The sequence below is a fragment of the Eptatretus burgeri genome, chromosome 14 (genome assembly GCF_056783735.1).
Source record: "Eptatretus burgeri isolate ZD-2024b chromosome 14, Ebu_testis_v1, whole genome shotgun sequence".
Lineage (NCBI taxonomy): Eukaryota > Metazoa > Chordata > Myxini > Myxiniformes > Myxinidae > Eptatretus > Eptatretus burgeri.
The window spans coordinates 50,852,204-50,924,292 of NC_140974.1; the positions used below are offsets into that span (position 1 = coordinate 50,852,204).

The window sequence follows — 72,089 nt, forward strand, 5'->3', positions numbered from 1 at the left end:
AAGATCGTGTTTTTTTGGTGTGGAGGCTGTTGCGCGGGAAGCGTACTTGTTGTTGTGCTGATTCGATCGTGTTCTTCATCGTGTCTTGGAGCCTTACTGAGCCTCGTGCCTCACCTTGGTTGGCTCTGGGGTTCTGCTGACTCTGAGTACGGGGTCGAACGGCGGGCGGACCTGCCTCCCTCTCCTGCTCGCGATTTGGCGCCAGAACTGGTTCCCTGGCGGCTGTGAGCGGACTTGGGCCAGGACCAGGAGGTCGACAGCACCACGGTTTCTCCTGCCCCCCTGACGAGAGCAAGGCCAGCTCGTCCGACGCTGATCCAGGGACAGTTGCGTCCACACCACGGTCCAGCCTGACCACCAGAAGTAGCTACGTTTTGGGTGTGTGTGTGTGTGTGTGTGTGTGTGTGTGTGTGTGTGTGTGTGTGTGTGTGTGTGTGTGTGTGTGTGTGTGTGTGTGTGTGTGTGTGTGTGTGTGTGTGTGTGTGTGTGTGTGTGTGTGTGTGTGTGTGTGTGTGTGTGTGTGTGTGTGTGTGTGTACTTGGCGCCTTAGAGGGTTTGAGAATTGTATATTCATTGGAATTGTCTGTGCTTTTCCCCACGCCCGATCCCACACCATCCCGTCGAATCGCCCCCGATCCCTCTTCTTGCCGAGTCTTGTTATTTCTGGTTCATAATAAAAACAAATAAACATCATCAACTCAGTGAAAAGTGACTCGTGCCACCTTCCTCGTCCCGTTTGCGGTAGAGCGATTAGAACCGCCATGTTTGGGTTATAAATAAATAAACCGCCTCTATCGTTTCGGCTCATTCTACGTTGGCGGGACTGTTCAAGTCCCGTGGACGTCACATTGGTGTCAGGGTGTTGGATGTTCGAACCCCTCTAAATTATATTTGCTATCGGGAGAATATACCAGTACTGAAATCCCGCCACGAATTGGAATATAAAATTACTACAGAAAAGCGCGGGAAAATTTTGGCGGGATTTTTCAAATTAAATTTTATTGGCGGCAAACGGGACTTCTGCACCATGGCGGATGTGCAGATGTTTGAGGAGGAAGGCCACGTGTCTGGCAGCGAGTCGGGGGAAGAAGGGAGAGACGGGGTAGGATTGGAACCTCCCCCATTCCGAGCGTGGACCGTGCTTCATCGCCCGTAACGGAGCCGGCAGCGCCGGAAACCGGCACGATGACGATCTGGACAATGTTGGAACGTTTAATGAGTGCAATTACAGCACAGGGGGCAAAAATGACGGCACAGGGGGCACAAATGGCAGAAATGACGGCACAAATGGAAAATCAATTGGTGACACAGAGGGCAGACATGACGGCACAGGGGGGCACAAATGGCCGAAATGACGGCACTAATGGAAAATCAATTCGTGACACAGAGGGCAGACATGACGGCACAGAGGGCAGAAATGACGGCACAGGGGGCAGAAATGACAGATCAATTAGGGGTAATGGGGCAACAGTTGGGTGCACGGATCGATTTAATGAGGGATGAATTGGGGGAAAAGTTGGAGAAAATGAAAACTGAGATGCAGGAGTGTGTGGATGTTAAATTGGGAGAAATACAAAGCAAATTCGAGGATAGATTCGAGGAAACAAAGGTAGAAATTACATTGGAGGGGTAAAATATACGAAAAAAATTGGTAGATAAAATTGATGCAACGAACATTCGGGTTGATAAAGTGGATGAAAGCCTGGAACGTCATCGTGCCTGTGTGGATGCTCGTATGCAGCTGCAAATAGAAGAGTGGGGAGAGCTGAGGAAGCAAGGGATGAATTTGGCGGAGGAGGTAAAAGGATTGGAGGCTCGTTTGGACGAACAAGATAAAATTATGAGCCAAGATGAAGTCTTGGATAAGGGCCTGGTAGAGCCGTCTTTTGTCAGTCGAGTGTCCGGGTTGGTTGAGGAGCAGCTACAAACTCGCGACGGAACCTTGGAGGAGGTTGTGCGGGCCCAGAAGATCCTGCGGGAAGAGGTGAATCGGTCCATTCAACGTTTGGAACAGGAGGCAAAATTGACCCATGAGACCCTCACCACAAAATATTTTTGGCCACAATGGGCTCCGAAATTGGATACGCAGCCACAAGGGTGTTTGATCCCTGGGCTGGATTCGGACAAGGGAGAAACTGAGAAGCGGGCCACCGTAAAAGTGATCCCCTGGTAAATTTTTACGGGTCAGGGAGCCTTGAAGCTTTTCTGACGCAATTTGAGTGTATTTCCCGACTAAACGGGTGGAATGAGCGGGAACGTACAGGGAATTTGGTGGCAACGTTGCGGGGACCAGCCGCAGATGTGTTAAACGTGATCGCGGAGGGATGTTGACCAGCTCCCACATTTGCGAGGCGTTGAGCCGTCGGTTTGGGTTCGCGGCAAACTGTGATCTGGTGCGGGCCCAGCTCCAGCACCGCAGATTAAAGCCGGGTGAGACAGTGCAGGAGCTGGCACAGGACATTTACCAATCAGTCAGGATCGCGTATCGGGACCTTACAGTGGAGGCATGGGACAGACTGGCACTAGAGAATTTTTTAGCTGCTCTTCCTGACCCTGAGGTCCGAGCGCTAGTGGAGTTACAGGATCCACCCACCGTTCACCGAGCGGTCGAGTGCGCGGCCAGACTGGCCTCGTGGAGTCGGCCGGGTCGGGTTCCAGAGAGGCCATCGGTGACGATCCGACAGGCGGAGATCCAGGATCAGGGAGGGGGGCTGGGAGAAATTGGCATTACCCAAATGTTTCAGGAAATTTGCCAGAAACTGTCAAGTTTGATAAAGGGTAATCCGGTAGTTAGTGCGCCAAAGCGACGGGGTCCAGCCCAGCCAATAGAGCAATTAGATTATGGCCGAGGGGGTCCGGAACCGGAAGAGACATTTCACCGATACTCACAGGGGTCTTTTATGGGGAGTTGTTTCCGGTGCGGGCGAAGAGGACACATGCAACGATATTGCCGGTACCCGGCGATGGAGGGACCCTCCAATAGACTTTTAGACTCGGAGAGGGTGAATCCTCCTGCTGAACCGCCAGGTCTATCCGAGATGCCCTTTCATAGGTCGGGTCCGGAGATCACTGTCGGGGGTCGGGGAGACTAGATTGGGCTGAGCATATACGGCCATGCTCGGCTGCTGAGATTGTGGCGAAGTGCCCTCCTTTGGTGGAAAAAAATGAATTGTGGAAAAATTGGCATGGGTTTGTAAGTTCTGCTGGGTTTTAGAGTGACAATCGGGACAGTGGGTAATTGGTAACAAAGCGGGCACAAGTGGCTGTCCAATGGCTGGTGCGTGGATCGGGTGAGAAGTGCTGTGTGAGTTGTTTTAAGTTAAGAAGTGAAATGTATGGTGCACACATTGATTTTTTATTGGACATGGTGTGGTAACAGGGAAGGTCATGGTCGGTGAAGTGTTAGAAATGCAGGTGTCACATGTAAGGCCGATGGGGTGGGGGAGTCATGTGGGTTTTGTGGGTGGGGATGATGTGCTTGTCCACAGGGATTGCTGAAGCTCACGGTGAGCGTGAATTGTGACCCCCTTCAAGGAGATTCACCCCTGGTGACTAATGCTGACAGTGTCTGAAGGCAACTGGGAGAGGGTCTGGTTGGGCGACCAAGGCGGGTAGGACCTTGGCGACCCAGGAAGGCCAGAGGAGCCAGTGAGACCCCTTCCAGAGTGTTGTACGGGATTAGAGCTGATGGCTACCAGGGGGGAGGGAATCAAAGGGAGCGGGGCGGAGAAACGTCCGGGTTGGACTAAAGCTTACCTGTGGGCATGGTTGCACCTGAGATGCCCCCATCATTTTGTGGTAACCCACCCCACGGCCATGACGGGATTCAGCCTGCATGATTAAAATGAGGACCATGACCTAGAAATGTGATGATGACCATGGTGTGAGTGTTGTGAAGATGTATGAGTCCCACTCGATCCTGCACAACTTGACATGTGCAGCAAGGGCATAATGTCCACATAATTTTGGGGCAAGCAAATTTGAAAATTGGCTCCCCAGGTAACGCTGGGTCTATTAGCATCCACTGGGGGAGGCGGTCAAGTGTAAATATCCTGTGAATAGTGTCGTTAAGGCTTAGTGTAGGAATGTAAAGTATAAGTGTTGTGTTTTTGTGGAACCTTTGTTTCCCCTCCCCAGATCACTGGAAGAGTGTTGGGCAAGAGCGATGATCCAGAAGATGGAGTGCAACTTCGCTCAGTGCTCTCATGTGATAAAATAAAAATAAAAAAAAATGAAAATAAATGATTGTTTAGGCGAGGATAAGGCCATAAGGGGGTAATACGTTCAGCAGGATAGGTAAGTTAGCTGCGGCTCGCTGCCCATTGCCCCTCCTACTTTATTTCGTTAGGTTAATTAGGTGTGAGTCAGTAAGTGTTAAGGCTGGTACGGTAGCGCCTGTGATATACCTTGCAGGAGCTGCGGTACCAGAGGAGGGGGCAGTGTTACGTTTAAGGGGGGGGTATGCATTCAAAGGGTAATTAGGATGTTTAATTAGGTATGCCATGCTGTTCGAGTTTACCAGGATCTCGATGTAATAAGTAGCAATTCAGTGGTGATAAGTTGTCTAGTAAATGTTCATTTCTTCAAGGGGGAAATGATAATTGTCACGTAATTAGATAGGGACACGGGATAGGGTAAGTGTGTCTGCGTAAACCCCTTTTCGTAGTCCCTGGAGGCTGGCCGTGACGTCACAGGACAGTGCTGCGGATGGCTCCGCCCCGTGCTCACAATTGGCGGAAGGCGACGGCGGTGGGCCAATAAACAGCTCGATTGGAAGTGACGAGGATGGGAGGATAAAAAAGTTCTGTTCGGGGTCGAAAAGGAAGAGGAAGAAGATCGGGACAAAAAGATCGTGTTTTTTTGGTGTGGAGGCTGTTGCGCGGGAAGCGTACTTGTTGTTGTGCTGATTCGATCGTGTTCTTCATCGTGTCTTGGAGCCTTACTGAGCCTCGTTCCTCACCTTGGTTGGCTCTGGGGTTCTGCTGACTCGGAGTACGGGGTCGAACGGCGGGCGGACCTGCCTCCCTCTCCTGCTCGCAACTTGGCGCCAGGGAACCAGAACTGGTTCCCTGGCGGCTGTGAGCGGACTTGGGCGAGGACCAGGAGGTCGACAGCACCACGGTTTCTCCTGCCCCCCTGACGAGAGCAAGGCCAGCTCGTCCGACGCTGATCCAGGGACAGTTGCGTCCACACCATGGTCCAGCCTGACCACCAGAAGTAGCTACTGTGTGTGTGTGTGTGTGTGTGTGTGTGTGTGTGTGTGTGTGTGTGTGTGTGTGTGTGTGTGTACTTGGCGCCTTAGAGGGTTTGAGAATTGTATATTCATTGTAATTGTCTGTGTTTTTCCCCACGCATCCCGTCGAATCGCCCCGGATCCCTCTTCTTGCCGAGTCTTGTTATTTCTGGTTAATAATAAAAACAAATAAACATCATCAACTCAGTGAAAAGTGACTCGTGCCACTTTCCTCGTCCTGTTTGCGGTAGAGCGATTAGAACCGCCATGTTTGGGTTATAAATAAATAAACCGTCTCCATGGTTTCGGCTCATTCTACGTTGGCGGGACTGTTCAAGTCCCGTTGGCGGGACTGTTCAAGTCCCGTGGACGTCACAATATATACATGTCAACAAAATCCGTGCAACCATTGTAAATGCTTTTTCAACACTGGTTAAGGGAGAGATCTCCACAAGGCATTTCCATGGACCACCTTAAATGGCCAATGGGTACATGGATTATCGCAGGTTCACATTAATGCCAGTCCTGGATAGTGGTGTCTTTGCCTTAATGATTCCAAAGCAGGACAAAATGGTCAACATGAAACTTGTTGCTGAATAAAACAACCCATTGTCCTCAACTGTTATGATTCGTCATCCAGAGAGAGCACAATAGAAGAAAATTAAAATTTATTCCAGGATTTTAAGGTTGTTATAATTAATTACATGTTGACAATCGACTTGGAAGAAACCACGACTTTCTAAAGGTTTAGACAGTATAGTGATATATGAGTATTTAATACGTTATCATTCTCAAAATAAAACTTTATTACTTACAATCAGAATAGACTTGAGATTGACTTTCGGAAGTCACAGATACTTTAATGGTAAGAGCTTGTCCGTGAAGTTTTCGATATGGATTAAAACCATAATTCGAATAATGTTGATCATATTTCCTTGATTGATTGTAACAATCCACTCATGAACTTCTGATGTCAACACCAAAGCCTTCAAACTCGAAAGACTCTGCAGAGTGAAGTTCACCCTCGTAAATGTGCAAATCAAACTCACAAACGTGAACCCGTCCTGATCGGAATAACATCCCGGTATAAAATCCAACATCTGATTCATTGAGTGAATTCAGGAGCATTGATCCATCTCCATTTGAAAGGTCTCCCACACAAGTTGCACGCTGATCGCCACTGTCATTATGAGCGGTTGGGCAGGTACGAACCTGAAGAAGAGAAGGGCAAGGCTTGGATGAGTTTAGAGCAAAGGTCCATTCCTGTGAGCTGGCACAACATACATGTGGAGAAATTACATACACATACAATACAAATACACACTATGTCCACGTACACATTATACACAAACAATACACAATATATCATCACAAGAAATGTGCAGAGCTTCACAGAGCATTATTGGTGCTGCCGAAGCAGCGTCTTTGTAAGGGTTATGCTGGGTGGTTTGCCATTGCTTTCGCAGTATTCACTCAGGGCAAGAATTTTGAATTTGTCTTGGGAGGCGGCGATAGCTCACTTACTCTGTGTGACATACACCATTAGATCATGTTCACCAACAAGCAGAGCTGGAAGACTCGTCCTTCAGCTTAACGTCCTTACAATGGACAGTCCACACATTGATGTCTTGCCTTGCACATGAATCACCAGGGTGACAGTTTATAGCTGGGCCGAGATTCAAACCCAAGCGAGACAGCTCAGTGGCGAGTGTGCAAACCTCTAGGCTGTCCCGCCATCCCATATATTATGTACATTATATACAATGTATATATACACGTTATATTCGCCACAAAATACATACAGTAATGAGTATACATACACAAATTATATCAACATATTACATATGACACATACTCGAGGCTTTCAAGCATTTCTCAGAATGCGATACTCACCATAGTCCAAGACATGGAAATACATTCTTTCTTTTTCTGCAATCATGATATACTGTTTCACGATATATAAAGGAAGATTTTTTTTCAATAAATTGTAGAAACTTGTATGTTGAACTATGACGAGTTTCCTTCACTAACTATTGCAAGTATCCAGTTATGGGATCATTTTGAATTGTATGTGTGTGTGTGTGTGTGTGTGTGTGTGTGTGTGTGTGTGTGTGTGTGTGTGTGTGTGTGTGTGTGTGTGTGTGTGCGCGCGTCAGTCATTGGTTGTTATCTCCATATGCTGGTTTCAGATAGTGAAACTGAGCTCTCGCAGGTCTCAAAATTTCTACCCCTGTGTGTGCATGTATGTATATATATATACACATTACTACTGGGCTATGCTTACACATTGTAAGCAGTGATGAACCGTGCTTCCCCATTTTCTTTGGTTGCTCACCTGCTGTACATTTGATTTTTCATTTATTTATTTTTGCATTGATTTATATTTTCATTTGCGGATGCTTTCCGACGGTTCTGTGATTTTTCCTGGTGTATTGGCTTCGATGTCCATCGGCATGCAAAATTAACATGCTGCCCCATTGTCTCAGGTCGCTTACCTGCATTTTTTCATTTACATATTTTCATTTACAGTATTTATAATTTCATTTACGGATGCTTTCTGACAGTTCTGTGATTTTTACCCGTGTATCAGCTTTGATGTCCATCGTTACACAAAATCTGAACACAAGCAGCCGCACTTGGTAACTAACGGAGAGAGGAGGAAGAGGTGGGGTGGGAGGAGGAAGGGGAATGGGTGGGGTGGGAGTCCAGAGGGACTGGGTGGGAGGAGGCAGGGGAATGGGTGGGGTGGGAGTCCAGAGGGACTGGGTGGGAGGAGGCAAGGGAAGGAGTGGGGTGGGAGGAGGAAGGGGTGGGGTGGGAGGAGGCAGGGGAAGGGGTGGGGTGGGAGGAGGCAGGGGAAGGGGTGGGGTGGGAGGAGGCAGGGGAAGGGGTGGGGTGGGAGGTACCGATGGGGTGGGAGGTAAAAATCACCTGGAAGGTACTGATCTTTAAAATCAGTCAGTCAGTAAATCGGTGGTTTGAATGAGCTTTATATATTTGACTCGCAGGGGTACCCAGCGTTACTGAGCAACACCGGTTCCTTCCTCCCAACCCACCCCTTTCCCTTCCTTCTGCCAACCTCGTCCGTCCGGCCTCCCACCCCACCCCTTTCCATGCCTCTTCTCACCCCACCCCTTTCCATGCCTCTTCCCACCCCACCTCTTCCTCCTCCCACCCCACCTCTTCCCCTGCCTCCTCCAACCCCACCCCTTTCCATGCCTCCTCCCACCCCACCTCTTCCCCTGCCTCCTCCCACCCCACCTCTTCCCCTGCCTCCTCCAGCCCCACCCTTTCCTCCTCCCACCTCAGCTCTTCCTCCTCCCACTTGAGCTCTTCCCCTGCCTCCTCCCACCCCAGTCCCTCTGGACTCCCACCCCACCCCTTCCCCTGCTTCCTCCCACCCACCCCACCCCTTCCCCTGCCTCCTCCCACCCCACTCCTTCCCCTGCCTCCTCCCACCCAGTCCCTCTGGACTCCCACCCCACCCATTCCCCTGCTTCCTCCCACCCCACACCTTCCCCTGCTTCCTCTGGGTCTGAAACTAGATCTGAGAATTTTAAAATTTTCCAAGTGATTCTTCACCATTGAGAAATGGAGCCAAAAACGATACAGTATATACCATGATATCTCAAAATTTTGTTTGATGGATTATGACAAAACTTGGTAGATGAGTTGGTTAGATGACAAGAACAAGCCAATGAAATTTTGATTCAGCTCAGCAGATCCGTCCTATCAGTGGGATACAAAATGTAAACTGTTCTGCCTGGCATAGGTATACACTCTACTGAGTGCTGCACGAGTTACCCTCGCCGAAGGAGAGGGTATTTTCCAAGGATTACAAGGAATTTATACACAGGAGGAGGCCATTCGGCCCATCATGCCTGCACCACACCAATACCAGATTTAATAAATCCATCAATACCCCTTCCCTTCGAGTGCAGCCTTTTGGCTGCTCCACTGGTAATCAGTTCACTGACCTCAGAAGGATGACGGGCTGAGGAAACCCCCTGGTGTTTATTCAGCTGACAACAGGGCTTGAACTCAGGACCCAAGGATCCAAAGCCACCACCCCAACTGCGAAGCCAACACCAGGTTTGCATTTGGGTTCGTTTGTTTGTTTGTTTGTTTGTTTGTTTGTCTGTTCGTTTGTTTGTGAGCACAGAACTTTCGTGTTTTTTGACGCAACCTCTTGTCGGATTGAGATGAAATTTTCACCATTGGTGGGACGACTCATGTAGAATGTTGTAGTGATAAATATTACGTCATAGGTCACGTGGTGTGGCAACCATCTTGGAAAATGGAAAACTTTGGATCTCTGTATCTCTGAAACCGCACCAAGGAAAAAAATTGAAACTTGGCATGCAGCAAGTATTCTTCATGAGAAACGAGTGTGATTTTTTAATGATGTCATCGGTACCTTCATTATGACATCATAATTGCATGTGTGGAACGCTGCATGCGATCAGTATGAAAATTTTTGAGGTTCATCTAGGGATAAAATGGTCCACAAAATTTTTAATGACATCATCGGTCACGTGAATCAACAGCCATATTGATTTTTTTTTTTAAACCTTCAAAAATCTTCTTTTCTGAAATGGCTGAAGCAGTCATCACTGCCAGCATTTATATCGTGGCAGTTCTAATTATGTCTCTTATTAATTACATAAAACGCCCGTACACAAACACCACACAAAATACACCACACAGAACTACACAAACACCACACAAAATACACCACACAAAATAAGTCCGAGTGAGGATCTGCAATCTCTGATTGCTCTTTTCCTTTTTTAAAAATGAAACTGCATCACATCAAATTGGATTTCGACACTCAGAATGATGTCACAGGAATGTGTATGAGATGCTTACAATGCTGGGATGAGATATTATTAGATGCTTACAATTCGCTCAGTTTCAATGGACTGGAACTTCCACTGGACTGACGTTATTGGTTCTGATCCATTTGGCCATTTACATTCAAAGTAGGGAGAATCTCCTTTCTTCATGGAGAATGAGTCCTTCCTCTCCTTCGTTCCTGCACTCAGCACAAGCACGATGTGGAAAATAATCACACAGAATCAAGCACGAGTAGATATACCACATCACATCGTGTACTCTAAGAGCATGTGAAATACCATAATATGCAAAAAGGTCAATAATGAGATCTGCATTTTTGACCTCAAACAAATCGTTATGGTTGAGAATTTTTTCTTTTAATTGCTGATCATTGTCTGTCCCTGTTGGTGATGGAACCTCAGCTGACACTCCCAGGTTCAGCGCTCATTTTTTTGAATATTCTTTGTTCAACTTTGTCGTTCCATTTGCATTTTCAGCAAAGTGTAATTCTGGCTGGATTAGTGAAAAATCCAGGACATAGGTGTGCCAGCATTGAACCACTATCAATATAACTTATTTGGTTTGCAAACTTTCATCAGAAGTTTTTGAAACAAAGAGTGTTTTGATGCGAGTGAAGCAAAATGATTGTGTCGGTGGTTCAACTTTGGCCTGGACTTCTGTTTACAATCACAATTGATTTGTAATGAATGATAGATACAGCACTTCCATCAGTAATGTTAACTTCTGAAACGGTGTGACAAAAATATACACCTCGACCAATAAAAATCAGGTCCTAAACTCACGAGAAGTTTGTTATTGATTGAGGTAGTTGGTCTTGCACTGATGTGTGGTTCATTCTGTGCACTTTTAAGTCCATATTGAAATTACTTGCACTGCTCAAATACAGATGTCAATGATTGGCAATGATCACCAGAATGTGAAACCAATCAGCGAACTTTCACCAGTTTCTTTGAGCAGAAATTTCATAATTTGCTGTTCTACCCTCTGTTATTTCATTTTCCACCTTCTTGAATTCCTCAATAATTGTGTACACTTATTAGTCTTTCTTTTAGAATGAAATAGTACAGGTCAAGTTTGAATACTCTCAAAAATCACACCATTTCTCCAGTCGACTACACTTACCAATATACAGGTTAATCTTGCAGGTACAATTTTCTTTGGAAGTGACAAGCTTCCCAGTATACTGCCCCACGTCCGATTGCTGCACTCTCGTCAATAACATTGAACCATCGCCATATTTAAAGTTTCCCTCAAAGTGATATTTATGGTGTCGCACAGAGTGCTTGTGGTGGTGATGAAGATCACGACATTTTGGTTTTGCGTCTTTGTAGAGCACCTGGAAGGGTTTCAGAACAACAGATTCAAGAATGTAAGAACAACATCACAAAGCTATTTTATCATGAAATATATGTATATATATATATATATATATATATATATATATATATATATATATATATATATATATATATATATATATTGTTGCGGATTCGCGCCCGCCGGCGTGCAGACGGCCACGTAACTCGAATCGCGGCACGTCGCCCACCGGACGGACAATCCAGTCATGACCCTCTCGGACTAACGCCGGGAACTAGTCACGGGTGGACCTTTCGGTCTCACCGCGATCGAGCCAATCGGCCCCCGCGTGGGATAGGGTTGCTCGCCAAATTCGACCTACCTAAGTACCCACACGGAGGGTAGACCGGGCGATCGCACCTCGCCACAGGTCGACTTCGGACACGGACCACTTTAAGCGACCCGCTCCGTACTATCGGATAACCGAGCGGTGTTATTCGTCGGCCTCGACGGTTCGATTAATTACACTGAACAACAAAAATTTTTTTTTACTGGAGATGTGTAAAGTGATTTAGACTAATTTGGGTACGCTGATTTCAAAAATCATAACCGTTTTGCTGTATCACGTCAGGATTTTCAGTAACAGAAATATTCCCATTGCCTAGAAGTCAGGATTTCAATGAAATTTACAAAAATTCATTTATTCATTTATTTCATCATGAATGCTTCAAAATTATAGAAATTACAGAAAAACTCCACTAGAATGTAATTAAAAATGCTTTAGGCATTTGGCTTTGCGTTTGTGCTGCTCTGTGTCAGTTTCACGATGCAGGAACCAGCAGAAATCGCCCATCATGTTCGGGTTGTGCCGCCCTTGGTAACGCGTCTCCATGAGTGAAATCTCTTGGTGGAATCGCTCGCCGTGCTCGTCCGAGACTGCTCCCAAGTTGTCAGGGAAGAAGTTCAGGTGCTGGTGTAGGAAATGGATTTTCAGGGACATCCTGGAGCCAAGTTTCCTGAAGGACTCCAGCAGCTGCTGCACTATTTCTTCATAGTTGTCCGCGCGCTCGTTCCCCAAGAAGTTGTCCGTCGCAGCTTTGAAGCTCCTCCACGCTGCCAGCTCTTTGGGGTTTAGAGTTGTCGGAAAAGTTTCGTCCTTCATAATCTGTCGGATTTGCGGTCCAACAAAGACACCAGCCTTGATCTTGGCCTCCGACAAGGTGTTGCCAAACTTTTCCTTGAGGTATTTTCCACAAAAACCCACGCCCATTCAGATCCATTGCCCGTACAAAACTTTTCATCAAGCCGAGCTTTATGTGGAGTGGTGGAAGGAAAACCTTGGCTGGGTCGACAAGGGCGACATGCTTCACGTTGTGTCGACCAGGTACATGCTCTTTTCGCTCTTCCCAATCTTTCTTCGTCCAGTGATTCTTGTCGTCTCTGCTATCCCAGAGACAAAGGAAGCACATGTATTTCGTGTAGCCTGACTGCAGCCCTAACAACAGAGCCACCACTTTCAAGTCTCCGCAGATGTGCCAGTTGAAGTCATTGTACTTGATGGAATCAAGCAGCTGCCGCATAGTCTCATAGGTCTCTGTCATGCCGAACGCGTGAGCCAGTGGGACTGATGGTTTCTCGTTGCCATTGTGGAGCAAAACAGCCTTCAAGCTGTTCTTCCCCGAGTCGATGAAGAGGCGCCAGTCTGCAGGATCGTGATCACACCCAAGTTCTTTCAACAGACCGTTGATGTCACTGCAGAATGTCATCGTGTCTTCCATCTCAAAGAACTCAGCCATGTCTCTGTGACGTGCTCTGAACAAGGATATCTTGGTGTTAGGTTCAAGTAGATTCCACTGCTGCAGCCTTGATCCAAGCAGCTCTGCCTTCGCCTTTGACAGCGAGAGATCTCTTACAAGATCATTTAAGTCTCCCTGGTTCAGAAGGTGTGATTCTTGAGTGTCGGGTTCAAAAGGTTCATCATCACCATCCTCTTCACCACTGCTTACAGCTATGTTCTGATCAGCTGGAGGTGTTGGAACGGGGTTCTCGTCATCATGAGGCACAGGTTTACGAGCAGAGACGCAGTCAGCATACTTGATGTGACCTTTATTCTTCTTGTTGAAGCCGGCGATTCTTGTGCAGCAGAAATAACAATGTAAAAGCACATGTAAAAGGAAAAGAAACACAATGCAATTTTACACAAAAAGCAAATGTAAAAGCGAAGACACAATGCAGAGCTATCCGACTACCGAGCACACGGCAACACTTATACAATTCTACTTCACAGACGGCGCCGACAACACACACACTCAAAGCAAAAGAAAAAGAACACCCTCAAGGATGAGGCGGGCCTGGGGCCGAGACCGGGTCGGGCCTACCCGTCTGATGATGAGACGCGAAGTGGCGATGGTGCCTTAACTCCGCGGGCCTCGCGGACAGTGTCTGGTAGGGGGTGGGAAAAGGGGCCCCCTTTGTCGCACTATCTCAGCGCGGGGGGAAACAGGAGGGGGTTGCTGATGCTCGGGGGAAGGAGGATAGATCTCTGTCTCGGGTCCCGCGACGAGCGTCTCCACCTCAACCTGGTCGCGCCGTCGGCCCCCCGCCTTCAGCTCCCGGCACCGACGCGAGCACCCCCTCGTCCGTCTTCGCCGCCGCCACCTCTCCACAGCTCCGCCGACAACTCGTTCCAACGCACAGCTCGTTCCAACGCGCAACTTCCTTCCAGCTCCACCGACGACTCTCTTGAACTCCGAACTCTTCGTTCCAACGCACCACTACTCCTTTTCTGACGAACGCAGCCGCTTTTATAAGCCCCGTCGCTTTGCCTTTTACCCCCTGCCTTCGACCTTTCACCTCTCTAACTGGCTCCTCATTGGACCGAGGAAAAGTGGGCGTGAATGCTTTTTGATCCATGAATTTGCATATAGCATCCTCACTCCAACGCCCTGGAGGCGGGGCCAAATCGCCCACGCTCTCCGATAGGACGGAACAAAAGTGGGCGTGAGTCGTTTTTGATCCGTTTTCTGCGGGAAGTCTGTGATGTTTTTGTACACGCTGTTCGGTGCGCGCCCTGCACGAGTCCAGTACCGGTACCCACCAGCGGCGCAAGAACGGTGGCGATGCGACGGTTGCGAGGTGTGACGGTAAAGGTCGTGGCTGTTGTGGTGAAGCGGCGTTGTGGTTGGTGGTTGATGTTGTGAAGCGGCGTTGTGGTTGGTGGTTGTTGTGTGATGACTGTTGAGACGTGGTTGGTGGTGGTAGAAATGGTGGCTGGTCCAAAATAAATATAGTAAAAGAAAAATGGCTATCCTGAAGAGTCGCAGCCCGAGTGAATGACATGTATTCCCACTAGACAACGGGTTTGGGCCTAACTACACATATACTTACGGAGATATCTCACCTAAGGGACCTGAATGGTGGTGTGCGAATTCCGTCAACCACAACAATATATATATATATATATATATATATATATATATATATATATATATATGTATATATATATTTTTAAATCTTGTTGGAGGACAAGTATTTCCTGACATAAACTTTCAATTACTAAGCGCATGCAACAGACAATGATTTGAAGGAAAACATTAACATTTGGACTAATAACATCAAGAGATGGAGTGATATCAACAGATATTGATAGAACAAGCTATTCATTGGATAAACATCATTGCCTCGATGTACAATATTTGACTTTGAGTTGTGCTGTCTGATTTTGATTCCTGATCTGACTGTAAACTGTCGTCCTGGTGAAACACAGGTGGGGCGATGCATCGTAACATAAATCTGTCCTTTTTAGGGGATGTTAACATGGTTGTCCTGTCTGTTTGCATTTGCTGATGGATCTTAGAAATGCATTGGTCCATTTCGAAAAGATATTCAAGTTCCTGCCATAATCTAACTTGGTACTACATAAGCAGTACCTCAAGAATAAAGCAACCAACCGAATGATATTCCTAATTGAATCCTGATCAGTATTCATTCATCATAATACAGCAATGCCAACCCTCCCGATTTCATCGGGAGGCTTCCGAAAATTCACCCAAACTCCCGCCCTTACGATCACTATCCTTATCCTCCCCAAATTTTGATATTTTTGCACTGTTCACTAATCAGAATGTACTGGTATGAGAATTGAATGAAAAGCATCGTCTGCTACGTATAGCATGTGGTAACTCCATAACGTTCGCTGCTACCAAATTGTACGTAAAAAATTGCAAATTCAAATGAGGAGCAGCGAAACATTGGGTCTGGATCTCGCTTATGCGATCATGCACTGAGATTTAGTGCATGCGGTATGTGTGCACAGTGTATATGCATGCGATACGCTCACTGCATGCAGCTGGGCCCCGTACCAGCCCGGCGGTCGCGACCACCGTGCGGTGTTTAATTTAACAGCCGCTACAGTTCTACGAGTTGCGCTGCAGCTGTGGAACATCGACTTCGAAGTTACCGATGCTTCAAGCCCTCGATGTTGATTACGAAATGGCAGAAAAGAAGCTTACGAAGACCAAGAAATGGTCTCAGAAGTACAAGACCGAATACAGTCTCCAATACCCGTGTATTCGAAAGTCTGAAAGAGGAATTCATCATGCGTATTGTACAGTATGCAGCGTTGATATTTCAGTTGAGCACGGAGGTCGCGATGATATTCGGAAGCACGTTGGAAGCAAACGGCACACAGACATTGCAAAGGAGAGATCTTCGAGCACGAGTACCGGTACACTTCTGAATTATTTCACCAAACAAGGGACAAGCGAGGAAGAGGATGTTACCCGAGCGGAACTTCTCTTTAGTGGATTTATTGTGGAACATAACTTGCCCATATCAGTCTCAGATCATGCTGGACCTCAATTTCAAAAGATGTTTCCAGATTCAAAAGTTGCTTCAAAGTATGGATGTGCAAGAACAAAAACTTGCAAGATGTGCAAGATGTGCAAGAACAAAAAAAAAAATAAAATAAAATAAAATAAAAAAAAAACAAGAACAAAAAGCAAGAAAAAAAAAAAAAAAAGAAAAAAAAAAAAAAGAACAAGAACAAAGAAGAAAAAAGAACACTGGTCAACAATTTTTTACTTTCTGAATGTTGTCTAGATTTCTACAAGTGAATTAGGGTATTCTGGCACTGCTGAATCAGGAAATGGCATCCGTTTCTCTCCATCAGGTCAGGTTTTTGTGCTAAGTTGATTTGAAAAAATCAGATCTTGTGACAAAATCAATTACATTTTTGTGGCATTATCAGCTGATTTTTGTCAACACATATCATCCTAAACATGTTTTTAAGAAAAAAATGTTTTGCCAACAACATTTATTGATTACATGATAGAAACATCGATTACTGTCATCTGAATGGTGGGCATTGATAAAGGTAAGTACAAGTAAATTGCATGTTGCGTCACCACTGTTCAAACTTCAGGGCTTGAACTTCCGTTTCTTCGAACTCCTGGAATGTTCAGCGGCAGGGAGGTCTCTCTTCAGATTCCAACAGTAGTCAGCCATCATGACTGCGTCCCAGCGACCCTGATACCTGGTCTCCATCTCCTTCATGTCCTGATGGAATCTCTCCCCCTGCTCGTCACTCATTGAACCCAGGTTCTCAGGAAACCGGTTCATATGTGAAAATAGGTAGTGCATCTTGATGCTCATGTTGCAGCCCAGGTTTCTGAAAGCAGTCAGCATGTTGTTGACAAGTTCTGCGTAGTTTCTGGCCTTATTGTTGCCAAGAAAGTTCTTCACTACCAAAACAAATGTCTTCCACGCTTCCAGTTCCACTTCATTCATTGAGTTTTTGAACTCTGGATCTCTGATGAGCTGACGGATCTGAGAACCATCAAAGATGCCAACTTTCAACTTCTCCATGGTCAATCCTGGAAAAGCCTGGCACAAGTAAGTGAAGCAGTCACCATCTTTGTCCAGAGCCTTGGTGAACTGCTTGATTAAGCCGAGCTTGATGTGCAGCGGTGGGAAGAGTATTCTGTCTCTGTCCACCAGAGGGTCGTTGATGACGTTCCTTTCTTTGCATGGCACCAATTCCTCCCGCACAGGCCAGTCCTTCTTCGTGTAATGCTGAGCACGGTCCCTACTATCCCACATGCACAGAAAACATGGGTACTTGGTGAAGCCAGACTGTTGTCCCAACAAAAAGTTCACCATCTTCAGGTCAACACAAATAAACCACTTATGCTGATCATAACCAATTTTCTCCAGCACGTACTTCACCGCTTCATACTTCTCCTTCAGTGTAGTCGAGTGAGCGATGGGTACAGAGGCAAACTGGTTGCCGTTGTGTAGCAGAACACATTTCAGTGATCGCTTGCTGCTGTCAATGAACAGTCTCCAATCTTTGGGTTCGTACTGTGGCACTCCAAGCTTGAGCAGAAGCGCATGTCATAAATTGGCGCATGTAGGTATTGTACATTCTTCAGAGTTCGTTATTTCAAGAAATACAACTTTTTTGTATCACATTATTACAAAATCTGCCCCATTAACTTTAGTTTTGATCCACAAACTTTATGCTTTGCCTCACCAATTTTTGGAAGATTTTGAGGTTTTATGACTTCAAACTGATCCCTTTTCGACATAATCACCCAGAACTATCGTACCTGAATACTTCTTGTCATTAAAATAATTATTTCCAATTAAAACAATTATTTGACATGACATTTTACACCCACCAACTTCTTCTAAAATGCTCCACACATGCGTACATGTGAACAAAAATGTAAAAAACGACATGTGGCCATATCTCAAAAACTTGACCTGATTGAACAAAACTAATGTGAGTTTTGGATTCAGCGCATCAGATTCGTCCTAAATCAGCTTAAAAAATGCAGACAACAAATTTGTTGTTGACCAGTGTAATTGGTGAGTTGTCAAATGTTACTGCTTCATCTATTGCCGATATTGCTAGACTAGCTCCATTTAGCCTAGCTACAGACGGTAGCAATGACAGTGGTGAGGCCCAGCTATATCCTGTCCTGATTTCGTACTATGACAACAGTGCTGGGATTGTGAAGCAAGGTTTGCTAAGTTTGCCTGCGTGCAAACAAGATTCCACTGGAGAAAACATTTTCAAACTGCTTGATCATGAGTTCAGTGACAGGAAAATTCCGTGGGGAAAATGTGTTTCCTTTTGTGCTGATAATGCCTCTGTCATGGTGGGCAAGCACAAAGGAGTCGCTGCTTATATCCACAAACAAAATCCAGAGTGCTACATCATGGGATGCCCTTGCCATATGATGCACAATACGGCCAAGAAGGCGGCTCAGGCCTTACCCATTGAATTAGATGACTTTCTCATCGATATTTACTACTACTTGGACAAAAGTAGTAAACGCGTCAAAGGAGTGAAAGCACTGCAAGAACTCTGTGATGCCCCGACACAAGATTCTGAAGCATGTCGCAACAAGGTGGCTGTCCCTTGGTCAGTGCCTAGACAGGCTGATTGAACAGTGGGAGCCACTTCGCCTCTTCTTCAAAGAAGAAGTACGAAGAAAAATGCAACCAACTGTAGCCAAGACTCTAACAACGAGCAAGAAGAACGGCACTGTATCTACTGCCAGTACTGGCACTGCAGGATCAAGCACTCGTGGAGCAGCATTCACCACTACCACTGCAGTATCTGCTGCGAAGAAGACAGCAGGGACAGCACCAAAACCAATGCTGAGAGCAGGTAGCATCACCGGCCCTTCATCACGTTCATCTACAAAGCAGATTCCTTCAGAGTCGAGAAAGACTGTGATAGTCCCATCTGCAGGCAAAGAAGGACCCAAGTTAAGTTCTGCTTTTGCCAAATCACTTGATAGAAGCTCAGCAAAACCTTCGAATCAGAGGTCTTCTTCCTTGGCTGCACCTACCTCAAGCTCTCTCCTCAAACGTAAAATTGGATCTGGTACTACGAGTCTGACCTCTTCTGCTGGCAGTAAACGCAAGTGTGATCGCCCTGCGGCTAAGTGTACTACGAGTTCTACAACTAAAAGCGCATCTTCCTCAAACACTGTGCAGGAATCTAGAGAAAAACGTGTCAACAGGATGTTCTTGTCTCCACAAACAAAACTCTATTGTTTCTTCCTTCGATATGCTAACAAGCTTTTTGAGAAGGGGAATCTTCTGCTCCAAAGAGACGAACCCTGTATTCATCTCCTGCACGGAGAATTGAATGGTCTTCTGAAAGATATCTTCGTATGGTTTTTGAAACCATCGGTGTCATCGGTTGCTCTGGTAAATGTACCCTTCTCTGACAGAAATCATCAGAAGAATGATGAGGACCTCATGATTGGGAACAATGCCAAACTGTATATAAGGGAACAAAGGAGTCTCAAGAAATCCACCTTCACTCTGAGTGAGTCAGACATCCAAGGTTTCTTCAGTGCAGTTCGCTCATATTATGTGAAAGCCTGCAATTACATCTTCAAAACCTGGCCGCTAGATGATGAATTAGCCAAGCATGCTCAGGTGCTGGATGTTAAGCTACACCAAGAAGTGGGGTTTGACTGTGTGGAGTTTTTCATCAAGAAATTCCCTGTCTGTTCAGTGGCGGTGATAGTGACATAGACAGTCTTGAGAGTGAATTCGCTCATTACCAGGCAGACGCCTCCATAGCTACAATTGCTACTGAGACAGTGAGAGTGGATGAGCAGTGGCATCGGATTTCACAGCTCACAGATCCCTGCACTGGTGCCAAGAAGTATCCTAATTTGAGCAAAGTGATGAAGGGAATCTTGGTCATTCCTCATTCGAACGCATCATGTGAGCGGGCACTCAGTCTTGTACGGAAGAATCATACTGAATTTCGTCCCAATTTGAGTGTCAAAACCCTGGAAGCTCTCTTAATTGAAAAACTAGCTCATAACACCCCTTGCTACCAGAGAGAATACAGCAAAGACATAATCAGAAGGGCTAAAAGAGCCACACAGCTGTCACTCAGCAAAGCTGCCATGGAAAAAGCAAGCAGCAGTCGTACCAGCCAGTAAGGGAAGAAAAATATTGCTTCTTTTGTGCTTTTTGTTAATCTTTGATTGTCCCCTAACTTACCAATATTAACATACATGTAACATTAAAAAGTGCACAATTTTCCCCTTTTTTTGTTCAAAAAGTGGGAATTCTTAACATGTTAAATGCTCCAAAATAGGGCTCAGAGGGCACTAGAGAGCATCTAGAACCCCAGAGCTTCCAGGGCCCTAAGGCGGGCCCTGGACCCCGCCGCAAGGGTCGAGCGCGGAGCGCTCGAGATGTGCGCTTCGCGCACATTATTTGGTGTCGGTTGAAAATCCTCCCTAATTCTGATTTCCAAAAGTTGGCATCTCTGATAATAGGATAGCAGTTTCAGCAGATATCTATGGTAAATAATTGCATGAAGAGGCATCTTACAGTGCTGTCACGTCCATTCGACTTGAATGTCCATTCAATATTTTGCACATTTCCGTTCTTTCCAGGCGATTTGCAATTTAGAACAACATCTTCGGATTCATCCACGACCATTATTTTTGGCTCTTTGCTTGACGTCATTGTGATGTCGATGGAGACTGAAAGCACAATCACACAATACAGGGGTACAAAACCATAAGTATTTCAACAAAAGAATGGTGTGTATGCAAAAGTCATCAAACTTGCACTTGAGTTTAAGCAACATCAAACTTAATTTTTCAACAAATGCTTTTTCAGATCATTGGTCAAGTTGTTCGTATGGAATTAATTAAAGTCAAATTATTTTGATTGCTTTTGATAGATTTGGATTCATCCACGACCATTTTTTAGCTCTTATGCGAGCCGAGTCATTGTGTATTTATAAAAGAAACATAATTGAAAGATGTGCTTTACCTCGTGCTGCTTGTTTTAAATAAAACCACAAATTTCGGTTTAGATTTTTAATTTTTTAACTTTTTGTATACGTTGTCGAGGCTCGTATGAGAGCTAACACACAACGCACAGCAAGGGGGGGCATGAGACAAGAGGGGTGGGAGTGGGAAGGACAAAACAATGGGGAACAGAGACATTAGGAGATCTGTGGAAGGGAGAGGGATGGGGTGGGGAACACGGGGTATACAAGATGGACACCACAGGGGCTTTCAGGAAGGAAAGCAGGGAATTTGAAGGAGGTGGGTTTGGGGTGGATTAACGGGGGTAGAAAAAAATCGAGGATTTGGATGGGGGTGATTTGGATGATAAGGCGTGATGGTGAACAGTTGTTTTAAAGGCCTGGAGGGAAGAATGGGATTGAGTAGAGTGAGGGAGTTTATTCCAAAGGCGGGGAAAAAGAGGAATGAAAGAGTGAAGGTGAGCAGTGATTCGTGATTTTGGTAGTTTTACCAGAAGGGGATTGTTGGCGGACCTTGAGCGCCATACGGAAATGTGGTGGGGACAAATCGCAGAGAGAGAGCGAGGGGGGTGGGTGGGGGGGAGGAGACTGGAGAGGAGACAGTAGAAGACAGAAAGACCACCGACCTGCCTGCGGTGGGAGAGTGAGAGGCCCAAAGACTCAGCCTCATCCCCTTCCTTAACTCTGGTTCTGGGTTTTAGGATTTTTAACGGCTTCAATTATTCCAACCATCTTGTGGGGTCTGCCAGGAAATGTTTTTCACCCAAGACTTTCACAAAATGGCTGGCTATGCCTGAGGCTTGACCGATCAATTTTGGCAGCGATTTGTAAATTCTTTACGGTGCCAGAAAAAACTTGCCTAATCTTCACGAAAGATACTGTGGGATATTTAATGTCCAATGATAAGTGCAGGTACATGGGTCCTCCGGCTAAACATCCTCCTGATAGATGACGCACACATTGGTGAATCGCCCTGCTGTCGAAACGCCAAGATGAGAGTTTATAGCTTGGTGAAGATTCACATGCAGGTGAGACAGCTCAGAGGTGAGTCACGTACCTCTCAGCTAATCTTGTCTATCAGCTTTCAATTCATCACAATTATGGTATGTCCGTAATAGTTATATCAATCTTCACTCAAAATTATTGTATACAGTATTATTATTTATATATATATATATATATATATATATATATATATATATATATATATATATATATATATATATATATATACACACGAAAAAAAGGCTGTGTGTGTGTGTGTGAGTGTGTGTGCATACGCGCGTCAGTGTGTCTCCTCCATAAGTCCAAAACCATAAAACCTCGCAGCCTGAAACTTTCGAGACACACGAAGAAAGCTCCATGGAAGAGCAAAAGTGAAAACTGGATGTTTGGGTTAATTAAAACCCCCTTTTGAGTAAATTAACGGAATTATTTAATTATATCCTTCATCAAGCAATCCTCGGCTACCTCACGGTCTGGGGTATTCAGGCGTTTCCTGGGTGACCTCACTGGGGTCTGAAGCCGCCATGTTTTTTGGCCTGCTCAACCAGACTTTGACTCGGAACAGGCCGCAACGATTTCTTAACAATGTACTTTTTTTTTCACTTTCGTCACTCATATTATCGATTGCCTGTTCATCATAGCTACGAATCACAGGGTATATTGCAGTGTTTATAAACGCCTCGAGACGCCAGTGTTTGTGACTTTATTTAATTTGTGTATATGAATAACTGAGAGAATCTCTAAAACTAAGCATTATTACAAAATGTAAGCTCCAGATTTGAAAGTACTGTATCAGCAGTTCCGACTCCAAAAAAGTGTTGATTTGTCCAATTCGGACATTGCACGGGTGTTTACGGGTGCATAGTTGTATCATGGCAATTGGTAATTGCTTGCCAAGCCAGGCATTCCGTTAAAGTGCTTGCTTGAGTGCTTAAGCCACTTACTAAGCTGTGCAGTACAGTTCGTGTCCCGATCAGGATGTCCAGTTGACAGTTAATGCAAGGTAGAGGTATGTGAAAGAACATCACACTCCACATACAACACACACGGACGTGGTACATATGGGAAGATTTTGATCTGTACGGACTCTCCGCGTCTGTGTGGGCATTTCATGCCTGTTGCAGGTGCCATGGTGGCAAAGTTTCATCCCGTATCTTACAGAGGTTCTATCAGGTTTTCCTTTGTCCTCACGCCTATTTCTAAAGCATTTGATTATCGGATTTGCTTTACAAAGGTTAAATGTTTCTCTTTGTGAGTTTAACACAAAATATCTTTGATAACACCCGATTTCTGAGCTGTTTTCCATATTAACATGATTTCTAAATTACCAAGCCAATTATTTTTACACCCTTTACACGCAGCTGTTTATAAAGATTAATGTTTGCAAACATCTCCCTGAAACGTATATAAATGCAATGTTGTTTTTTTGGTGAAAGGTACTCAAGGTTTCTGGGTACAGTACATATTGTCGTCAGTAATCACACTGACTCCAACCTGCTGATTCCTGAAAAATTGCTGATGTGTGTGTGTGTGTGTGTGTGTGTGTGTGTGTGTGTGTGTGTGTGTGTGTGTTGTTCACAAAGCATAACATATTCTCTCGTATTACTCCCCTACCCCCGACCTCTCTCTCTCTCTCTCTCTCTCTCTCTCTCTCTCTCTCTCTCTCTCTCTCTCTCTCTCTCTCTCTCTCTCTCTCTCTCTCTCTCTCTCTCTCTCTCTCTCTCTCTCTCTCTCTCTCTCTCTCTCTCTCTCTCTCTCTCTCTCTCTCTCTCTCTCTCTCTCTCTCTCTCTCTCTCTCTCTCTCTCTCTCTCTCTCTCTCTCTCTCTCTCTCTCTCTCTCTCTCTCTCTCTCTCTCTCTCTCTCTCTCTCTCTCTCTCTCTCTCTCTCTCTCTCTCTCTCTCTCTCTCTCTGTCTGTCTGTCTGTCTGTCTGTCTGTCTGTCTGTCTGTCTGTCTGTCTGTCTGTCTGTCTGTCTGTCTCTTGATGTATCTGGACGGTCGATATGTCTGGACAGTGGTTATGTCCGGATGGTGTTTATCTCCAGACGTGTCAGGGCGGTGTTTCTTTCTTGGCAGTGTTTTTCTCTGAACGTATCCAGGCGGTGTTTATGGCTGGGTGGAGTTTGTCTCCAGATGTGTCCAGACAGGAGTTTGTCTCGAGATGTGTCCGGTTGGGAGTTTTCGCTGGACATGTCCGGATGGGAGTTTGTCTCTGGATGTGTGCTGATGGGAGTTTGTCTCCAGATGTGTGCAGATAGGAGTTTGTCTCTGGACGTGTCCGGAAGGGAGTTTGTCTCCGGACAACTTCGTGCTGGACACGTCCGGGCGGTGTTTGTCTCTGGTCTGTGTTTTATCTACGGACATGTCTGGGCGGTATTTTAGTCTGGCCAGTGGAAAGTGGATTTCAGACATTATTTTGTTTCCATCTTCACTGTTGTTATATGCAGAATCATTTTGATGAGACGGTATGAATCGTAATTGATGCTCCACCACATGTCTGCCTTCCCTTCCTCTCACCTCTCACTGCCTTCCCTCCTCACTCACCCTCCCTCCTTGCTCCCCCCTCCCTCCTCTCTCTTTCTCCCTTCCTCCTCTCTCTTTCCGCCTCCCTCCTCTCTCTTTCCCCCTCCCTCCTCTCTCTTTCCCCCCCCCTCCCCTTTCCTTCCCCCTCCCTCCTCTCTCTTCCCCCTCCCTCCTCTCTCTTTCCCCCTCCCTCCTCTCTCTTTCCCCCTTCCTCCTCTCTTTTCCTCTTCTTCCTCCTCTCTTTTCCTCTTCCTCCTCTCTCTTTTCCTCCCTCCTCTCCCTTTTCCTCCCTCCTCTAAAGAGGATGAGGAGTTGATGGGTAGGTACAGTCTCAACAAGAAAAATGTGGAAGGACAAATGGTGGTAGAGTTTGCAAAAAGAATGGAAATGGCAGTGGTAAATACGTATTTCAAGAAGAAGGAGGAACACAGGGTGACATACAAGAGTGGAGGAAAGTGCACACAAGTGGATTACATCTGAAGCAGGAGATGCAACCTGAAAGAGATTAGTGACTGTAAGGTGGTGGCAGGGGAGAGTGAAGCTCGACAGCATCGATTGGTGGTCTGTAGGATGACTTTAGAGGTGAGGTTGTGGAAGAGAGTGAGGGCTGAACCAAGGACCAGATGGTGGAAGCTGAAGGAGGAAGACTGTTGCGTGAAATTTAGGGAGGAGGTGAGACAGGCGTTGGATGTTGGTAAAGATGGGTGGGATGATTGGGCAACGACAGCAGAAGTTGTGAGGGAGATAGCTAGGAAGGTACTTGGTGTGACATCTGGACAGAGCAAGGAAGATAAGGAGACTTGGTGGTGGAACAAGGAAGTACAGGAAAGTATAAGGAAGAAGGGGTTGGCGAAAACGAAGTGGGATAGTCAGAGAGATGAAGAAAGTAGGGAGGAGTACAAGGAGTGGCGGCGAAAGGCAAAAAGAGAGGTGGCAAAGGCCAAGGAAAAGGCATATGACGAGCTGTATGAGAAGTTGGATACAAAAGAAGGGGAAAAGGATTTATACCGATTGGCAAGACAGAGGGACCGAGCTGGGAAGGATGTGCTGCAGGTGAGGGTGATAAAGGACGCAAATGGGAATGTGCTGACGAGCAAGGAGAGTGTGTTGAGAAGGTGGATGGAGTAATAGGATAAATGACGAGGACGTGATTTGAGGCCAAATTGATTTGATTTTGAAGATCCGAATCCCGGAACCCGATATGAGAATATTTTAAAGTGATTCTTCACCTTGAAAGATGGAGCCAAAAACGATATATCACATGGTTTCAAAAATTTATGGGGTCCATTATGTTATATGGGATCAGGCGGAGGTATGCGCTTGACTGAGTGCCCTTCTAGTTTAAGTATTATAGCTTCTGAAAATTGCTGCGTCAGTCTTTTACTTTGCCACAATTTCTTATCATATTCCTTGCACTCACCACTGCCTTCTGACTCTACCACCAACCGCACCACAGCCAACCTCTTTCCTTTCTATTTCCTTGTAGTGGTCAACAATTTGCAAATGTCATTACTATGATTTAGAATCAGAGATATTCTATTTTCCCAATAAAAAGAATCATTAACTCAGCTCTCAATAAGAGTGAGGGTGACACACACAGACACACACAGACACACACAGACACACACAGACACACACACAGACAGACAGACAGACAGACAGACACACACACAGACACACAGACACACACAGACAGACACACAGACACACAGACAGACAGACACACAGACAGACAGACAGACACACAGACAGACAGACACAGATAGACAGACAGACACACACACACACAGACACACACACTGACAGACAGACACACTGACAGACAGACATACACACACAGACACACACATACAAAGACACACACACTGACAGACAGACACACACAGAGAGACAGACACACACACAGACAGACACACACAGACAGACAGACACACACACAGACAGACACATACAGACAGACACACACACACAGACACACACACAGACACACACACAGACACACAGACACAGACACACACAGACAGACACACACAGACAGACAGACACACAGACAGACAGACAGACACACAGACAGACACACACACCTGAACCACCTGGTGAGAGTTGATTGATTAGGGGAGAGCTAATTGGTTATTCCCTCTAATTATGGGTGAGAGACATGATTGGATCTTGTTATTAATGTTAACTGCAATTGAAATTGCACATGATGCATGCTTGGGAGCCTCCGTGGTGCGTGTTTCTCTCAATGCTGTCACCAATGACTGACCAACAAGTGAGGAAACCGGTTTGGTGGCTGAAGGGGTATGTGGCATTGCGATTCGCATGTATGTACCACTTATGAATGTCTGCAGCTGTAGAGGAACCCAGGTCGGATTTGAAACAGCAAAGGGCTTACTTACATTGTGTAGCTTCTCTTTGTTACTTTATGCAGCTTTCTTTGGCTGGAAGAGCATCAGGGTTAATGTATAAAATTCCGAGTCACCTGGGGTAATTGATTATTCCCTTCAATTATGGGTGAGAGACGTGATTGGGTCTGACTACATTGTGACGGTTGTGCGTCCCCTGGGGAGGACAAAGCAAATTTACATAGATTAAAGCTTGTTATGCCTGAGTTTTCTATTTAGCGATTAAGATACATCAAATTCATGTGGATAGCAATATGCTTGGTTTGGCTTAATGGTTGGGGTGGTGGGCTTAGCTTCATAGGGTCTTAAGTTCAAATCCCACTTGGCTGTTGAATTAATACCAGGTGGGGTTGATTCTGCCTGTCATCCTTCTGAGGTTGGCAATATGAATACCAGGTTGCTCGTATCCTGTGTTGGAGTGGTGACTCGTCCACGATTGTACCCAATAGCCCAGGAGACTGCTGAGGCAGCACCAATGGTCTACACAGAGTATGGTCCCAATGGATGGATGGATGGATATATATGTATTGCAAATGTGAGTTTGCTGAAGTGCATTTTATTTGCCTTTCCTATATTTCCTGTGTCGACTGGTGTAAAAAAAGTAAATGCAAACTGTAAAAAGTGAATTGTTTTGTGTCATATTCATCCCCACACATACTCCCCCCCCACACACATACTCCCCCCCCCGCCACACCCACCAACCTCACCTTTCAAACACAAAGTCACAATCATTCCTGGTCCCTCAGGTCAGGTCAGATATGGGAGCATGTGCCAGAACAGTGCGTCGCTGCGTCCACTTTCCGCCGGTACTCCAGGGACCTCCGTCTGGCCATCCCCCAGGCAGATGCCAGGCCCATCCCCATCTCCTTGAGATGATGGTCAACCTGTTGCAGCCATGAGGCACGTGGTCGGCCCACTGGCCTCCTCCACTCATGAGACTCCCTTGCTGAGAGAATCTGGTGAGCAGGATCAGCGTCAGGAAAACGAGCCACATGTCCATACAGCCGCAACTGATGCTCACGGACTATACAGCAAACAAATCTCATCCGAGTCTCTCTCAGCAACCGCTCGTTGGACACAAAATCTGACCAGCGATAGCCAAGGATTCTCCGAAGAGACCTGGTACCAAAGGAATTAAGTCTCCATCTCAGATCCTTGGTCAGAGTCCAAGTCTCGCACCCATAGAGCAAGACTGGAAGTACCAGTGCCACACCCCATCATCCAGTGAATCCATGACTCCCCATGCCCGACCCAGACGTCTATTGACCTCTGACTCGCAGCCAGCAGAGACATGAATATCACTGCCAAGGTAAGTGAATCTCTCCACGACCTCAACATCCTCACCACAAACAGACACAGACAGGACAGCAGCATCCAAGATGTCACCGAAAGCCTGGATCTTAGTTTTGACCCAAGACACCTGTAATCCCAACGGCTCCGACTCCTCATTCAGCACCTTGAGGGCCCCCAAGAGATGTCTAAAGTCTCCGCAAAGATGACTGCATCATCTGCAAAATCAAGGTCCGAGATCTTGACATTCCCAAACGATGCACCGCAACTTGATCTCTCCGACATCCTCCCGAGAATCCAGTCCATACAAGTGCTGAAAAGTGTGGGGGCAAGTACACATCCCTGACGAACTCCAGTAACAACTGGAAATAAGTCAGAGATGGTTCCACCACACTTCACAGAACTCTCAGTACCAGAGTAGAGTTCAGACATCAGATCGATCAGTTTTGGTGGCACCCCACGAAGACCAAGAATCCTCCAGAGGACATCCCGATTCACTGAATCGAACGCTTTACAGAGATCAACATAAGCTGCAAGCAGCCCCTGCCGAAACTCTCGTCTGCATTCGTTGAGGACAAGAAGTGCAAGGATACGGTCAATCATTGACCTCTTTGGTGTAAAGCCTGACTGCTCTGGACGCTGGTGCTCAAGCAGATGGTGGCGAACCCTTTCAAGAATTATCCGAGCAAAGACCTTACCCGGCACTGAGAGCAGCGTCACCCCTCGGTAGTTGTTGCAGTCTTGGCGATCACCCTTCCCTTTCCAGAGAGGGACAACAAGGCCCCTCTTCCAGTCAGTTGGGATGATGCCTGTGTTCCAGGCAGAGCACAAAACTGCATGCAACGACACGAGTGCAGCATTTCCACCAGCCTTGAGAAGTTCGGCATGGATGCCACAGATCCCTGGAGCTTTGCCCCGTTTCAACTGGTTCACCGCAGCCCGTGTTTCCACAAGCGAAGGTGGACCACAGTTGATTCGAGGGTCAGCAACACAGATTGTAACACCCTTGACGCCCAACTCGACAGCTGGGGGATCAGCCTGGTACAACCGCTCAAAGTAAACGGCCCAGCGGGCCTTCACTTCAGACTCCTCTGTCAAGAGCCTACCACTCTCTGCTCGAACTGCAGTGCTCCGAGGGATGGGCTTGGATGAACGTAATGTGCAAATTCCCCTGTAAGCGGGGCGAGAATCACCTGTGCACAGGTGATGCTCTACCCCCTCACAGATTCCTCGCACATAGGCCTCCTTGTCCACCCTCAATGCACGTACAGTTTTACGCCTCAGCTCCCTGAACAGCTCAGCTCTGCCATTCAGCCTGGCCCTGCGACTCTGGTCAATGGTATCCAGTCCCTTGAGAGACAATATTCTTCTTTGCCCTGCGGTGAGCTCCAAGGCATCCACCGGCAACATCAAGGACGGTGGTCTTGAAGGCGCTCCACAACTCTTCAGGACCCCCCAAAGCACCCAGACCCCCCAAGTGTCCACTCAGCCTGTTCGCAAACTCCTCAGCTACTCTCTCATCCCTGAGCTTGGCAACATCCAGCCCAGGCTGGGATGGTACCATTCTCCAGGATTTAAGGTGCAGCTTTAGAGTTGCTACAACAAGCCTGTGGTCAGTATTGAGGAACTGAGCACTCCGGTAGACCCTGCAGTTCTGGATCATCCTCCAACGACCGTCAATGAGGACATGGTCAATCTCCTTTGCCGCACCGCCAGCGTTGGAATACCAAGTCCAGCGATGAGCTTGTGGGCGCTGAAACCATGAACCGGCCACCCTAAGTCCATGACTTCTTGCAACGTCAAGGAACTTAGTGCTATTCTGGTTCATAGTTCCTGACCCATGGGGACCAACACACACCTCATAACCATCCCTATCAGTTCCAGTCGATGCATTGAAATCCCCCAAGACTAGAAGTGTATCTCGTCTGGGGCACTGATCAACCACAGACTCGAGCGTGGCGTAGAATGCATCCTTCACGGTGAGATCACTCGCCTCAGTCGGAGCATAAACAGAGACCTGGGAAATGACACCTAAGGAGTGACGAATCCTTAATCTCATAATACGCTCGTTGCCCGGTGTTACCTCAATTATCATTGGGGTCAGCTTATTGGACACAGCTACAGCAACTCCTTGGGTATGGTAACCATCAGAGCGACCAGACCAATAGTAGGTGTAACCACCCACCATTATCTCGCCGCAATCCGGTCTCCGAACCTCAGAGAGAGCTGCAATCCCGATGTCCAAACGCTTGAGCTCAGATGATAACAGAGACAGGTGATCATCCTCTCTTAGGGATAGGACATTCCAGGCACCCACCCGAAGGGACCGCCTCAGGTTAACCCAAGGAGACCGCCGTCTGGTGGACGACACCTCAGCACCACTCCGAAACACTCTCCTGCAATCTGACCCAGGGATGTTACCCCGTGGTTTCCCTCCTATCAAAGATTGGGGGTCCCGAAGGCTTTGCCCCAATCCCGTCATCCGGTGAGCTGCCCTGCGAAGGGAAGCTGCCCAGGAGGTACTCCCACGGAGTGGGTTTTCAGATTTTTTTTGCGTTTTTGCGTTTTGCGGAATGAAGGGTTTTATGGTGGCCGGAGTGCAAATCCTGCCACCAACCTCCTAATAAGAAGTGACCCAACTGCAGGAGGACATCCGCAGATACAGTTGGGCACTAGATATGGATGGCCGTTGGCTCACAAGGAGCTCCTCCGCCCTTTGACAGGTTTTATTTTTAATCCTGCTGGGTGTCCATATCCAAACACCCCCCTCACCACAAAACCTGATGGGGGAGACGGTTTCGTCGCCGACAACCCGACCATGGAACAGGTTAGTACAGGTTTACATGGTACCTGTAGCAGGTCACAGATCGAACCTGACCTGACTGGAACATATTGCTTGAGCCCAATTGATTGATATTACAGCCATCACGTTGAAGCAAGTGTTATATTCATGTTTGTTTTAGGTTACATCGATTCAGTTCGATGGTTATGTGGTTCGTTTGATTTATTGTTGGTTTAATTTGACGTACCAATGTTGGGTTCGATTTGGTTTGACTGTTTGATTTGATTTATGGTTTGGTTGATTTAACATACTAAAAATAAATTTGAAGGTTATGCATCTAGTTCGAAAACGGTGTTGATTGGTGGGTCTGGCTATGCCCAACCCCCTTTCTGCATTGTTTGGGGGATTTGGAGTTTTTATTTACTTTTGAGAAAGGACAGTGGATGCACGGTTGCTCCGTATTGCTGATCGAAATGTCAAGTGATTGTTTGATCAATTAAAGGTTTGGAGAACTCAAAATGAATTCATGTGATATTATTCCCAACCGCAAGTCTTTATATATATATATATATATATATATATATATATATATATATATATATATATATATATATATATATATATATATATATATATATATATATATATATATAGACATATCTATCTCTCTCTGTCTCTGTCTCTCTCTCTCTCTCTCTCTCTCTCTCTCTCTCTCTCTCTCTCTCTCTCTCTCTCTCTCTCTCTCTCTCTCTGTCTCTGTCTCTGTCTCTGTCTCTGTCTCTGTCTCTGTCTCTGTCTCTGTCTCTCTCTCTCTTTACAATGTAATGTCCTAAATGTTGATTGGTTGAGAGAAAGAAAGGATGGGATTACCTGGTTTAATGAAACCATCATGAATAATGATTAGGTGGAGATGAATCACCAAAGTACAGGCAGAAACATAATGCAAATTAGCTGAGGACTAGTTGGGTGGGTTGGGGGGGGGGGGTTGTTTTCATGATGACTCAACTGACTGGGAGCATTGTCACACAGTCAAGCCATCATATTCAAAATAGATAGAAGGTTCAGACAAATTCTTTCTGTCCACAAACAATGGGATTGGATGACCTGACGAATGTCGCCTTCATTGCACAAAGGTGAGCTAAAATGCATCCAGGCAGTTTAGCCGGGCGCAGTTTAGCTCACCTGTCTACGCTATCGCTGATGATTCGCCAATGTGATGAAACCGGTCTGGTAGCTGAGGAGGTGTGTTGCATTGGGATTCTCATGTGTGTACTATGTGTGAACATCTTTATAGCTGTGGAGGAACTCTGGGAAGGGTCTGAAAGAGCATAGCACTTACCTTGTGGAGGTCTTCTTGGGGTGCTTAAGGTAGCTTCTTCGGCTCGAGCAGTGTGGGAGGTGTCAATTATTGATATAATCCTAGCCACCTGGGTTTAGTTCATTGGGTGAGAGCTGATGGGCTATTCCCCCCATTCACAGGTGAGAGGTGTGGGTGGTTCTTTATTTATATATTGACTGCTTTGATATCTTCATGTGGTACATGTTTGGGAGCCTTGTTGGTATGCATTCCTGTCTACACTATCGCTGATGATTCGCCAATAAATGATGAAACCGGTCCAGTCGCTGAGGGGGTGTGTAGCATTGAGATTCTCACGTGTATACTTTGTGTGAACGTCTTTATAGTTGTTGAGGAACTCTGGGAAGGGATTGAAACAATGTAGCACTTCCCTTGTGTAGGTCTTCTTGGGTTGCTTTAGGCAGCTTCTTAGGGTTGCTTTAGGCCAGAGAAGTGTGGGAGGGGTCAAATATATATATATATATATATATATATATATATATATATATATATATATATATATATATATATATATATATATATATATATACATATATATCTTCTTCTTCTTTCGGCTGCTCCCTTTAGGGGTCGCCACAGCGGATCATCCGTATGATCCGCATAGTGATTTCGCACATGTTTTATGCCGGATGCCCTTCCTGACGCAACCCTGGTCACCTCTTACGACACAGGGATATGGTACACCTATTTTAACCAGGGTATACACCAGCCCAGTACACTGGTACTCATTTCGCCGACCTCAGAAGGATGACAGGCTGAGTCAACCCCCTGGTGTATTAATTCAGTGGCCCAACGGGTCTTGAACTCAGGACCTTTTGGATCCCAAGCCGCTGCCCTAACCACTGTGCCAACACCAGGCTCATATATATATATATATATATATATATATATATATATATATATATATATATATATATATATATATATATATATACATACTAGTAATGAATTGGCTGGTTGCTCACTTGTCGTTGACAGGTTAGACCAAGTTCGAAACTCAACACTGCTATAAACTGTCACCTTGGTGCTGGGCGATTGTATCTATGTGTGCGCCATCGATCGGATGTTGAGAACATGTCTGCCAGCACTCTTTGTTCGTGGATGTTAACATCCACGGTATATTTTCATGAATAGTGGGAAAGTTTTCGCCACCCTGGTCAACTTACAAATTCCTGCCGTTATCAGTCGAACTTCAGATCAGGCCAGTCAGTGCATGAAAGACTTCCAAGGCCAAAAATGTTCCCCTGGCCAATTCCATAAGAAGTTAGGAATAATTATGGTCGTTAAAGTAGAAGATGTAATTTGAATCCCAGCATAAGAAATTCATGATTGAATCCCATCAAATATATGCATTTGCTCGATACTATAAATACTAAATGGTGTATTCCTGTTTTTGTCGGCTCTTGTACTAACTTTATGTCAACAATAAGACTTGATATATAACATCTATTCGTATCTCAACTAATATTGATACCCAAGAGTATCTCAACCGAGTCCTGGCAAGAACGAGTTCAAATCGGTTTTCCTGTCTTCAGGAGCACTTACCAATCTGCAGCGTTACTTCACAGATGTGAATATGTGTTTTATTGTAAAGCTTCCCGATGTAACGTCTTGCATCTGATGGTTTCACCTCATGTAACGCCACAGAACAATCTCCTCTGTTGAAGTCTCCAATATAATCCCCAAATCTCTCAGATACATTGTCATCCTCCTGTGATGGAATTTTCATATTGTTCAGAAGATGCAAAAGCAAAGGAGAATCAAGGAAAAGTAAAACGAGACATCAAGAGTAATGACGTGTTGAGCATCCAAAGCAGTATTCAGGTATTAGAGTACTGGGTTCTTTACTGTAATTGAAGTTTGATTAGAGTACACTCACAGTTGTATTGTCTTCAATCGATTTGATTGTCCACTCTGCTTTGGTCAATTCCTGGGGTTTACCAGGCCATTTGCATGGCAAAATAACACTTTTTCCTTCATCCACTGGAATTATTTCCTGTAGCTGGGGCAACTTTGTATCTGCCAACATCATCACACAGAAATGTTCACACATTGCCATCATGTGATAATTCAAATATGTCAATAATACAAACACCATGGTGTTCATCCTCAAGGTAAACTTTGGTTGGCACGTTTGGTCTTCCCATCTGAACACTTAGCTTATGATGCTGATAGACCAGGTAATACAGATCGTCTCTTAAAAGGTTTTTAAACACAGCACATGTGCTAGTAAAGCTCAATTGTGGGGGTTTTTTGAAGAGGAAGGAGACAAAATGGAGACTATTACTATATTCATTATAGTAATTGCTGAGGCTGTTGTTGGCTTAACAGTTTAGGTGGCTGGCTTAAGATCTTACGGTCTTGAGTTTGAGCCGCTGTCATGCTGATAAATGACACCAGGTGGGTTAACTCAGCCTGTCATCCTTTTGAGATCAGAAAAAACGAGTACCAGCTTACTGGAAACAGGGGCACCACAGCAGCAACACAGCTGTGCTTCCACTAATGATGCAACCATCAGCAACAGGCTGCATACAAAGTAATGATAATAATAATAATAATAATAACAGTACATGATATCTCGTGACTGATGTCATCATATAATACATAGATGAAGCAGAAACCACAAAAAAGGGGGAATTCTTGGAAGGTGTTCACTATATTCCCTCTTGTTTAAACTTATTTTTACCCCACAACAATTAACAATCAACTTCTTAAAGGTATGACTTGTGTCTTTAATTTTAAAAAGATTATAAAAAAATCTGCATCGATGATTAAAAAAAAACCAAATTGTTCTTCTTTTAAATTCTACTCCAACAAGTTCCTCAATCCAACCCATTACCATTTTGTACTTTGCTCCTCGTAATCAACCATAATCCTGCAACCCTTTCGGAATGTGAGATCCAAGTAACTCTGAAAATTCATATTCTGTCTTGTATATTCCTTGCCAATTACATTGGCATTATATTTTACAATAATTACCATCACATTTTACCCTTCCCTTCCACAGACAAATTAGAGATGTCAGAGAACACCTTTTATCCCTGCAGTCATGTGATAAAAAGGACTTGGGAAAGGTATTTTCAAACCATGCTTTGTGTTTCCGAGAGCGATATATATATATATATATATATATATATATATATATATATATATATATATATATATATATATATATATATATATTTCCTACGAACTGCCATTTTGTCTGAATCTAGATATTCCCCAATGCTGAGAGCGCGAGCGGCAAATTTGATTGGTCAACATGATGTAAAATGGCATATTTTATCTTAAGTCCTGCTAAACTGGAGGTTTTTGGAAGTGCCAACCAGGCTATTTGTGTTCTACAGTGTTGAAGTATATAATTCAATTGAAATAAAATAAAAGTTTTAAAGGCTGTGGGTGGGAAAAAAAACTTTTCTGGAAGTTTACCGCCATTGATGCACCATCTTTTACACCACCCTATTTAACATACTAAATGAATTATTCGTGCCTGTTGTTTGTGTCATTTATGACGTCCTTAAAAACGGTAACATTCCTGTTTGGAATGATTTTCATTTTTGCTGGATTGTCAGACAGGCAGAGTAAAACAATTATATTACTCCTAAAGCAATGACCTTGAATTGGAACACGAACCTGCAGTTTAGCAGTACCTTGGCTATGAGTTTGGCAAATTGTACAGAGTCTCATCTCATGTGCACAAATTACTGTTAAACCGCAAGTTTGTGTTCCGATTATTGTTCCAATTCGTGTTCTAAAATGTTCAAAACATGAAATTCAATTGAAATTAAGTAGTTCCTCAATCATTAACTGATATCTGCAGACAGATATATAGACAGACAGAGTGAACCAATTTCTTAACCCCGCTTTGCACTTAGCGTGCGAAGTAATGAGACTTTAGTATGTTATACATGCAGTCAGACTTCGTACTTCATTTACTTTATCAATCATGCAAGCTAAGTCAGGTGACAATTAGTTAAATTAAAGTCTAAACAGTTTTTGTGTGCACTTACAAAAGTTCAGGTTCACTTCACAAAAGTAATTTTGTCTTTTACTGAGGATCCGTCCGACATAGCGCCCAATGTCGGTTTGTTGTACTGCGGACAGCAACATGGCACCGTCTCCAAGGTTGAGATTTCCATGAAAGATACCCCGTTGTTTATAAACATTCCTTCGTTTTGTATGGTAGAGAACCTGAAAGGATGAAGAACAAACGATGTTGATGCAAAACAGAACAGCGAAAACATTTTAATTCCACACTTTCTGAGCCCAAGGGTATCTCAACCGAATCCTGGCAAGAACGAGGGTTTATTTATTGTGCACTTTAAATACAGGTATCAAGGTTCTGGAAGGGTGGAAGACCACAACCAGCACTACCACGACTACGTCAACAACTTCAATTATTCCTACCTTATTGTGTGACCAGGGATGTCCCCCCACCAAAAAAAAAAAAATTCATGAACCAGCTCGCCAAGCCTGCCATTCAACTGAAGGTCGCAGGACTTTACAATTCATGCCTGGTGCCGGCGATAATTCCGATAGTCTCCGTGAAAGACAATGAGGGGTAGCTTCAATATTCACCAACTCATGCTAGCACACTAAAAATGGGTTGGGGTGAGGGTTGGGACTGGGTGAGGGATAGACCATGGAGAGGACAGAGGGTGCAACACAAGGAAGTAGATGGTAGAAGGCAGAGGTTATCAACCTGTCTGCCATGCAGAGAAGGGCCAAGAAATTCAGTTTCGTTATGGTAGATTCCAACAACTCAGAGGGCCTTGGACTCTTTGGCATCAAAATGTGAAATATGTGAGGTAGAAGTGCCAGGTCATGGAAGAGCAGAGAATCCACCATCACACTGTGAATGAAGCCCTTGAATGTTGATAGAAGTTCAGATTTGCCAAGGAAAGACTTTTATTTGTACAATGGAGGATGCGCAGTCAGCGGCTGGTTTTGGAAGGCAACTCTGATATGTGGTTTCCCCGAGAGAGATCATGGCTAATGGTGAAGCCCAAATGTTTGGGAGATTGAACTTTTCTCGGAGAAGCTGTTCAAGGAAGTAGATGAGAGAGTTCACCTGATGGTCCTATTAGACAGACAGAATGAGAGTATTAGATTTGTCAGAGTTGAAATACATATTCCAAATGTTTGACTACCTCCTTATTCTTTCAGGATGACACCTGCCCATCTGAAGAAAGAGGGATGCCATTGCAGTGAGTAGAATTGTCAGTGAAAACATAAGGAAGGTTTTCAAGATGATCAGAAAGGTCGTTGGTGAAGGTAAGAAACAGGACTTTGCCCAAAGCACTACCTTGGGACACTCCAGCCTTGACAATGAAAAGAGATGAAAGGATCTCATTAAAGAGAAATGTGCTGACTATGAGAATAGAGGAAGTCACCAAGCCATGAGAGGATGTGGCCGTGGATTCCGGAGAATGATAACTTGGAAACCAAGATGGGACGACAGCTTAATGGAAGACTCCATGTTCCCACGCAATAGCGTTGGCTTTTCAGTCGGAAAAGAAAAGTACATTGTGGCAATTAATCTTCACCACATGAATCACTGTACTGGGGGAGGGATGTTGTGTAGGATATGCCAATACGTCTGTGGGCTTCAACCCACCATCAAAAAAACGTTTTCTTTATCTGTTTGAAATTGCATACTCATTGATTACTCCTTGTAAACATTCTTGTCTTCACACCATTCAATTGTATTAACATATTCCACACATACATCTATGTTTTGCCATGCAGCAGATACTTATCTTGATGCTGATGGTGTGAACAATGAGAACTATGTGAAAACTTCATACTAATTATGGAAGAAATATCATGATTTTAAAGCTGACCCACAACTTACGATTCTCTATCGCACTGTACAAATGGGAAGGTGATGAACGCAGTTTTATTTCTTCACGTTGGAGGATATTTTGCTCGGCATCAAATTCTGGAATTTTTATTGGTGCATTAAAACCAGGCTTAGCTCGTCTTTGTCACACAAGAGGAAGAGAAGTTCGGCAAATCCATTTGACATTGCAAAATGCTTCATTGGTGAATTTGGAATTCCGTTGATTGAGGTTGATTCTGACATGGTATAAACCTTGTTATATATATATATATATATATATATATATATATTTATACATATATACACCGACTATCAAAGCAAAAGGTTGTGGTTGCAGGTCATGTGGTATGCCTTGGTGGGTAAAAATGCCAGGTTTCTTAAGGCCCTGTCACACCTTGACGATATAGCCAGCTTATGCCGACGTATGAAAAATTTGTCTAAAAACGCTGGCACACGTCGAATACGTTATGGGTAAGTTTTGTATACGTTAAGAGCATGCTGGCATACGTCGTAGTACGCTGGCATACGTCGTAGTACACCGAGCTCGTCGACAAATTTTAACATGCTTGAAATTTTTCGAAGAATGCCAGCGTATGACTCACACGTTCCGCATACGCTGGCCATAAGCTGTAGGCACGTTACGCGATCGTTGACACACGTCGACACACGTTACTTGGAAGTTACTCAGAAGTCGAAAAACGTCGAGGTAATGTTTAGCGTCAGTGTTCCAGACTCCCTGGTTTTTTTTTTTTCCTTCGGCATGACGGTGATGTTGACACTTCGATTTCTAGTGTGGTTATAATATAATATAATTAGTAGGCTGCCGCTCAACGATTTAAATCATAACCGCACTAGAAATCGAAGTGTCAACATCACCGTCATGCCGAAGAAAAAAAATAATAATAATAAAAAACAATGGAGTCTGGAACACTGACGGGTTCCTCCTGTGTGAACCCCATTTCTATACAACAATTCCCCTAAACGCTGCCAATACGCCATTATACGGTAGCTGTAAGTTAGTAACACGTTCAGTAAGTTCTGTGGTCGTCCGGAAGATGTCAAATACATCTACATACGTCAATATGCGTTGGAGATACGTTACACATAGGTTCAAAGCACTTTACTCATAGGTTAGAAATAAGTTTCGGGTACGCTAAACATTACCTCGACGTGTTTCGACTTATTAGTAACTTACAAGTAATGTGTGTCGACGTGTGTCAACGATCACGTAACGTGCCTTCAACTTATGGCCAGCGTATGCGGAACGTGTGCGTCATACGCTGGCATTCGTCGAAAAATTTTCAACATGCTGAAAATTTGTCGACGTACTACTACGTATGCCAGCGTACTTCCGCGTGCTCTCAACGTATACAAAACTTACCCATAACGAATTCGACGTGTGCCAGCGTATTTGGCAAATTTTTCATACGTCGGCATACGCTGGCTAAAACGTCAAGGTGTGACAGCGGCTTGATACTTCGATGTCGAGCTGCAGCCGATTAATAGGCTACGCCACGTGATCGTCGGCAATACGCTGCCGTGCTATGCATAAGTTAGACTATCGTTGGGCATCGGTTGTGAACGCCGACAACACGCTCAGCATTCGTTGATATAAGTTATGTATATGTTATCGAAACGTTCTGTGTACATTACTAATACGTTATGCAAACGTCAAACTCGTTATGAATACGTCCAAAACTGGAAAAAAAACATCAATAGTTCAGGGTACGCCAGCGTTTTACATACATTTTGATAACTTGCCATACGCTGGCTAAAACGTCAAGGTGTGACAGGGCCTTTAGCAATCATTTCCTTTGGACAATCATGAGGGAGGAAACAGAGTGCAAAGAAAATCATATAAGGAGTAAAAAATTAAATCGGCAGAAAGCTTGTCAGGGCGAAGTGACCATCTATTTATTTCATACACAAACATGGTGGAAGTTAATTTTTTCCTCCAACATTCCCATTCGTGAAATGCAACATGAAAGCACAATTTCAAATATAATCAAAGCCCTCCACCTCCAAACCACCTGCAGCTATAATAATAAATGTGTGCGTGTGTCCGTAACTCCAAAACCATGAAATCCAGCGGCCCAAAACTTTGCATGCATACTTAGGGAACTCCATGGGAATGCATGAATGAAAACTGGGTATTTGGTTTAATATAAACACCCTTTTTGAAGATACCGTAATTAATGGGGTACTCATCATGAAAAATGCCTGGTGTTTGCTTCATGTTTATGGTGGCTGGCTTGGGATCCCAAGGTCCTGAGTTTAAATCCTGCTTGGCTGTTGAATTATACCAGGTTGACTCAGCCTGTCATCCTTCTGAGGTCAGCAAAATGAGTACTAGCTTTCTGGGATGATCGAGCCATTTGAGTATCCTGCGTCGAGAGTGGCGACCCATCCAGGATTGTGTCCAACAGCCAAGAAGACTGCTTCGGCAGCACCGTTATGTACTGTACAGAATATGGTCCCAATGGCTGGATGGATCATGAAAAACCAAATCAAATAGAAGATCAAATACTGCATTGGGGTCATCAGAAGGAACCTGAATAAGTCAAGAGCAAAGATGGAGTCATCAGGAGGAACATGGATAGGATTTGGGTTTCAGCCGCTACTCCACTACCCTCAAATCAATCCAGGCGTAGCCAAGTGAGTCTTTCAGAAAAAATTCTGCAAGATTTCATTTCTCCATCGACAGACAGACAAAGCAAGATGAATAAAGAGTAAAAGAGATAAAGGAACAGAAAAACCTCTTCCCACTTCGCAGGGGTCTTAAACTGCCATTTTTTTGGCTTGCTCAAAAATGCCATGCCTTGGAACCACGATGTACTCTCACAGACTAATTTAAGTATATAATTGAAATCTATCTTCGGATTTCAAGGTCAGAGCATGTGGACAAATTAAATGTCAAAATCTGGAGTGAAATCTGAAAATTTTGGAAAATTAAAGATTCTTATAACAAAGTGAATTTACGTAGTTTTTTTTTTTTTGCAAGCAGGGCAGTGATCCCTCCTTCACCATATTTACACAAGAAAATGTGAAATTGCCAAAGCAGTGAACTTAACTTTTTCGACTGTGAGGATAATTGTATTGAGTGAAGAAAAGGTTAAGGAATGGATGTAGATTTCTTGCTCTCCCCCCCCCCCCCTTCCTCAACCCCCCTCTCTTCCTAGCACCCTCCTTCCTCACCCCTCTTCCTCTCTCTTGATCCCCATATATATATATATATATCTCTCTCTCTCTCTCTCTGTCTCTCTCTCTCTCTCTCTCTCTCTCTCTCTCTCTCTCTCTCTCTCTCTCTCTCTCTCTCTCTCTCTCTCTCTCTCTCTCTCTCTCTCTCTCTCTCTCTCTCTCTCTCTCTCTCTCTCTCTCGCTCTCTCTCTCTCTCTCTCTCTCTCTCTCCCCAACCTTCTTTCTCTCCCACCCTTTTCTCTCTTCATATTCCCTTCAGTAAAGCAACAGGTGGTATTTGCTCTTAATGTACTGTACATAATAAAGTGATCACTCCAAATCCCAAGGCAGTAAGTTAGGGATTGAGTGAAGTTAACATTCTCATTCTGATGTACCATACTCTATTACAAAGTGTCGGTGCTGCCAAAGCAGTTTCTTTGCAAGGGTTATACTGGGTGGTTTCCTCTTTCCTCCCCAGCAGTTGATACGTCAGGAATTTGTAATTTGTTTTAGAGTGTCGACGATAGCTCACCTTCTCTTCACAAAGGATACCACGGGATCTTTATCGTTCATCGAAGAATACTGGAAGACGGTACACCCGATTTAGCGTCCATCTGAGGTATGGCACACACACTGATGAACCAACCTTCCTGTGAAACACCTGGATGACAATTTATAGCAGGGTTGGGATTCAGACCGAAGCGAGACAGCTGAGAGGCGAGTGTGCACACCACTTGGTCTAGGCCATCCTGCCAGCCCTAAGTTAACATCGAGAAGTAAATACAGTTAAAGTACAATATTACTTTAAATAATGTTCATGTGTCCCAATGTTGAAGAGCTCGTCAACAGATGAATTAATGGTAGTTAAATGAGATAACTACTCAGGTTGTGTTAATGAGTGTGGGGGATCTCACAAAGAGATGCAAAGTGATGTTTTCATACAAAAACTAACATTTGTTAATTTTAAGGAAATCCATATTTGTGTTTCAATCGGTGCTTACAATGGTCGCAGTTTTATTTTTGTAAAACTTCCACTTGACCTCTTTCAATGATCGGGCTCCAGGAAACGTGCAGTTCAGCACAACATCATCTCCTTCTTCGATATACACGGCAAGTTGTGTGTTCGAGCCTGCACCCGACACGTCACAAAGCAAGTCACACACTGACAATTTGTTGTGTCTTTTATCTAACAACAATCTGTACACTGACAGTCATTGTTGATAACCATACTGTTTTATTACCTTCGCCACCGAAGGTGAAGGAGGTCATGTTTTCACCCCTGTCTGTTTGTTTGTTACTTGTAAAAAATTGAAGATTTTTCAAGTATTTTGGTCAGTCGATTTTGTTATCCTGTCTGTCTGTTTGCTTGTCTGTCGATCGGCTACAGGTCACAATTCCAAACCAATAGTCATGAAATTCTACCAAGATGTAGAGGTAGTCTCAACTGAGAAGTCTATTGGTTTTGAGGTCAAAGGTCAAGGGTCATCTTGCGGTCAAATTTCTAAAATCGTCATTTTTCATCCGATTGACTTGAAAGTTGAACAGGATTTTCATATCAGCTTACTGAATACAACCACCAATTATATTTGAGGTCAACAGAGACCAAAAGGTAAACATAGCCAAAGGTCAACAACTTCAGTGAGATTTCTAAAATCCTCAATTTTCACCCCATTGACTTGAAATTTGAAGAGGATTTGCATTTCAGGTTACTGAATTCAACCAATTACTTTTGAGGTCAACACAGGCCAAATTTCTAAAATTGTCAATTTTCATCCAATTGACTTGATTTGAGGAGTTGCATATTTGGTCATTGAATTCAACCACCCATTATTTTTGAGGTTAAATTTGTCTGATGGATTTTGCAAGTATCGTGCTCTGCATGACGTCTTTGTTGTCTGTTTGTTTGTGTGCAGGATATCTCAAAAAGTTGTGGACAGATTCGGATGAAATTTGGTGGGCAGTTTGGGTGTACGACAAGGACAAACTGATTAGATTTTGGTGATAATCCGAATCCGGATATGGATTGAGAATTATTTAATTTTTAAAGTGATCCTTCACCATTGAGAGATCGGGCCAAAAACAATACATAGCATGATATTGTTACGGATTTTAGAATCCGGTCTGATGAATGAATGCATCCATACATCCAGGTCCACAGACAGTTATTTCCTTAAATGCATGTTCAGATTAGCCCCATCCCCATGTCTAATGGGATCTTAAATGTGATGCGTTGAGAAGGGTAAAGGATAGATCCCCTCTCTTATGGGAAGCTTCTTTTTCTTTATGACAGACACGTTTACACACATTTCTTTCACGAGCTCTGGAGCCTGCCCCCATTCTTCCTCAGCGGCAATCTTTCATGAGCTCCGACGCCCGCCTTTTTTGGGAGCACACGGGTCGTCATGGGAACCACGCGCCAGTGGGGCGGGGTGAGCTTGGGGCGGACGGCACCCCGCGGAGACGGCCTGAAGATATAAAAAGAAGGGAGAGGTATGGTGAGGAGAGAAAGGAGGGGAAAAAGTGTTCTGAAGATAAAAGCGTGAGGAGAGGAAAAGCGAAAGGAGAGAGGAAAAAGCAAAGGGCGAGAGAAGCGACCAAGAAGCGGGTGTCTGACCAGCGCCGACGAGACAATTTGCCCTTCCCAGTGCTTCGGCAAGCGAGCGTGTGGTGCGCGTGTGGGTGTGAGCAGCCCGCCAACAAGTGAGGCACGGGTCGATCACCAACAACAACAGGGTCTAAACCCGCAACGGACGATCTCAGTGTGCTCCAGACTTCGAGTGGCGCTCAAGGCTGCCCCGTGAGAGGGTGCACGGCAAAGCTGGGTGCTGGCGATAGACGTGACACGTACGCATTTTCAGGACGTTTTCTCTTCACGGACGACTTTCTGTTGAGCGAGACGATTCTCCCCCTCCCCTTCCCCTGAATGATCGGTTTGGTACCCTTGTCTGTGTTTAGCTGTAAGTAAGTCAACCCCCGAGAAGCATCTGCTCTTTGTCTCTCTTGGCATTTTGATTGATTTTGCTTTGAAATTCATTATTTATTTTCCTCAGCAAATAAAAAGTTCTTTTAATTTATTTATTTTATTATTAATCAATTATTTGTCGATTTCCAACCTGTTCGTGTTTGTCCTTTTCTTCCATTGGTCTAGCATTGTCCGAACCGAGATAGACTGGGAGGTAATTACCACAGATTTGACCAAAAAAATCGTGGGCACACACCAGCGGTTAAAACGCTCGGCCGCCCTCATTAAAATCTAATCAGATAACATTGGTGCTTTGCCGAGGGCGTGCTCCCCGCTCAGGTAACCACGTGACCTCTAGTTAAACGGAATAATTAGACGGCAGACACTGGAACTCATGGTTGACTGGGTGGCGTTCGTGGTTTTAAAACAACCCCCGTACCGCTACGTCAATTGTGAGCGGTGGCCCCAGGTCCGGCTCTACCGAGGACAACCGGGGATGAAATCCCCCTGAGTGACAAGCTGGTGTCTCGGTACCTGTGGCCGCAACAATATTATCAAAATGTATTGTGCCCGATATGCTCTCCTGGATCAGGCATTGTGTGGCGAAGGTATGCGCTCGACCGAGTACTCTTCCAGTTCATAGACATGTCGTCACATGGCTTCATAGATGGACTGACCATGTTTTTCGTTTTTCATTCAAAACTTCAAAACATCTATATTTATTTGTAATTGCGCAGGAAGAGAAACATGAATTAGTAACATTGCAGCAAAAGGAAATTTGGAAATTTGAATACCCTCTTCCACCACCACGAGGTGGCACTACACGGTACACATTTCCATAGAGAATTTACAACCCCCCTGCCCCCCACTCCACCCTCGTGTGAGGCTACAGCCACAGAACCTATGTTACCCCGTACACAAAGTTGTATTTGTACCCCAAGTTTGGAGTTTGTAACTTAAAAGATGTGGCCCATGCGAGAGAGAGAGAGAGAGAAAGAGATGGCGAGAGAGAGAGAGAGAGAAAGAGATGGCGAGAGAGAGAGAGAGAGAAAGAGATGGCGAGAGAGAGAGAGAGAGAAAGAGATGGCGAGAGAGAGAGAGATGGCGAGAGAGAGAGAGAGAGAGAGATGGCGAGAGAGAGAGAGAGAGAAAGAGATGGCGAGAGAGAGATGGCGAGAGAGAGAGAGAGAGAGAGAAAGAAAGAGATAGAGAGAGAGAGAGAAAGAAAGAGATGGCGAGAGAGAGAGAAAGAAAGAGATGGCGAGAGAGAGAGAAAGAAAGAGATGGCGAGAGAGAGAGAAAGAAAGAGATGGCGAGAGAGAGAGAAAGAAAGAGATGGCGAGAGAGAGAGAAAGAAAGAGATGGCGAGAGAGAGAGAGAGAAAGAGAGAAAGAGAGAGAGAAAGAAAGAGAGAAAGAAAGAGAGAAAGAAAGAGAGAGAGAGAGAAAGAAAGAAAGAAAGAAAGAAAGAGAGAAAGAGAGAAAGAGAGAAAGAGAGAAAGAGAGAAAGAGAGAAAGAGAGAAAAAGAGAAAAAGAAAAAGAAAGAAAGAGAGAAAGAGAGAAAGAGAGAAAGAGAGAAAGAGAGAAAGAGAGAAAGAGAGAAAGAGAGAAAGAGAGAAAGAGAGAAAGAGAGAAAGAGAGAAAGAGAGAAAGAGAGAAAGAGAGAAAGAGAGAAAGAGAGAAAGAGAGAAAGAGAGAAAGAGAGAAAGAGAGAAAGAGAGAAAGAGAGAAAGAGAGAAAGAGAGAAAGAGAGAAAGAGAGAAAGAGAGAAAGAGAGAAAGAGAGAAAGAGAGAGAGAGAGAGAGAGAGAGAGAGAGAGAGAGAGAGAGAGAGAGAGAGAGAGAGAGAGAGAGAGAGAGAGAGAGAGAGAGAGAGAGAGAGAGAGAGAGAGAGAGAGAGATGGCGAGAGAGACTTTTATTACAAAAAAGTATAAAAGGTAAAAATTCAATACAACAAAGCAAAGGATTATATACAAGAGTGGAAAAAAGAAGAGAAGAAACCAATTCAATTTTCAAGTAATCGATAAAGCATTGATAACAATTTATACACAAGGAACACCCCCAAAAAATACATTAGAGAGAGGAGAAGATGATAAGAAGAGAGAAAGCAACACAGGCTCCACACGTACCGCCAGAGACTGAGCAACAGCCCCTTAACGTGCCAAGCGAGAGAGAGAGAGAGAGAGAGAGAGAGAGAGAGAGAGAGAGAGAGAGAGAGAGAGAGAGAGAGAGAGAGAGAGAGAGAGAGAGAGAGAGAGAGAGAGAGAGAGAGAGAGAGAGAGAGAGAGAGAGAGAGAGAGAGAGAGAGACAGAGAGAGACACAGACACTTTTGGCCTCTTGATTGTTTGAGATCATGATGTAACAAGAGAAGTTATACCAGTACAAGCAAATGCCTGAGCATTGCCCAACAAAGAAACAAGGTAAATTAAAACTTCAATGTAAGTACACCATCAACAAGTTCACATAAGGATGTGTTCACACACCACTGTTGTGAGAACAGTGTACAATCACTGGAATGAATTTCAAGGTGCACGCGTGCTGTGACCAAGGTTTTAAAGAGATAAACAACATCGGAAACAGAATCACAAACATCTTGAAGTTTGCGTTTCCTTGACATGTATATAGCAAGCTTCGCTTCAGAGGACAAATAATTTGCTAACAGGCACTCGTATTTACGCTGGTGGAAGATGCTAAAACCGTAAACAAAACCACAACAAGTAAAAGTTAGGCCGAGTCCCCGGATAGCACGTGATAAGACTGTAAAAAGGGGTGCCAACCTTGAGCAATCAATAAAAATGTGAAAAATAGTTTCTGTGGCACCGCAGAAGGGACACAATTCTGTGTTATCGGGAGATATACGATGAGATAAAACATTGGATGGTAAAATGTAATGTGCCAGTCGCCACTGCAAATCTCCGGAGCGCTTAGCAGTGGGTGCCTTGTACATAACATGCCAGTTGATCGAAGTAGAATGAGTGGTCTGAAGCATTCTCCCCCAATGTGCTTGTGGTTCCGCAGGTCTATCGGGAACAAGAGTTTTAACACACAAAGCGTAAACAGAAGATTTTTCCATCAATTTAAAGGAGGTGAAACCTTGAAAATGAAGCAAAAGCTCTGGAAAGGGATGTTGGGATAAAGAAAGGTTAGCTTCTACCTGTGGAATCCATTTCAGATTAGTTTGCTTGAAAAAGCGCAGAATCACAGAAAAGATTCTCCCAATAATTCGAATGGACCTCACTCCAGTGGCCACAGCGACGTCAGCAGCTGGCTTCCACTTATAAGGAGAAGGAGTTCTGAGATCTTTTACCTTCGTACATCCAGCATCAATAAACTTCTGCACAAGAATATAATTGCTGCAGACCCCTTCAAAAATGGGGTTTAAAAAGATAGGCTCATTTAAAAACATTTCCAGGGAGTAGTCATTGTTATTTCGGCGAACAGTGACTGTCTGCCATGCCTTCAGCATGCTTCTATAAAACAGGGGGACTGATGCTATATCAACTTTCTTGGTGTCAATAAGGAACAGTTGCTGATCGTAGCCGAGTTTCCCCGCCTGCCGAAGCAGGCAGTGAGCCAAGGCCTTCCACGAAACGTCCGTGTACAGCAGTCTGCGAAGCGAAAGGAGGCAGAAAGCCATCACCTTGCTGGTAATAGCAATCAGCCCCTGTCCTCCTTCAGAAACAGGCAGGTTTAACACACCAGGTTGGAGCCAATGCTTTCCTCCCCAAAAGAAGTCAATAAGAATTGATTGTAATTTTTTAAGAAACAAATCTGGGGGCTGCAGTGCTATAAAAACGTGCCAAAGCATTGATGCTGCAAGGTTGTTGATAACAAGGGTTCGGCCCCGATAGGAGAGTTGACAAAGTAAGCCCTTCCACTTTCGTAAACGTCTCTCAGTTTTAATTATTAGAGATTCCCAGTTTTATAAAATGAAGTTCTCAGTTCCAAGAAAGACGCCTAGGTAAAGAATTCCATCCCTTTCCCATTTAAGTTTCTCGGGAAGAGTCGGAGGAATGGCGCCATTTTGTGGACCAAGATGGAGAGCTCTGCTTTTTCCCCAGTTCACTTTTGTGGAACTTGCCAAACCAAATTCATGAATGCAACGGACCAAGGCTGAGACGTCCTCAATCGAGCGAACGATTGCACAAAGATCATCTGCATAAGCAATCACTTTAAACGGGTTCGCCATTGGTTGAGGAAGGAAACCAAGAAGACGTGCACGCAACCGAACGAGCAAAGGCTCAATCGCAAGAGAGTACAGGAGGCCAGAAAGAGGGCACCCTTGACGAATGCCTCTATTAACCGGGAAAGGGGGACATAAAATGTTGTTAACCTTTAAGAGACTAAAAGTGTTGTTATACAGTAACTGCACATGAGAGATAAAATTTTCCCCAAAACCAAACCCCCGTAAAACAGAGAAAAGATAAAAATGATCAATGGTATCAAAGGCCTTTTCTTGATCTAAGAACACCAACCCGACATTTCTTTGCTCAAGAGAACAGATGTCAATTATATCACGCACAATGAAGATACTGTCATGAATTGTCCTCTTCGGGACACAGTAAGACTGATCTGGGTGTACGATCTCCTCGATTATGGCTTTAAGGCGGTTGGCAAGGGCCTTGGAAAATATTTTGTAGTCTGCACAGAGTAATGAGATGGGACGCCAGTTGTGTGGTTGCTGAAGGTCTCCTTTTTGGGGATAAGGGCGAGGACAGCCCCCCGGCAGCTTAATGGCAGTGAGCCTGATCGTCGACCGTCGATTATAACCTCAAGTAGTTCTGGTCCGAGGAGGTCCCAAAGGTTTTATAAAATTCCGCAGGAATTCCATCCAGGCCGGAGGCCTTACCCGAGGGTAGAGTTTGAAGAGCAGCTTGGAGTTCCTCCAAAGTTACTTCCTTGTCCATTTGTAGAACTGCAGATTTTGACAAGGTAGGTAAGGAAGAAGTCAGCACTGTTACCATTTTGTTGTCAATTTTCGGAGCATGATAAAGTTCAGTAAAGTAGTGTCTGAGTGAGGCTCTGACATCTTTTTGATTGTGTGTTATCCTTCCTTCCTTTGTCCTTACTGAAGTTATCTGCTGACTTCTCTTTGTTTGATCTTCCAGTCCAAAAAAGAACTTAGAGGAGGTGTCCAGGTAACACAAATTCTCCAGTCGGAGATGAATCAGCGCTCCTCTGGCTTGCTTTGCACAAAGTCCAGCAAGAAGAGCTTTTTTCTTCGCCAGCAAGAGGTTGGTTCTTTCATGATTTGAGGCCAAGAGGTTGGTCTGCAAATATAATATTTCTTTGGCAAGTAAGGATTGAAGGGCAGAGTCATATTTGGTGTGGTAGGCTCCATATTGTTGGCAAAAGGATCTTATTTGCACTTTGACGTTGTCCCACCATTTTCCAAGGCAGGGGAAGGAAGTTTTACGTTGGAGCAAGGCTCTCCAGAACACACCAAAGGCATCGACAAACAGTTGGTCATCCAAGAGGCTTGCGTTGAAGGTCCAGTAGGCAGCACCACGATTCCGAACTGGTTGGTGAATCCGAAGTGCGACCATGTGATGGTCTGAGAAGCCGCTCAGAATAATGTCCATATTGCTCACAACATTTAAAAAGGTACTGTTGATGTAGAAACGGTCCAATCTTGCAAGTGATACGTGGCCTTTTGAACACCGACTCCACGTGTATTGGCGGAGAGAAAGATTGCGGATTCTCCACACATCAACCAGAGAAAACTTGGACAAGGCTCTCAACAAAGGCGCTGCGCTTGCTGGGTGCGGCTCCTCTCCATTACGATCAATGGTGGGGTCCATCGTGCAGTTAAAATCTTCACCCAAGCAGACAAGTCCATCAAAATCAATGTGTACAAGAGACGTTTCTAAGTGTGTGTAAAAGGCGAGTCTCTCCGTGCTATCGCTAGGTGCGTAGACATTCAGTACGGTGTGTTTAAAGCCATTATGCGTGAAGGTGAGTGAAATCAAATACCCTTTGATAATCTCATTAAAAACAACACTGGGACTGCAAAAGGAAGGTTGTAAATAAACAGCCACCCCAGCCCTTGGGTGTTCCAGACTACTAAAAAACCATTTTCCCCTCATTGTCCTTTGCCATTCACTTGCACAAGAGGAGCTGCATCTTGTTTCTTGCAAAAGCAAAACATCAATGTGATTTGTCTCAACAAACTGTTTAACTTCTGCTTTACGGATAGAGGAGCGTCCCCCATTAATATTTAAACTCGCTATAGAGAAGGCCATAGGCTAACACAGAGTTAGGGTGTGTCAAAAACTTAGTCTCTCTGTGTCTGCAGCTCATTCTTTGCTTTGAGGATGCATTTCCGGAGTCGATACACTTGTGATTCCGTCACACCAAGCTGTCCGGCTTTGAGGAGCAAAAGCTTCGCAGAGATTATAAAGCCGGATAAGTCAGGGAAAAAGTTTTTAATTTTAACATGTTTCTTGCGAAAGGTGTCATGAAGAAACTTTATGATATCGGCAGGTGGAACACTGGTAACACTCTCCGAATCTTGGGAAACTGGATCATTCCATGCTTCAGCACTGCCACAAGAAGCAAGTGATGAGTCCCCGTCCGAATCATAATCCGAGTACTGATTGGTGTCCATTACATTATCGTTATGCTCCAAAGATGGAGCTGATGGTTTAATAAGGGAAGCCTCACATTCCGCTTCCAAAGGGAGAGAAGGAGTCGGGGAAGGAAGAGTGGAGGGAGGAGGAGTGGGGGGAGGTGGAGTAGGGGGAGGTGGAGTGGGGGGAGGTGGAATAGGGGGAGGTGGAATAGGGGAGGTGGAATAGGGGAGGTGGAGGGTGGGAAGAGGAAGAAGATTAGAAGTGGGAGGCGAGGAGGAGGAGGAGTGGGAGGGTGAAGAAAACGGGGAGGAGGAAGAATACTAATGGAAGGAACGTTATATTCCGCTTGAGATGAACCTGGTGTTTCACTAGTTGAAGCTTTACACCCTGATTCAACCAGGTTTGGAGTAATTGGTGACTTAGAAACGGTACACATTTCACTGTTGGTCTTTTCAGGGAGGGGGGTTACAGTGGATTCGGTGTTAATATCCAAGGTGCCTGTGACTATGGGAGTGGTCACGTGTGCTCCCTGCTGCACAAAACCAATCTCCTCCTCATGTTCACTAACCCCACCGACAAAAAAGTCATCATCCTCTGGAGCAATTACATCAAATCGATTTTTCGTTTTAAAAAGAGCATCTATTGTTGCTTCCAAACACGAGTCATTATTCTCGGCAGCCGGCGCCATCTTTTTTGCACAGCTCGCCGTCACATCTTGACTATTGTTATCATTTAAATGCTTCAATTTATGTTTCCTTTTTGAAGGAACAACGGTGAAGCTTTCCTCATCCGCGAGGGGGGGATTTACCTCCACTTTCGACGGCCCAGGCAGATTGTTCGAGTTTGAAGCGACGTTCCCAACTCTAGATATACCACTATTCGTCTCGATGGGTTCGACCATACTAGATATTCCACTTAATATATTCTTGGGGCAATCGCTTTTTAAATGTCCCGATTCACCACAGATAAAACAAGTTGTGGTCTCCGTCGCAATATAAATCTGGTAATTGCGGTTTTTATTTTTTAAAGTCATAACTGCATTGAGCGATTGAGCGTTGTTTTTTAGAATGATATAGCAATGACGTCGGAACGACATGATGTGGCGAACCGAAGCGTCAGAGCGGAGACGAAGTGGAATCATGGAGATTCGTGACACAACTGTGCCAAAAACGCTTAATGCAGCTACAATCTCCTCACTCGAGAAGAAGGGCGGGATGTTGGACAGTGTTAATTTTACCGCCATCGTATCGAGATAACTAACGTTAACGAAGACGTCTGGCGGTACGGATAGACCGGTTTCGACCGCCTGAGCCACGTGTCGCTCCTCCGACAAGAAAACCACGACACGTTGGCTCATTTTCGAAGCGGCGAGAACATTCTCGATTCCTACGAGCTCTCCCAGAGCCATCACCACGTTCTCAACACTAACTCCATCAGGTGGAGTAATTGTCACTCCATTTTTCCGAGTGAGTGACTCGTACACACTATTGTGCAAACGTCCGTTTGCCATAGCTTAAAGCAAAAGAAGAGAAGTTTAAGTTTAACAAAGGAAAACCGTCACAAGCAACCAGCAAGTGGGGTCAAATGAAGTATAAGGGAAAAGAAGAGTATAAGGAAGAAGCTAAACCACCGATAAACGGCAGGCCTATGAAAACAAGGCAGATGAAAAAGTAGGCCCAGAAACCCGAAGGTTTCAAGGAAAACCCACAAAGCACCGACCGTGTGCGCTCTCCCTCTCTCTCTCGTCTCAGCAGGAAGGGAAACAGGGAAAAAAACTCCACAAACACGTACGGGGACACAGAGGGAAGCGAAATAGGGACAGGAACAACACCAACACAGCACAGTACTCACAGCTGCACACACGGAGCCGCCATGATGCCACACCCATGCACGACTCACCAACGACCAGCAGGGGGCGAGAGAGAGAGAGAGAGAGAGAGAGAGAGAGAGAGAGAGAGAGAGAGAGAGAGAGAGAGAGAGAGAGAGAGAGAGAGAGAGAGAGAGAGAGAGAGAGAGAGAGAGAGAGAGAGAGAGAGAGAGAGAGAGAGAGAGATAGAGAGAGAGAGAGAGAGAGAGAGAGAGAGAGAGAGATGGCGAGGGAGGGGAGATGGCGAGGGAGATGGCGAGGGAGATGGCGAGGGAGATGGCGAGGGAGATGGCGAGGGAGAGGGCGAGGGAGAGGGCGAGAGAGAGACAGAGACAGAGACAGAGACAGAGACAGAGACAGAGACAGAGACAGAGACAGAGACAGAGACAGAGACAGAGCCATTTATATAAACGAGCAGAGTACCCCGCCCGATGGGTGATCTTGTTCCAAGCATGTAACGCGTTCTTCTGACTCATACCTTTATTCGGGTGGTGTATAGGCAACTGACAGCACTGTGTCGGCCAAAAACAAAAACAAAAAACATGAAGTTATGTGCATGAAGCAAAAACATATCTACTGCTTATAATTCAAAACACCTCACGGCAATGGAAAACGTGGGGACTGGAATACTGTACTGGACTGTAGATGGTGGAGACTTGTAATCAATCCATTGGGACCATACTCTGTGCAGAGCGTTGGTGTTTCCCAAGCAGTCTCCTTGGCTATAGACTTGTAATACCCTCCCCCATATGGAGGTGGCACTTCACGATAACATTTACATGGAGAATTTGGGTCCTCGAGGTCTTTTGGGTCCATCCATCCATTGGGACCAAACTCTGTGCAGAGCATCGGTGCTGCTGAAGCAGTCTCCTTGGCTATTGGGCACAATCCTGGACGGGTTGCCACTTCGACGCAGATTACTCGAATGGCTGCTCTGGATCTTTTGGGTGTTCGGGGTCCCTGGAGTCTTTTGGGTCCTCAGGGTCTTTTCGGTACTTGGGGTATTTTAGGTGTATTGGTTTCTCTAGGTCTTCAGGGTATTTTGAGTCCTCAGTGTCTTTTGTGTCTTGTGGATCTTCAGGGTCTTTTGGGGCTTATTTTGGATCTTTTGCTTTTCAGGGTCTTTTGTGCCTTTGGGGTGTTTGGGGTATTTTGGGTGTTTGGCGTATTTTGGGTCTTTTGTGTGTTTAGGGTTTTCAGGGTTATTTAGGTCTTCGGGGGGGGGAAGGGGGGGTTGGGTCATCTGTGCACTTTGGGTAAAGCATTTCATGTTAAAATTGTGGGTAACATCAGGTCAGCTGTCCAGCCAATGGGTGAAGAGCAGAAACACACACACACACACACACACACACACACACACACACACACACACACACACACACACACACACACACACACACACACACACACACACACACACACACACACACACACACACACACGAAGAGCCCCATTATATTGAGATAGAAGAGGTTGTGAGTTTAAACTTCCATTAACCTCCAAGCAACACAGCGATTAATGGAAAAAGCAATGCAGCTAAAGTTAAGGCAACAAATAAAGAAGGCTTATGAGATGGATATGGAGATCTTACCATGTGATGCAGAGAGCGCAAACACCACGAGGAGACCGAACAACAAGTAATGCTGGACAATCATTGCTCACCGAAGCTGCGCCAGTTTAGGTTCGAGTTCACCCCCGGAGTGTGGCGGACCGTTAAATTGAATCACGAACAAGGCGTCGATTTGTGAGAAAACTGCAGAGCTGTATTAACCGCTGAACACAACACACAACGTGGCGAGACCACAACACAACAACACCGACGGCTCGGACCTGCGCACACCACTCAGGCGTGGCCAGGCCACGTCACTCTCCCTGATGGTTCATCTGTTCATCAGGATCAGGCGAACTGGTAAAGGGTCAAATCTGGCTGATTGGTCCCACTCACGGTGGCCAAGCTTCAATGTGGCATCATTTGAAAGGTTATCTATTCAGAATTTGATTTTTTTCCCTGGGAGCACTCTGTACATCGTCGCATAGGCTCGAGAGAAGCTGTTTAAAGATGGTGATTATCTGGGGAGAAATGTTTGATAAAAGTGTTTAAAATTGGTAAAAGCACATTTTCTAGATATGTCAACACAGGCTGCATGTTTGGGGGCAGATTCACGACACGGTACATTGTTTGTTTAAAAAAGAAATAAATTGTAAGGTCAAATTATATATTTACTCCCAAAGGGACGTGGCGTTTCCAGACAACGTGGGGTCCATCCTCCCACCACTTGCCCTCCCTCATCCCACCACCACCCCTTCTCCTCTCTTCAGTCTCCACCCCACCACCTCCCCTCCTTACTCCCTCCCCTTCCCTTCCCCTCCTTACTCCCTCCCCTTCCCTTCCCCTCCTCCCTCCCCTCCCCTTCTCCTCCTCCCCTCTTCCCCTCCTCCCCCCTCAGTGCCCCATGCACCGCACAACACCGCGGGTCCCAAAGCAGGCGGGTGGTTTCTGAACTTTGTCCGTCGATCGATGTATTTTTCGAGCGACATGGAAAACAAGCTGATTGGTAATGGGACATATTGGTAAACATGCAAAATCAAAAAATGTCGCTAATTTCTCAACATCTTCAGATTTCACTCCAGATTTCAACACTTATTTAGTCTATTAGATCCGATCCTCAAAGCTAAAATAATATTTCGATGATATACTTTAATTAGTCCGTGAGAGTAGGTCGTGTAAAATCGCATCATATATGAAATGCATGAAATCGCTTCAAGCTCCAAAATTGAAAACTATAGAACTTACAAAGAGATGTACACAGTGACTCGTGGGTATGTAAATGAGGCATTCGATGATATCAGTGAGGGAAAGAAAAAAAAATGTTTGAACGCTTTATCGTTGAGAGTGCGGCCTGTTCCAAGTCAAGGAATTTTTGAGCATGCCAAACAAAATGGCGGATTTTAAGGCCCAGGTGGCCTACGAAGATGGCGTGTCGCCGTCTTGGTCAGCCTTTTGTTGTTGCGATGAATCTTGCGGATCCAGTGACGTGCTGCCATTCTGGTGGGACAGTAGTTGGTATCATCCACTCTCAGTCCACCGCACTGTTGCTTCTTTGAGCCTTTTCTACAGATATTACCACAGAATGTTCTCTGAGGTTCTCTCACCGGTTGTTCTACCTGAGCATACTTTGAGTCGCTCATCACGTTTGGCAGTTTCTTCCCATCCAGACACTGCATCTGTCCCGAGGAGTAAGACTATGAGGTATTCTCGTTTTTTTTCCCCCGCACAGCATCACTTTGGAACAGTGTACTGTTGTAGTAATCAACAATAGACCTTTTCGATCGGCTTTATTCTCACAAAACCCATACGCATATCTACAATAAAAATATACATAGGGTAAGAATAACAAAATACAATAACTAGTTTACATAATACTGAAGGCAAATACCACAAACACATCACATAATAACGAAGTTAAACTCCATACTCTAACACCAATTACATTCCTCAGAGTACATTATTCCTAATATAGTATATAACATACCATTACTGTTCCACCTTGACTTTCCACGGAGTACGTGGTGTACGTGTCAACACCAGCCATTGTCCTTCATATACAGTGATGCCACATCCGCCCAATTACCGTTGCCGCTAATTACAGTACGGCACTTCATTATCACAACATTTACCTTTTGGCTTTGTGGTGGGTGACATCTCATTCGCCCTCCCCCGCCCCCGCCCCCCCCCCCAAAAAAGAAAAAATAACCCCCCCAAAATAAACACACACGTTCTAGATATGTTTTTATCACTATAATCATCGTGATAATGTTTGGGATCTCAATGTTTTGACTTCCATACAAATATATTAAACCATTAATTTCACAAATCTGTATCGTCATCGTCATCACAGTCATCTTCATCACAGTCATCTTCATCACAGTCATCTTCATCACAGTCGTCTTCATCACAGTCGTCTTCATCACAGTCATCTTCATCACAGTCATCTTCATCACAGTCATCTTCATCACAGTCGTCTTCATCACAGTCATCACTTCATCACCACAGTCATCTTCATCACTGTCATCTTCATCACAGTCATCTTCATCACAGTCATCTTCATCACAGTCATCTTCATCACAGTCATCTTCATCACAGTCATCACTTCATCACCACAGTCATCACTTCATCACCACAGTCATCACTTCCTCACCACAGTCATCACTTCCTCACCACAGTCATCACTTCCTCACCACAGTCATCACTTCATCACCACTGTCATGTTTTTATTATCAAAAAGTCATTCAAAATCAAGCTCTTCAATTGCAGGGTCTTCCTCCATCAGTTGTGGTTCATTGTGGTCTTGTGGTTGGTTATCACAATGTTTCAGCTAACATAATTATGAACATTTCAGGTTATTGATCAAACATGTACAATGAGGAAGTTGACAATCTTGAACAGTTGCAGGCTCGGAGTTCCAGTATGGCGTCAAGTGCAGGTGCTTAATCCAACCAGTCACTTTCCAGTTCTTCTCCACCACCTTGCATTTGAATCTTCAATCCTTGGCCCTTGGATGATGGTGCAGTGTGACTAGTTTCGAGACTTCTTCTCGAAACAGCTGTTTGATCATTGACCCGAAGCACATGCTCATGAAGGGCGTCCGCACAAGGAGAGGGTTTATGTGGTTCAACACAACCCTTATTCGTGCTAAATATACTGTTGCGAATTCGCGCCCGCCGGCATGCGGACGGCCACGTAACTCGAATCTCGGCACGTCGCCCACCGGACGGACAATTCTGTCGTGACCCTCTCGGACCAACGCCGGGAGCTAGTCACGGATGAGCCTTTCGACCTCACCACAATCGTGCCAATCGGCCACCTGCGCAGGATAGGGTTGTTTGCCAAACTCGACCTACCTAAGTACCCACGCGGATGGTAAACCGGGCGATCGTACCTCGCCGCAGGTCGACTCCGGACACGAGCCGCTTGGGCGGCCCGTTCCGTACTATCGGGATAACCGAGCGGTGTTATCGTCGACCTCGACGGTTCAGATTATTTACCGGGCGTTTTGCACCGACTACGAACCCTTTACGTGAAGCAGGATGGAGAGTCAATTAAAAGGAAGGAGACGAAGCGAAGCGGGCACAGTTCAACAAGCAAGCATTTTATTTACACACACACAGACAAGCACGTATATACAGCCATACAGAATCAAAATGCACATAAAGCAAATGTAAGAGCTACAACCGACTATACATGTACACATGGCAACACTTATACAGTTTTACTTTACAGACGGCGCCAACACATTTACACAAAAGCAAAGGAAAGAAGCCACCCTCACAGACAAGGAGGCAGACAGGCCTGTAGGCCAAATGTGCGCGTGACCTGGAGGAGCGGCCAGGTCCGCGAGACCGGGGAGGTCTTACCCACGTCCTCGTGACGCGTTGGCGGGCAAGCCGCAAATGTGGCCGCGCTGCTGTGCCCCGACTCCGTTCCCCTTGGCGGGTTTCGTTGGCACGACGCTTGGGGTGGGGTGGGAACGGGGCAGCCTTTTGCACTATCCCAGTATGGGGGAAAGGGGGAATTGTTGATGCCCTGGGGGAGGGGAGTGGCTAGCTGGCTTGGGTCCCACGACGAGACGAGCGATCCCCCACACCGCAACCTCGTCGCCGACCGCCGTCCTTCCTGCCTCGGACCCGAGCTACCTTGCTTGCAGTTCCACCGCACGCAATCCACTCCACTGCACTCCGCCAACGCACGCTCCTTGTCCCCCAGGAGCAACCTCTCGACAACACTCCCCAAGCAACTCCAAAACTCAACTCGCCTCTCTAATTCGCCTTGCGCTCGCCTTTTTATAGGCGGCACGAGCACCCAATATGCAAATTTTAGGATCAGAACAAGATTGGAGGCGGCGCCATGCCGCCCCCCCCCCCGGTCAGCCATTGGTCGGGCAAAAATGGGCGTGAACCTCTCCTGATCCTAAAATTTGCATATACGGACTTCACATACACACGCTTGGAGGCGGGGCCAAGCCGCCCCGCGCTCGCCAATTGGACGGAGGAGAAGTGGGCGTGAAGCATTCCTGATCCGAATTTTCCCTCGGAAAGGCCACCATTCGCGCTCGCGGCTCGATGCGTTCGGCACCAATCGCCGAACGGGCCCGAGACAGCCCGGCGTTCAGTGTTCACATGTGGCGCGGTTGTTGGTTGTGAAGGAGAGAGGCGAAGGTGGTGGAGGGTTTTCGGTGGTGGTTTGATGGTTATAGTGTCGTTTGGGAACGACGGTGAAGCGATGTTTGCGGGATGGAGTTGTGAAGGTAAGGGTTGTGGCTGTTTGCGTTGTTGGCGGCTTAAGGGTCGAAAATAACAATAGAGAAAGAAAAAATGGCTAACTCAAAGCGTCGCAGCCCGGATGAATCACATAAATTCCCTCTCTACAACGGGTTTGGGCTAACTACACATGTACCTATGAAGATATCTCACCTGAGGGCCCTTTATGGTGTAATGCGAATTTCCACAGCTGTAACACTATTATACCGCAGTTCATTTACTTGTACTACACTGGTCATGGAAGCATACAGTTGGCAAGTAAAGGCTTGCTTCAAGTCTGTGTCTGTGTATGTGGCGTTTAGGGTTAGTTCCTTTAGTCATCGAGCTTTCTTGCATCATCGTCCCAAAAAGATGGTGACCTTGCTATATTTACTTTGTTTAAGCAGAGTTTGCTGAATTTTACTAACAGTCGACTGAGTTCGATTTCTCCACTGTGAAACAACTTGAAACGCTGCAGAATGTTTTGCTGGTGGAAAACCCGTGCCAACCAAGCCATGAAGGAGATGAGCGAGGAACAAATTCCATGCAAGCTCTCACTTTTGTTTGTCTGCACTGCCTGTTTGCCTATTTATTTATTTATTTTTGGTTTTTCAGATTAAATGTACAAGTAAATCTCCCTTTCAACAGTCTCAGATGAGTGGCACCATGTGTTTATAATGTTGCAGCTGAAACTGCCCTCAGACAAAATGTCTCGTTGGTTGAGCTTGTGTTGTATTCATTATAATCCTACAATCCTTGCTTGCTCTTTATTGAATGTAAATACCTTGAGCTCGAATGGCAATAAACAGGAAAGGCACCAGGATTATGATATATATATATATATATATATATATATATATATATATATATATATATATATATATATATATATATATATATCTTCTTCTTCTTCTTTCGGCTGCTCCCGTTAGGGGTCGCCACAGCGGATCATCCGTATGATCCGCATAGTGATTTGGCACATGTTTTATGCCGGATGCCCTTCCTGACGCAACCCTGGTCGCCTCTTACGACACAGGGATATGGTATCCTATTTTAACCGGGGTATACACCGGCCCAGTATACTGGTACTCATTTCGCCGACCTCGGAAGGATGGCAGGCTGAGTAAACCCCCTGGTGTATTAATTCAGTGGTCCAACGGGGCTTGAACTCAGGACCTTTTGGATCCCAAGCCACTGCCCTAACCACTGCGCCAACACCAGGCATATATATATATATATATATATATATATATATATATATATATATATATATATATATATATATAAATATAAATATATAAATATATATATATATATATATATAAATATAAATATATATATATATATATATATATATATATATATATATATATATATATATATATATATATATATATATATATATATACATACATACAGGAGATCATCAAAGAAGAAAGCTGACAACTGTGGAAAAGTCTACAATACTGTTGTAACTGGTGCAGAGATTCAGCTTTGTTCATGTGGATTTTAATGATTTTGAGAGCTCTTGGTCTCCACCCTGTGAAGACATGCAAGGGGCAAGGTAGGGGCACAGTCAAACGGGGAGAGAAGTACTCCATTGAGCTGTGAATGCAGGTCTTACCTCCATAAAAGTTTTGATTTTCCAAGGAAAGACTATGCACGATGGAGGATGCCTATTCGGCGGCTGGCTTCTGAGGCTAACTTAGACATGTGGTTTGCTGAAGAAAGATCATGGCTGATGGTGAGGTCCAAACATTTGAAGACTGCACTTCTTCAAGAGGTTAGGAAAGGAAGTACATTGGGGTTGATGGGAGGGTTTGCCAGATGGACCTTTCAAAGAAACAGAGTGAAAAATTGGGATTTGTCAGGATTCAAAGACATATTTCATGTGTTGGACTAGCTCCTGACTTGATCAAAATCTGCAGAGAGGGAACAGGTTAATGCCTGCCAATCTGGAACCTGAGAAATGCTGTGACAGAGGATGGCATCATCAGCCAAAAGACAATAAGCAATTTCCAGAGTAATCTGAATTTGAGGGCCTCCATCCATCGCTGAATGTTGAGAGTACAAGCAATGTGGCTATTAGAGTGACCAAGTGAGAATGCAAGTTCATGATTTGACATTTGGCTGTTTGAGAAAAGGAGAGACTTGAAGTGAACTGCATTGATGGATTCTATGACTTTGCTTGAATTTTTGTAGCATGCTAATAAGTTTGTGGTGAAGAGGATTTGTTTTTGCTTCGTTTTTTTGGTCAATGCAGTTATATGGCCTGACTTCCAAGTCGACATAAAGGTGATCTCGGGGAAAATGATAAGGTGAACATTGCAGAAAAAGGATGTACAAGGGACTCCTTGAATGAAAAGAATGGCAGGGCAGGTATATAGAACATGCCATTGGGCTCTATCCCAGGATCATAGTTATAGGGTTGTTAGAAACAGCTGCACCCCCTCAGGCCAGATGTGAGAGCAGTCAGGGTTGTTGCTGAAGGGAGTGCAGGCAGGAGTGTAGCTGGAGTGAATGCAGGCAAAGATGTAGCTGAACCTAATGCAAGCAGTGCTGAGTATAGAGTGATTGCAGGCAGGGTTGAGGTTGGAGAGAGTGCAGGTGGGGTTGAGGCTTGAGAGGGTGCAGGCAGTGGTGTGGCTAGGACTTTGTGCAGGTGTGTTCTATCCCATATTAAAGGCAGGGGAGTGACGAGAGATTAAAGGCAGGGGTGTGGCGAGAGCAATTATTGGTAAGGGTGAGGCTTGAGCAATTGCAGGCTGGCATGTGGCTGGAGTGAGTCTGGGGTGTGGTGTGTCTGGAGTGAGTCCGATCCTGGTATGACTGTAGCTAGGCCAGGCTGTGTGTGGCTGGAACAAGTCCGGGCTTGGGAGAGGCTGGAGCGAGTTCAGGCAGGGGTGTGGCTGGAGCAAGCGCAGGCAGGGGTGTGGATGGAGCAAGTGCATGCAAGGGTGTGGCTGGAGCGAGTGCAGGCTGGGTTGTGGTTAGGGCAAGTCTGGGCTGGGCTGTGGCTTGGGCGAGTTTGGGCTGGGCTGGGGTGTGGCTGGAGCAAGCGCAGGCAGGGGTGTGGTTGGAGCGAGTGCATGCAAGGGTGTGGCTGGAGCGAGTGCAGGCTGGGTTGTGGTTAGGGCAAGTCTGGGCTGGGATGTGGCTTGGGCGAGTTTGGGCTGGGCTGGGGTGTGGCTGGAGCAAGTTCGGGCTGGGATGTGGCTGGAACGAGTCTGGGCTGGGGTGTGGTTGGAGTGATTCCAGGCTTGGGGGTGAGGAGTCAGGATAGATAGAGTATGAGGCACAGCAAGAGGCAGAGCAAGAGGTCTGACATTTGTCTTGGGAGACTGTCCTGTCGTCTTATTTAAGATTGAGTGCTTTCAACCTTTGCTGAGAAATGAGCCGTAGCATTTCCAGAGTGGAGAGGGAAGGAGTGAATCCAAACTGCTGGAAAGTAGTACTTGGTTGGGTTTGGAGGTGACCAGTTAATTCTCACCTCAAAGAAGAAGCTTTTCATTATATGTATGTCGGATTGGATGCTAATGAGATTTAAGTCGCAAATAAATGAAAAGATATATTCAGGAGATTGTGGTTGCACCATTGTTGGCCACGGCGCCTCACCTTCGCCACTCGCCACATCAAACTTGTGTTCACTACTGTTGGCTGAACCGAAGTCTCTCCCAGTGCCCCTGGATACTCTTACTTGTCACACATTATCCTCAACTTCAGATGGAAATTCCATACATCGACTAAACCACCTTGAATGCTGTGCAGACCAAATGGTTATTATTTGAGAAAACTCTCATCACAATGATGCATCATTGATCGTTTTTTACAGGAAATAATCAAACAGTCTTCTCTTAAAGTTAAACGATCTCAGCCTGATAGCTATCGTTCAGTTCTATACCTTATCAAAGACCTTGCTGAAGCTGTTTTCTCTGCTTTTCTCTTACACATCACATCTGCTGGGAGGCACACCATCCTCAATTACCCTCTTATTTTTTCATGTACCCGATATAGAATGTTCATTCACATGCACTCAATTGAGCTCTCTCAAACTTGTCTCCCAAACAAACTCTCTGTAGTTCCCACAAGTCTTCATTCCTTCATATATTCAAGACTATCAGGGGTGTCGGCAATGCCGGGAAACCTGTCTCGCCCTTTCCTCTCCTTCCTCCCATCTCTTCCCCTCACTCATCCCACCGCAACCCCTGTATCCTCCCAACCCAGACTTACACCCCACCCCTTTCCCTCCCTCCTCCCACACCCTCCCTCCAGACACCTACCCCACCGCTTCCTCTTCCTCCAGATACCCACCCCCCTTCCTCTGCCTCTCTTTGTTAGTCGAGGGTAGCTTTGGGGCTTCCCACTCTCTGGGGATGTGTACAATGCAAAAAGCAAGTTATTTCTCAACAGCTGACTTGTAATACCCTCTGCCACCACCACCACCACCACCGGGTGGTGCAACACAATACACATTGACATGGATAATTTTTTCTCGACCTTCCCTCCTGAACCCCCATGGCTCCAGATTAAAACAAGCATCCCATTGTCACCAAGAGGTCGAACTTGGTCCATGTGCCAAGTTTGGTGGCAATTGGCTCAGCAGTTTTCACATAATTGGCATTACACACAGACAGACAGAAAATGATGTTTATTTATGAGATTGTAACATGTCACCACTCACCACCTCTCCAATACCAAGTCTGTCTGGGAGAAGCTCATTCACGAGTAATATACCAGTAAATTTCTGTTGTGAATTTTGGTTCATCATTGTGTTCGCTCAGTTTTTTTGTTAATCCCACTTTCTTCCCTTTTCCTTTTAATAATATCCTTGGAGCTTTACTAATCCTCACCATGATAAATAAATTTCCACAAACACAGAATCCTATCAGAGATGTTTAACTTTATCTTGACTTGTACTTATTGTCCCATAACCAACGTCCTCTCTTTTACTTTTGTTTTCCCTTTAATTAGACATTCCCTGAATTTGTTTCTGTTTGCCAACAATATTAAGCATTTTATTTCCCACACCAGTTCAGAACAGTAAAGTTTATCAACCTTTAGAAAGACTACAAGGGTAATGTCCCTGCCAGCAACCATAACCCAAACACAAATCAAAGGATACGACTCGAAGGAGAATAAAAATGTCTGATTTTCAGCAAATAATATATATACATGTCAACAAAATCCGTGCAACCATTGTAAATGCTTTTTCTACACTGGGTAAGGGAGAGATCTCCACAAGGCATTTCCATGGACCACCCTAAATGTCCAATGGTACATGGATTATCGCAGGTTCACATTAATGCCAGTCCTGGATAGTGGTGTCTTTGCCTTAATGATTCCAAAGCAGGACAAAATGGTCAACATGAAACTTGTTGCTGAATAAAACAACCCATTGTCCTCAACTGTTATGATTCGTCATCCAGACAGAGCACAATGGAAGAAAATTAAAATTTATTCCAGGATTTTAAGGTTGTTATAATTAATTACATGTTGACAATCGACTTGGAAGAAACCACGACTTTCTAAAGGTTTAGACAGTATAGTGATATATGAGTATTTAATACGTTGTCATTCTCAAAATAAAACTTTATTACTTACAATCACAATAGACTTGAGATTGACTTTCGGAAGTCACAGATACTTTAATGGTAAGAGCTTGTCCGTGAAGTTTTCGATATGGATTAAAACCATAATTAGAATAATGTTGATTATATTTCCTTGATTGTAACAATCCATTCATGAACTTCTGATGTCTACACCAAAGCCTTCAAACTCGAAAGACTCTACAGAGTGAAGTTCACCCTCGTAAATGTGCAAATCAAACTCACAAACGTGAACCCGTCCTGATCGGAATAACATCGCGGTATAAAATCCAACATCTGATTCATTGACTGGATACAGGATCATTGATCCATCTCCATTTGAAAGGTCTCCCACACAAGTTGCACGCTGATCGCCACTGTCATTATGAGCGGCTGGGCAGGTAAGAACCTGAAGAAGAGAAGGGCAAGGCTTGGATGAGTTTAGAGCAAAGGTCCATTCCTGTGAGCTGGCACAACATACATGTGGAGAAATTACATACACATACAATACAAATACACACTATGTCCACATACACATGATACATAAACAATACACAATATATCATCACAAGAAATGTGCAGAGCTTCACAGAGCATTATTGGTGCTGCCGAAGCAGTCTCTTTGTAAGGGTTATGCTGGGTAGTTTTCCATTGCTTTCCCAGTATTCACTCAGGGGAAGAATTTTGAATTTGTCTTGGGAGGCGGCGATAGCTCACTTACTCTGTGTGACATACACCATTTGATCATTCATGTTCACCAACAAGCAGAGCTGGAAGACTAGTCCTTCAGCTTAACGTCCTTACAATGGACGGTCCACACATTGATGTCTTGCCTTGCACATGAATCACCAGGGTGACAGTTTATAGCTGGGCCGAGATTCAAACCCAAGCGAGACAGCTCAGTGGCGAGTGTGCAAACCTCTAGGCTGTCCCGCCATCCCATATATTATGTACATAATATACATTGTATATATACACGTTATATTCGCCACAAAATACATACAGTAATGAATATACATACACAAATTATATCAACATATTACATATGACACATACTCGAGGCTTTCAAGCAGTTCTCAGAATGCGATACTCACCATAGTCCAAGACATGGAAATACATTCTTTCTTTTTCTGCAATCATGATATACTGTTTCACGATATATAAAGGAAGATTTTTTTTCAATGAATTGTAGAAACTTGTATGTTGAACTATGACGAGTTTCCTTCACTAACTATTGCAAGTATCCAGTTATGGGATCATTTTGAATTGTGTGTGTGTGTGTGTGTGTGTGTGTGTGTGTGTGTGTGTGTGTGTGTGTGTGTGTGTGTGTGTGTGTGTGTGTGTCATTGGTTGTTATCTCCAAATGCTGGTTTCAGATAGTGAAACTGAGCTCTCGCAGGTCTCAAAATTTCTACCCCTGTGTGTGCATGTATATATATATATATATATATATATATATATATATATATATATATATATATATATATATATATATATATATATATTACTAGTGGGGTATGCTTACACATTGTAAGCAGTGATGAACCGTGCTTCCCCATTTTCTTTGGTTGCTCACCTGCTGTACATTTGATTTTTCATTTATTTATTTTTGCATTGATTTATATTTTCATTTGCGGATGCTTTCCGACGGTTCTGAGATTTTTCCTGGTGTATTGGTTTCGATGTCCATTGGCATGCAAAATTAACATGCTGCCCCATTGTCTCGGGTCGCTTAGCTGCATTTTTTCATTTACATATTTTCATTTACAGTATTTATATTTTCATTTACGGATGGTTCTGACAGTTCTGTGATTTTTACCCGTGTATCAGCTTTGATGTCCATCGTTACACAAAATTTCAGCTTTCTACATCACCTGGAAGGTACCGATCTTTAACATCAGTCAGTCAGTAAATCAGTGGTTCGAATGAGCTTTATATATTAGACTCGCAGGGGTACCCAGCGTTACTGAGCAACACCGGTTCCTTCCTCCCAACCCACCCCTTCCCCTGCCACCTCCCACCCTCGTCCGTCCGGCCTCCCACCCCACCCCTTCCAATGCCTCTTCTCACCCCACCTCTTCCTCCTGCCACCCTACGTCTTTCCCTGCCTCCTTCAACCCCAGCCCTTTCCATCCCTCTTCCCACCCCACCTCTTCCTCCTCCCACCCTACCTCTTCCCCTGCCTCCTCCAACCCCACCCCTTTCCATGCCTCCTCCCACCCCACCTCTTCTCCTGCCTCCTCCCACCCCACCTCTTCCCCTGCCTCCTCCAACCCCACCCTTTCCTCCTCCCACCTCAGCTCTTCCTCCTCCCACTTGAGCTCTTCTCCTGCCTCCTCCCACCCCATCTCCTCCCTCTGGACTCCCACCCCACCCCTTCCCCTGCTTCCTCCCACCCCACCCCTTCCCCTGCTTCCTCCCATCCCACCCCTTCCCCTGCTTCCTCCCATCCCACCCCTTCCCCTGCCTCCTCCCACCCCACTCCTTCCCCTGCCTCCTCCCACCCAATCCCTCAGGACTCCCACCCCACCCATTCCCCTGCCTCCTCCCACCCAGTCCCTCTGGACTCCCACCCCACCCATTCCCCTGCCTCCTCCCACCCAGTCCCTCTGGACACCCACCCCACCCATTCCCCTGCCTCCTCCCACCCAGTCCCTCTGGACTCCCACCCCACCCATTCCCCTGCCTCCTCCCACCCAGTCCCTCTGGACTCCCACCCCACCCATTCCCCTTCCTCCTCCCACCCCACCTCTTCCTCCTCTCTCTGTTAGTTACCAAGTGCGGCTGCTTGTGTTCAGATTCAAGTTTCTTGTAGAGCGCTCATCGAGTGGCTTAAGCACTCAAACAAACACTCTATTCAAAACCGTTGATAAGGAACGGCTGTCTTGACAACCGCTACCGAGCTACTTGGTAACTGAACACATCCCTTGACATCTCAACAGCATACAGAACATACAAAACGCCGACAAAAGGACAGTTTTCTCGATTAAAGATTTCAAATAGTAATCATGAGTATTTTCGTTGTCATGAAAACGTACCATGTTCGGTTTTAAAATGTACATGAACTCAGAGGTGATGTTGAGTGTATGAAAGTATACATGTACATTTCATATAACTTTGAAGTGTACGTGTATATAACTTATTTAAAGTGTACATGTTCATGAAAATATCTTGGTAATTTCCCCGGCAGCCTCCTGACTACTTAATTACGAACGCAGGAGCTTCACGACCAAGCCAATTTTAATGTTTATTTATTTCACATATTACATTATGTGAATTGCATGTCCATCGGTTAGTTTATAAGCCTTGAAAAGTCAGGCAAAAACCAGAAGTTTTTTTTTTTTTAAATGAAAGACCTATTTTCTTTCCTCAACATCATGAGAACGTATCTTCATTGGTGTATATTAGCCCGCTGCCACGATCGCTGTGAACAAAACACGCATTACATCGTTGTTGTAATCAAAATGTACCTTTGTTGCCTCAAAACGGTACCTTTATTTAATGATAGAAGACGTGTTGTTCAGTCTTCAAATGTAAAAAAAAAAAAAAAAATCAAATACAGGTAAGCGACCCGAGATGTTGGGGAATCACAGTTCATATGCTTACACAATGTGTAAGCATATCCCACAAGTTTGTGTGTGTGTATTCAAGTTGCTGTTGTTGGGTGCTCTCTCCACACGTGGGTGGGTTTCAGGAGATGGAATGGAGTCCAACCCAGTCTCAAGGGATCCACCTCCATTAGCATGTGTGTCCTGTATAATATGTGTATATAACATTTAATATGGAATAGGCAAAGCCTAGAAGCGAACGTAGAATTCTTCTTACATTCGATGCTGCAATTTCCGGTTACTTCGGCCTGGATTCGGGATCAGCGATCAAATAATGTAAATCACGATGAAAAATAATTTTTTGATGATGCGGGAGATATCTTTATTAAAATCAGTGGAGGAAATATACACCATGTCTGATATTTGGGTCTTTCATGTCTCTGACGATGCCTTTATCTCCCGGCATGCATCATTCCCCATAACAAAAACCAGAAGCAAAAAAAACCTGGAAGCAAAAAAAACCCGGAAGCAAAAAAAACCCGGAAGAAAAAAAACCCGGAAGCAAAAAAAAACCGGAAGCAAAAGGGTCATAGCCGACGACACGGATTCCAAATTGCCATGGTATTGTGTTGTTGTTGTTGTTGTTTTTTTTTTTTCCTATTCTATCATGTGCACGCGTTGAGTAAAAAACCGGAAGCAAAAAAAAAACTGGAAGCAAAAAAAAACCGGAAGCAAAAGGGTCATAGCCGACGACACAGATTCCAAATTGCCAAGGTATTGTGTTGTTGTTTCCTATTCTGTCATGTGCACGCGTTGAGTATGAAGCTCACTACGTTCGCTATAATACGTTGCGTATTGTATAATGTGTGCATGATCACATGTCAATATGTGTGTATATAATATTGTCGTGTCCACGCCGATTAACACCGACGCGGGACGGATAGATAGACCAAACTGGCTATTACAGCCTTGGACACGTCTGATTAATAGCGGCTTTGCATGCTCGGGATCACAAGAAGTATACATGAACCTTAATCGAACTTAAGATGTTTTATTTCCCAACCAAAATAATTACCAGGGGATGGTGGAATCACAACGGGGGAGTACGACTGCAGGTTGTGAAGGGAGGGGGAGAAAGGGGGAACACGGAATTCACAATAGATAATTTACCATATACAGGAGAAATAAATAAGTCTGAAGGGCCCACACACCAGACTCAAGCACAGATGAGAATGGGAAACGAAAACCCGGGTGAGGCCTTAGCTGCCTTAGCCGCCACCAAAGGTCGAAGGAGGTTATGTTTTCACCCCATCTGTACGTCTGTTTGTCTGTTTGTTTGGTTGTCCGTCTGTCTGTGAACAGGATATCTCAAAAAGTGTCGGACAGATTTGGACGAAATTTGGTGGACAGGTTTGGACGAAATTTGGTGGACAGGTTGGGTGTGTGACAAGGACAAAAAGATGAGATTTTGTTGAAGATCCGGATCCAGATCCGGGTAGTAGAATATTGAAAGTGATGATTTCACCATTGAGAGACAGGGCCAAAACGATTTACAGCAAGCTATCTTTAAGAGTTGTGGACAGATTTGAACGAAACTTGGTGGCCAAGTTGGATGTATGACGAGGAAGAATTGATTTGATTTTGGTGAATATCTGGGTCTGAAACTAGATCTGAGAATTTTAAAATTTTCCAAGTGATTCTTCACCATTGAGAAATGGAGCCAAAAACGATACAGTATATACCATGATATCTCAAAATTTTGTTTGATGGATTATGACAAAACTTGGTAGATGAGTTTGTTAGATGACAAGAACAAGCCAATGAAATTTTGATTCAGCTCAGCATATCCGGCCTATCAGTGGGATACAAAATGTAAACTGTTCTGCCTGGCATAGGTATACATTATTGAGTGCTGCACGAGTTACCCTCACCGAAGGAGAGGGTATTTTCCAAGGATTACAAGGAATTTATACACAGGAGGAGGCCATTCGGCCCATCATGCCTGCACCACACCAATACCAGATTTAATAAATCCATCAATACCCCTTCCCTTCGAGTGAAGCCTTTTGGCTGCTCCACTGGTAATCAGTTCACTGACCTCAGAAGGATGACGGGCTGAGGCAACCCCCTGGCGTTTATTCAGCTGACAACAGGGCTTGAACTCAGGACCCAAGGATCCAAAGCCGCCACCCCAACTGCGAAGCCAACACCAGGTTTGCATTTGGGTTCGTTTGTTTGTTTGTTTGTTTGTCTGTTTGTTTGTTTGTTTGTTTGTTTGTTTGTTTGTTTGTTTGTTTGTTTGTTTGTTTGTTTGTTTGTTTGTTTGTCTGTTCGTTTGTTTGTGAGCACAGAACCTTCGTGTTTTTTGACGCAACCTCTTGTCGGATTGAGATGAAATTTTCACCATTGGTGGGACTACTCATGTAGAATGTTGTAGTGATAAATATTACGTCATAGGTCACGTGGTGTGGCAACCATCTTGGAAAATGGAAAACTTTGGACCTCTGTATCTCTGAAACCGCACCAAGGAAAAAATTGAAACTTGGCATGCAGCAAGTATTCTTCATGAGAAACGAGAGTGATTTTTTAATGATGTCATCGGTACCTTCATTATGACATCATAATTGCATGTGTGGAATGCTGCATGCGATCAGTATGAAAATTTTTGAGGTTCATCTAGGGATAAAATGGTCCACAAAATTTTTAATGACATCATCGGTCACGTGAATCAACAGCCATATTGATTTTTTTTTTTAAACCTTTAAAAATCTTCTTTTCTGAAATGGCTGAACCAGTCATCACTGCCAGCATTTATATCGTGGCAGTTCTAATTATGTCTCTTATTAATTACATAAAACGCCCGTACACAAACACCACACAAAATACACCACACAGAACTACACAAACACCACACAAAATACACCACACAAAATAAGTCCGAGTGAGGGTCTGCAATCTCTGATTGCTCTTTCCCTTTTTTAAAAATGAAACTGCATCACATCAAATTGGATTTCGACACTCAGAATGATGTCACAGGAACACGTTAATGTGTATGAGATGCTTACAATGCTGGGATGAGATATTATTAGATGCTTACAATTCGCTCAGTTTCAATGGACTGGAACTTCCACTGGACTGATGTTATTGGTTCTGATCCATTTGGCCATTTACATTCAAACAAGGGATTATCTCCTTCCTTTATGGAGAATGATTCCTTCCTCTCCTTCGTTCCTGCACTCAGCACAAGCACGATGTGGAAAATAATCACACAGAATCAAGCACGAGTAGATATACCACATCACATCGTGTACTCTAAGAGCATGTGAAATACCATAATATGCAAAAAGGTCAATAATGAGATCTGCATTTTTGACCTCAAACAAATCGTTATGGTTGAGAATTTTTTCTTTTAATTGCTGATCATTGTCTGTCGCTGTTGGTGATGGAACCTCAGCTGACACTCCCAGGTTCAGCGCTCATTTTTTTGAATATAAGAGTTCAACTTTGTAGTTCCATTTGCATTTACAGCAAAGTGTAATTCTGGCTGGATTAGTGAAAAATCCAGGACATAGGTGTGCCAGCATTGAACCATTATCAATATTACTTTTTTTTTTTTTTTTTGTACACCTTGGTCGAGGCTCGTATGAGAGCTAACACACAACTCACAG

General features: G+C 44.8%; 2 protein-coding genes across 8 annotated transcripts in view; both read right to left on the minus strand.

The window, feature by feature from the left end:
- Positions 1 to 5,886: 5,886 nt before the first annotated feature.
- LOC147013170 (uncharacterized) lies at positions 5,887 to 54,867 on the minus strand. 4 transcript variants are annotated; one of them, XM_085854811.1, is made up of 11 exons: positions 54,583 to 54,863; positions 43,894 to 44,054; positions 42,591 to 42,718; positions 42,122 to 42,203; positions 36,581 to 36,761; positions 34,450 to 34,589; positions 34,116 to 34,281; positions 20,762 to 20,916; positions 11,213 to 11,426; positions 10,135 to 10,268; positions 5,887 to 6,445 (listed from the first exon to the last, which is right to left on the minus strand). In XM_085854811.1, the coding sequence occupies exons 5-11, from the start codon at positions 36,678 to 36,680 to the stop codon at positions 6,191 to 6,193; spliced, it is 1,164 nt and encodes a 387-aa protein (XP_085710937.1). In that variant the 5' UTR covers positions 36,681 to 36,761; positions 42,122 to 42,203; positions 42,591 to 42,718; positions 43,894 to 44,054; positions 54,583 to 54,863; the 3' UTR covers positions 5,887 to 6,190. The 4 variants fall into 4 exon arrangements, with proteins under 4 accessions (XP_085710937.1, XP_085710935.1, XP_085710936.1 ...); XM_085854809.1 differs by lacking the exons at positions 42,122 to 42,203; positions 43,894 to 44,054 and adding an exon at positions 53,470 to 53,503 and having other exon boundaries at positions 54,583 to 54,867; XM_085854810.1 differs by lacking the exon at positions 42,122 to 42,203.
- Positions 54,868 to 64,727: 9,860 nt separating this feature from the next.
- The window catches only part of LOC147013171 (hemicentin-1-like), a 45,567-nt gene continuing 38,205 nt past the window's right edge, over positions 64,728 to 72,089 (minus strand). For all 4 annotated transcript variants that reach the window (XM_085854812.1, XM_085854813.1, XM_085854814.1 and 1 more), the window contains 2 exons: positions 71,519 to 71,652; positions 64,728 to 65,282 (listed from right to left, as the gene is read on the minus strand). In XM_085854812.1, coding sequence (XP_085710938.1) covers positions 65,028 to 65,282; positions 71,519 to 71,652 — 389 coding nt within the window. In that variant the 3' untranslated portion in view covers positions 64,728 to 65,027. The remainder of the gene's footprint in view (positions 65,283 to 71,518; positions 71,653 to 72,089) is intronic.

Coding starts and splice junctions, on each gene's coding strand:
- LOC147013170 (XM_085854808.1), bottom strand. CDS start 54,646: ATGATTGTCCAGCATTACTTGTTGTTCGGTCTCCTCGTGGTGTTTGCG. Junction 20,917..34,115: donor TGAAGTAACGCTGCAGATTG/GTAAGTGCTCCT, acceptor TTGTGCTTTCAG/TCTCCATCGACATCACAATG. Junction 11,427..20,761: donor CGAATGGACGTGACAGCACT/GTAAGATGCCTC, acceptor AAACCCTTCCAG/GTGCTCTACAAAGACGCAAA.